The sequence below is a fragment of the Triticum aestivum genome, chromosome 7D (assembly GCF_018294505.1).
Source record: "Triticum aestivum cultivar Chinese Spring chromosome 7D, IWGSC CS RefSeq v2.1, whole genome shotgun sequence".
NCBI classification, from domain to species: domain Eukaryota; kingdom Viridiplantae; phylum Streptophyta; class Magnoliopsida; order Poales; family Poaceae; genus Triticum; species Triticum aestivum.
The window spans coordinates 36,727,165-36,799,253 of NC_057814.1; the positions used below are offsets into that span (position 1 = coordinate 36,727,165).

Consider the following 72,089-nt stretch of genomic DNA (forward strand, 5'->3'; position numbering starts at 1 on the left):
CTAGGGTTGGCCCCCGAGTCGCCTCGGAGGAGACGACGCGCGGGGGGGGGGGGGGGGGGGAGGGGAGGAGGACTTCGTGCAAATAAGAGGATCAGTTTTGGAGTTAGTTAAGTGTCATTGTGTTTGGTAAGATAGAGACAGCCAGACAGCAGCAATACATACACACAAACTTACTAGTAAATGTCAAAGTATGTTGGCCGTTTCTTCTGATTTTATCCATTACACATTCAAATGGATAGGGTTGAATGGAAAATTTAAAGGGCAAGATATTTGAATGTGAACTCGCATGTACAACACCATGACCTATACGTAGAAAAATTGTAGCACGGCCCGTGTGCAGTGCACTCAGGCATGCCTGACTGGGTCTTTGGATTGATGTCTAACTTTGCCATATCTAATTAATCTGATCACAGAACATGCATGATGCAGGCAGACATTCTCTAAAAAAAAAGCTGCATGTGAATATATACATGCACTTGCGTTTTCGATTTATTTGGACACAGAGGGAAGGACAAAAGGGTTAAATTTTCGGGGGTGTTTTACAGTCCATGTGTATTTTTCCACCAAGAGAAATTTCATTCTCTATTCACGGAAAACAAAGTAACGGACTCCACAAGTATACACGCATCCACAGCTGGTACCTTACGACTGACTCCCTCTCCTTGTCAACTTCCTTTTTTTTTGTGAGTATCTCCTTATCAACTTCCTGGCGAGCTGTGTCTAGTTTCTCCCTCTCATCGTCATGTCTGCAATTCGTGTTCAAGCATTCTACATCTACACCCATGCTTACATATATAGTTACGCCAAACTTCTTAGAATCTTGGTACGTAGTTTGAAATGGGGCGGATAATGTAGTTAGTAGTATCTGCAGGTTTCCTCCTGTTGTTGGTGAGATTCCGATTGAGTCGTTGCCTCCACCCATGCATTGACAAAAATCTCTATCTTTATCTCTACTCTATATCTCATCTCTACAAGTAATTAAAAAGAATGTGAGGTCAACTCTGTAAGTACACGCATCAAGTCTCCTCGTCCTCGTCCTCGTCCAAGTAAGATCCCCCCCCCCCCACCCCCCGCCGCCGCTCCCGCGAGCGACGCGGGGGAAACCCTAGCCGCCGGCTCTCCGCGCCCTCCCTCCCTCCTCCTCCCCTCGCCGCCGCCGGCAAGGGCCAGCGGGCAAAGCCCGGCTGGCTTCGGCGGCGGCGGGGCCTCGTTTCCCCTCCCCTCGCCTTCCCCCGGCTGGCGCGGGACGGCCCGGGCGCGTGGAGGCGCTGCACTGGTGCGGGGTGCAGCGGTGCGGCGGCGGGGGCTCTGAGCGGCGGCGCACGTGGTTGGCGGCGTCGCGTGCGGGGCCTCCTCTTGCGGCGCGGCGGCCGCGGTCTCTGGTGGTGCCGCACCCGTCGGGTCCGGCCAGATCTGGCGCCGGCGGCCCGGCGGGTGGCCTGGACCACGGGCGACCTCCCCTGCCGTGGCCGGCGGCTGGCGGGGCAGGTGGCGTGGCGGCGGGGCCTCCAGTTTGGGCGGCGCAGGTGCGGGGGCGGCGGCCTCCTCCGGCGAGGTCACCCCTCCCTGGCGACGGGGGGAGGTGGTGCTGATGGTTCCGGCCGCTGGACTTGGCCGTGCGGGCGGCGAGTCGGCGGTGAGCATGGATCTCGTTTTGAAGACGGCGACCTCCGCGTTCTCTGGCCGCCCACGCCGACTCGGTTGCCGGCGACCTCGTGTGGCTGGTTTAGTGGTTGGTTGGAGTGGGCTATGGATGGGGGAAACCCTTGGCGAGCTGCGGCAGCCACCATGCCGGCGGCGCTCCGTCGCCGTTCTACTTCTTGGGGTCGGCATCGAGTCCTAGCCCATGCTCCTCCTCTCCTTGTCCCGGGTGAAAACCCGAATCCCCTTGGATTGGGCGGCGACGGCGTCTTGGCGTCGCTTTCTTCTTGAAGACGCCGCCTTTGGGATGGGTGAGCGGTGGTCGCGGCTTTGGCATGGTCGGTTGCCGGTTCTTCAGTGGGTCATGCTCGACATTGTTCGGTGTTCTTCGTGGCGTGGCCCGAGGTGGTGGCGTTGATCGGAGTAACTTTGCCGGCGTGGTAGCGTGTTGCCATCCTCTCCTAGTCCATCCGGGATCAAGCGTGCTCCCGGATGGCCGGCAACGGTATGGGAGTTGACGGCTGTGCGCTTCCTCCGGCGGCGGGCCGCTCCATTAGTGTGAGCGTGTCGTGGGCATATCCTAGAGTTGCCGGGGTCCTCGATGTCCTAGCTTCTAGGGTTCACTACAGGAAACAGCTTCTTTGCCGTCTGCCACGGCGGACGGCAAAGGCTCGAAAGGCAGACGGCAAAGACCTTTGCCGTCAGCCGCGGACGGCAAAAGGCTCCGGCAAAGAAGGCTACGGTAAACAGCTGCTTTGCCGTCTGCTTCCTGGCGGCGGACGGCAAAGGCTCTTTGCCATCTGCGGCGGACGGCAAAGAGGGCGGACGGCAATAATTGCGCTGTCAGTCCGTTAAGTGGCTAACGGCAGACCTTTGCCGTCCGCCGCAGACGGCAAAATTTCTCTGGTCTTTGCCGTCCGCCTTATGATGTCATCTACACGTCACTAGATGGCAGGTTCTTTGCCGTCTGCCACTGATGGCAAAGTGCAGGTTCTTTGCCGTCTGCCACGGACGGCAAAGTCTTTGCCGTCTGCCACTGTAGGCAAACTGACCAAATGGGTCAGCTCCCAGGAAGCACAGTTGGCTGCCACGTGGCTTCTTTGCCGTCCGCGGCAGACGGCAAAGAGCTCTTTGCCGTCGGTGGCAGGCGGCAAAGAGCCTGCATATTGTCTGTTTTTTCTGTTTTTTGTTAAGTCCCACAATTTGCACAGAAAATATATATGACATATAGATATATTTCACAGGCATTCATCACATAAACAAGTTCATACATCATTTCATACATAAACAAGTTCCATCCATCATTTCATACATAAAGAAGTTCCATCCATACATAAAGTAGCACTCCATAGCTAAGGTGACTAGAATGAGAAGACAAGAATGAGAAGACAAGAAGAAGAAGAGTAGAACAAGCACTCCATCCAGCACATAATGAAATCTGCAAAATGGCAAAATAAGAAAGTTAGAAATGGATCGTTTTTTAGGTAACTAAGGTGAAATGGATCGTTTTTGAGGTAACTAAGGTGAAATGGATCTTTTTTAGCTCACTTAGGTCAAATGGATCGTTTTTGAGCTAACTTAGTTGAAATGGATCGGTTTTGAGCTCACTTTGTTGAAATGGATCATTTTTGAGCTAATTTAGTTGAAATGGATCATTTTCAGCTAACTTAGGTGAAATGGATCATTTAAGAGCTAATTTAGGTGAAATGGATCGTTTTTTAGCTCACTTAGGTCAAATGGATCGTTTATGAGCTAAATTAGTTGAAATGGATCATTTATGAGATAACCTAGGTAAGATGGGTCATTTTGGAGTTAACGTAGGTGAAATGGGCCATTTTAAAGCTAACGTAGGTAAAATGGATCATTTAGGAGCTAATCTAGGTAAAATGGGTCATTTTTGAGCTAACTTGGATGAACTGCATCATTTATAAGCTAACCTAGGTAAAATGGGTCATTTTGGAGGAAAATAAGCTAACTCTAGGTCATTATGGTAAGCATATTGGAGGAAATAAAGCTAAGTCTAGGTCTTTATGCATTTGTTAAGCAAAACACTAAAGAAACTTACCGTGATCAGGGAGATGTAGGAGCGGGGTGGCTAGTGCCGCTACCTGGAGAAGGATCGTGCGATGCGTTTCTGGAGTTAAGCTGCAACAAAGATCATTTCCAATGTCTCGTTAGCATTACGACACTCAAATGTTAAGACTACCAACTAATGTCCATTCAAACTAAACTCACCGTGCTCCCAGGAGCAATCACTGGCATCGGCGGAGCGGGCTGACCGGACTTCTCGCACACAGACTGCACATTTGGTTTTCAGAACAGAGTCATACTAGTTAGTAATGAGACTCAAATGTTAAGACTAGCAAGTAATCTGCAGAAGAAACTTACCACAAGGAGCTCGTACATGGCCCTTGCCTGCATGTCATTCCGTGCCCTCTCCTCCTCCATCATCTTTCTCGTCCTCTCCTCCATCTCCCGCTGCCTCTCCGCCGCCTCCGCCAGAAGTTTCTCCGTTCTATCTCTCTCAGTCTGTATAGCAGCCTGCAACACCACTCACATGACCATTTGTAATCATTGATGGAAGCGCACACAATGTAATGGAGAAAGATAACTGAGTACGTATCACTAACCTTGATGGCGAGTTGCACTGGCCGTTCACGAGGCCTTATCTCAGGAGCGGAGCTCGACTGGCGCGCCTTGATCTCCGGGAGAGTGCTAGGACAACGGATAAGTCCATCTCCAATGGCTATGGAGCCATGGGACCTCCCGCCACCAGATATCATCACCAGCTCTGGATCAATGGGACCCTGGCTCGGGTTAAAGTCCTCCCCTTTCCTCACCTTCCCCTCATCTCTATATCTCACGAGCTTGTTGTGGGAGGAGATGTTGGTGAAGTTGTTTGCATCATCGAGGTCAGAGTGAGAGAAAGCCTTGACTTTCTTGAAAGAGCCAGTGTGGGCCATGGCATACAGGTCGTACACCTCTGGCACCTTATCCGCCTTATTGTGGCGTGCCTGAAAGAGAGAAACAATGAAAATTAGTAATTAAAGGGCTCAAGCTAGCATGATGAATGAATTGCATGAATCATGAAGCAAACCACATACCCAGTTGCGCCCGAACTGATATAAGTTGGAGCTGCCTTGATGGTGTGGCACACCTTCCATTTGGGCACGTTTGTCCTTGGCCTGGTTGTGGAGGGCTAGCCATTCTTGTGAGCACCACTCATCGACCAACACCTCCCAACAATCCATCCGATCCGCACACCATCTCGGAGGCGCCTAAGTTAGCAAATAGAAACTTGAGCGCTACGGCTAAGAATTACTAAATGAAGGAACTTAAGTAGAAGGCCTTAAGAATTACCTTCATGTACTGCTCCTTACTCAGGAACTTATCGCGGCACGCCGGCTTGGTCTTCTTGATACCACGCAAGGCGTAGTAGTCTCGAACAGCCTGCACCCGAGCCTCGTGCCGTAAGTTCTGGAGTAGGCGCTTGCAGACGTTCTCGATAACATTTGCGCTGTCCTCCTCGTATCCCTCCTCACACCTGTAGAATGTCTGCAATCAAATGAGACAATATTGATTAGTACAATTAATAACTAGCTAGTTGAAGATTTTGAAATGTGTAAAGGAGAAATTACCCAGAACGTCCTGATCACCATGTCTGCCCTCGTGTCGCACAAGACACCGTCGATAATGACATCCGGCGGGGCCGGGGCAGCCACGTAGTGCTCCCAGCTCAACCCAAGCTCTGGAAGCCGACCCTCACCAGGCAACGTGACAAACCCCGGGAAGTTTTGCCGGCAAAGAACTCCAAGGATGGAGTTGGGCCGGCGGACACTATGATGGTGGTCCCAACCCCTGCAGCATGACAAGGCCAACGCATTAGTTATTTGAAGAAACGTGAATGCAGAAGGTACAAAAATATTAAATGCACTTACGTACCTCTCCCCATCAGGGAAGATCAACCACCTCTGCTCGCGGGTCGCCGGCACGGACTGGAGCCATGTAGCACCACGCTGGTACACGGTGCCACCCTCCTCCTCAAGATCAGTCGGCTCCCCGCCATCATCAGCATGGCCACTCGGCTCCTCGGGCTGATCCGGCCAGGTACCCCATCCGGACGTGTGCTCCTCCGGGGTCTCGTGGGCCGAACTCTCGTGAGCCGAAGGCCAGTCGACCCGAGGCTCGTGGGCCCAAGACCCGTGGACCGGAGGCTCGTGGACCGGAGTCCGTGTAGCCTCCTCCTCGGACGAGTCCACCCTAGCAGTCACGTGCTCGGGTGAAACAGCTGGGGGTGGCGGCGAGGAAGGTGCCCTAGCAGTCACCCTACCTCCTCTCCCGCGACCACGTGCCCCACCTCCTCTCTTCCTACCTCGTCCCCTGCTGGGCACCGCGGTCGACGAAGAAGGGCCCGGCGGTGTGGACATACCAAAACCGAAACCTCGCAGCGATGAAACAACTGCACATTTAAAACGCACGGCGAGGTCGTCGAACACCAAACCTCGCAGCGATGAAACAACTGCACATTTAAAACTACCCGATCAACACAATTATATATGATGTTTTTCATAACAAAATCAAAAGATATATGACCTAACTAATAATTCACAAATATATGACCCCGTCGGCTTCTGGAAGGCCAAAGAACACCTTTTCGGGGTCGGGGTCTCGGGGTCGGGGTGCCGGGTCGGGGTCGGGGTGCCGTGTCGGTGTCGGGGTCGGGGTGTCGGGTCAGGCTCGGGGTCGGGGTGTCGGGGTCGGGGTCGGGGTCGGGGTCTCGGGGTCGGGGTGTCGTGTCGGGGGTCGGGGTGTCGTGTCGGTCTCGGGGTGCCGTGTCGGGGTCGGGGTGTCAAGTCGGTCTCGGGGTGCCGTGTCGGGGTCGGGGTCTCGGGTCGGGGTGTCGGGTCGGGGTGCCGGGTCGGGTCGGGGTGTCGTGTCAGTGTCGGGGTCGGGGTGTCGGGTCAGGCTCGGGGTCGGGGTGTCGGGGTCGGGGTCGGGGTCGGGGTCGGGGTCGGGGTCTCGGGGTCGGGGTGTCGGGGGTGTCGTGTCGGGGGTCGGGGTGTCGTGTCGGTCTCGGGGTGCCGTGTCGGGGTCGGGGTGTCGTGTCGGTCTCGGGGTGCCGTGTCGGGGTTGGGGTCTCGGGGTCGGGGTGTCGGGTCGGGGTGCCGGGTCGGGGTCGGGGTGCCGTGTCGGTGTCGGGTCGGGGTGTCGGGTCAGGCTCGGGGTCGGGGTGTCGGGGTCGGGGTCGGGGTCGGGGTCTCGGGGTCGGGGTGTCGGGGGTGTCGTGTCGGGGGTCGGGGTGTCGTGTCGGTGTTGGGGGTCGGGGTGCCGGGTCGGGGTCGGGGTGCCGTGTCGGTGTCGAGGTCGGGGTGTCGGGTCAGGCTCGGGGTCGGGGTGTCGGGTCGGGGTCGGGGTCGGGTTCTCGGGGTCGGGGTGTCGGGGGTGTCGTGTCGGGGGTCGGGGTGTCGTGTAGGTGTCGGGGTGCCGTGTCGGTGTCGGGGTGCTGTTTCGGGGTCGGGACTTCGGGGTGTCTCCTCCTCCTCCTCCTCTTCTTCTTCTTCTTCTTCTTCTTCTTCTTCTTCTTCTTTCTCCTCCTCCTCCTCCTCCTCCTCCTCTTCTTCTTCTTCTTCTTCTTCTTCTTCTTCTTCTCCTCCTTCTCCTCCTCCTCCTCCTCCTCCTCCTCCTCTTCTTCTTCTTCTTCTTCTTCTTCTTCTTCCCCCTTCTACTTAACCTAAACCTAAACTAACCTAAACTAAAAACCTAAACTAATTTAGGTGCGGCGGGGGGTGGGGGCCCGGCCGGCGGGGGGCCGGGGCGGCGGGGGGGATGGGGGCGGGGGCCGGGGCGGGGCGGTGGAGGAGGCGGCGGGGGGCGCGGGGCGGCGGGGGGCCGTGGCGGCGGTGGGGTGCGGGGCGGCGGTGGGGCGCGGGGCGGCGGGGGCCGGGGCGGGGGGGCGACGGGGCGGTGGGGCGGCGGGGAGCCGGGGCGGCGGGGCGACGGGGCGGCGAGGGCGACGGGGCGGCGGGGGCGACGGGGCGGCGGCGGGGTGGGAGAAGAAGGGCGCGAGGACGAAGTGAGTAACGGACGGGGGGTACGTGCCGTTAGTCAAGTGCCTTCTTTGCCGTCCGCCAGCCTTTGCCGTCCGCCTTTTTGCCTCTTTGCCGTCTGCTAGCGGACGGCAAAGAGGTGGGCCGTTATGATTTTTTCAAACGAGCGGGGGGTGGGGGCCACCACACTCTTTGACGTCTGCCAGCGGACGGCAAAGATTCTTTGCCGTCCGCTGGCAGACGGCAAAGAGCTGGCGGATGGCAAAGAGCTTCTTTGCCGTCAGCCTTTTCTTTGCCGTCTGTTTATGTGTAGCTGATGGCAAAGAGCTTCTTTGCCGTCAGCTAGCAGACGGCAAAGAGCTGGCAGATGGCAAATTAGCTGATTCCAGTAGTGGTTGTCAGGACTGCTGTTGTCTGGTGGCATCTTGTATCCTCTGTTGCCTTCTTTTTTCCTCCTTTCTTTTTGTGGTATCGATGGTTGTATGCTCGGCTGTTGCTTTATAACATAAAGCGGGGGAAACCCTTTTTCGTAAAAGTACACGCATCAACAGTAGAACGATTAGCACCTATTATTTATTTATTTATTTTATTGTGGGTAACACCTATCATTAACTACCAAAGGAAAAAGATACATACATAATATTATATAATCACGTAAGTAATTTAGGAATGTTTTAATTCTGCCATTTATGCCACACACATATACAAAAATTGTCAATATGAACATTTAAGTACAGAAGCATAATCCTTATTAGATACTAAATATAAATCATGTGTTATTGTTCATCCAACACTGAAGGATGTGGCAACAAGATAGAATAATTATGCATTAAGATATACTCCATATTCAGAGTGTATTATATTATTTTGAGAAGGGAATCAGAGTGTATTTTAGTTTTTTTATTTCTGTGGGAAGAGTGTACTTTAGTTTGAACCAACATGCATAGTATACAAGGAAGTTACTCTTTGGAATGAGATGATAACAGATCCATCTTGTACTTACAAATTTTTGGTTGCCAAATTTGCCCTTAACCAGTCAACGGTTAGGTTTAAATTACCCTCTTATATACCTCCTCTGAGAGCATCTCTAGCCGCGCCCCCAACAGGCCCCCCAGGCCATTTTTTGCCGCCAACGCACAAAAAACGGCTCAGTCGCGTCCCAGGAGCCCGTTTTTCGCCGGTTTGGGCCAAAACTGGCGCCGGCGGACCCAGGCCGAACCCGGCGCGCTTGGGAGCGCCGGGGAAAGCGATTTTGGCGCGAACGGGAATGGGTCCGCCGAGTCAGCGACACGCCGCTTCGTCGTCCTGATCGCCTCGGTTCCCACGGGAATCAATGCCAAGGCTGCCGCGCCGGTCAGCCTTCATTCATGCCTCACAGGCGGCGCAGTGAAGGCGGCCGACGTGCGTCCTGCCCGCTCCCGCCACGCGTCGCCCGGCATGCCGGTTCTTGTCGCCCCGCTTCGGCTATAAAAGCTGATCTCCCTGCCGGTGAACGCCACGGCCGCGTATCACCCACAGAAGCCACTTCTCCCCCCTTCCTCGCCGACGAGCAATGGCTGAGCGGTACCCCGGCAACTCCACGGCGACGAACGGCTTCGACCGACGCCATCTCCACGAGGACGAGGCGCGCCTCCTCTACGAGGCCGACTATCCGGCGCCCCCAGACAAGCGGGTGCCGGGCACGTGGAAATTGAGCGCCGGCGGCGTCTCGGTACCACCGGTGGCCACCGGGGCTGAACGGCGGGCCGAGATCGCCCGCATCCGCTCGTCGCTGATGGAGGCGCAGCAGAACGAGCCGAGGTACTCCGCCGACAGCCACACGATGTGGACCATGTACTTCAAGCGCCGCCACGAGGACCAGATCGCCTATCCCCCGCAGCCGCTACAGTGCCGACGGGTTGTGCGAGTGGTGGGGTGTGCCCGCACCCTCGAGGCCGTCCTCGACCACATCGAGACCGGCAACACGCCACGCCTCAAGTACCCGCCATGCCCGTCATACTCTCGCCGCCGTGGCAGCTCCTGGACGCCGCGGCGAATGGAGGCGGGGACCTCCTCGTCGTCGGGCTCCGGCTCCCTCTACTCCGACTCGCCGGTGCTCCACCCCGTCAAGCCGGAGCCGGAGGAGACGCCGCTTCGGAGCCGCACCCGCAGCGGCGCCCTCGTCATCAATGACGGCGGCCGCCCCTCCCCACGTTCCCTCCGCCTAGTCCGGCCAAAGACCGAGCCGGGGCTGCTCCCCGTGAAGCCGGAGCACGCGGATATGGCCGCCGACGACGAGACCGCCCTCAAGTGGGTGAAGGAGGACTACGTCCGCGAGCAGATGGCGCACCAGCGCCGGGCTGCAAACGCGGGGAGGGCGGCGGCGTCGTCGTCGACAGCGACGAGGAGGACAAGCTCGGGCCGTCCAACCCCCCGCACGTCGGCGACCCTGGTCAGGGATGCAGTAGGGACGGGGGCGACGACGACGACGGCAACTACACCCGCTTCTACAGGCTCCTCGGCATGTAGAAGGCGGGCAGCGGCCGCGGCGTAGCAGGGCTAGGCGTAGTTTGTTTGTTTCTCTGTTTTTGTATAAATTTGAATGAAAGCTCGCCGAGTTTGGGCCATATTCGTATCAGATTGCCGAGTTTGAGCGATTTTGGGGGCGACCTGGAAATGCTCTGAGCTACTAAGAAATAGTAGCGCTTTAAATTGTTCTCGAATTAGTCCTGTTTAAGGCATATGAATCCGAAGCTTTCTGTCGCCGCAACCCATCGGCGCGTGGACCGGTTAATTAGTGCCCTGCCGCACCGTGCAAATGTTCCATTGTTCCACGCATCAGTGGAACGGTTAATCAGTGACATGTTTTGTCAGAAGAATCGTGTTTAGCCTTGTCGACAATTATCCTATCACCGTCGCGCGTCGTCGTCACTCGCCATAATCATATCTTGAAGATCGTTTCGCCGAATTTCTCAAAGCGGGGAGCGCTTTCGCTCGTGGAAACGTTAAGGCGACGAGCAAGGAATAACACTTAACACTTTCTCACAAGCAAAGAGCGGCGAGCACGAGCGCTGTCGAGTTTGTTCTTTCACCAAAGATATATGCAGGAAATCAGGAGTATCCAATTTCCCAAAGGTCGCAAAGTTGGCAGAGAGCAGAGCATAACCTCCCATTTTTAGGTTGGGCCTACCTTTATTCTCAGCTCTGTCCATATGTTTTCACAGTCGTGCGTACTGCTAGTTAAGACAAAGAATCTGTTCCACACAGAAGAGAAAAATTCAGCCAAGAATCTGTGAAAGCAGCTGATGCGGTGAACCGAGCGTTTTTCCACTTGTGTTACGGTGTCATATCATCTCCGTTGTGTTGTGCCAATATTGGCCGGACAGACTCGGCAGGTGAGACCTGCCTGGTCGAGGACTTGTTCGCGTGAGCCGCATCATCCGCTGCACGCACGCAAGTGGCATTCTGTTACTAATGCTTTCGTTGGACGGAGGTAAGCAAATATTCCAACAGATGAAATGAAGAGCAAGACAACTGAACCGATGCGATTTTCGATAAAGCGGAGCGCCAGGAATGTAGGGAGCTCAACAAAGAGAAACTCAAGCTGCAATCTGTGATCTAGAGGCGTGAAGCTTCACAGTGCCAAAGGAATTACGGGAGCACCAAGTTTCCTCTCGCTCTCTCTTTTTTGTCTGCATGCATGTCAGTGCCATCCTCGTGTTTCACAAGGCCAGTTTGGAGTTTCAGAAGATTTTTTAAGAGAAGGAGAAGAAAGTGGACTAGAGGCAAGACCAGGGCAGCTTCCTGCTGCTGCAAAAATTGACCTGAAACCGTTCGTGCATAGGAAACACAGCGGCGACGTCTCGATCACTTGCTCAGGCAGGACCGGGTCAGCCTCCAATTTTGTAATGCGACATGGATGCTGATACCAGCAGTTGCAACAGTTTTCTGCACAGCAACTGCGGAGTAATCATGCACCACAGACCGACACAGTGGTTCATTAACAATAGGTTAACTTTTTTTTAATCGTTCATATGTGCCTGTCAGTCTGGAATCTTGACACTACTACTCCCTCTGATTCAAACTAATTATCGCAACATTATTATAAAAGTTGTACTAAGTTTATACCAAAACTGCAAGAATTAAAAAGGATCTTCAGCGCGGCTGCTTGGCGGCCCTCTGACTGACTATGCACACTCTGGCTTGTCGCAAAAATTAGAGATGGATATCGATGCCTCCAACAGCTCGACCAGGTCAGGTCGAAATGGCCTAATCTTATCGGGTTGTTGAGAGATTCGGAGAAAATGCACCGATCGATCATCCGGTCCAATTTGAACGCAGTGTGCATTGTTTGAATTGAACTTGGGAAATCAGAACGCATGCACGCACGCACGCTGGCGAACGGAAGATAAAGCATATCGCTCGATCGGTTGTTGGGACGCCTCTGAACTGAATGTTTTCATTCATTAATTTCGGCCGCAGAATCGTCTGCAACGCCGCTTATTTTCCTCTTCATAGTCGTTGGCGAGAGTGAGACGCTCGTATGCGGCACCGGGGATGGGCATGTGCGTTGTTTTGGACTAGCCACTGCATGCGGCGGCCGCAGCTACTAGTAGCTGGCAGTTACACTGCACGTGTGTAGTGTAGTTGTTGAACTGTTTTGGTCCTCGCTACAGTTAAGTATTTCGAGAATGATTAGCTACAGATCGAAGACCAGCGGTTGAGAGTGTGACTCCGTATCACTAGTATATTGCGGGCTGCCAAGCCAACAAAAGTTGAATAATGCGCAAGGATTAAGAAATGTCCACAAGAAGCTGAAACTTGTCTGCTGCTGGCCTGAGTGTTACGCTTTATCAAGTTTTCTTAACATGTTGGTGGGATGCTTTCTTGGAAAATGCACGGACAGAAACATGTTTGATGCTTTCTTGGAATGAGGATACAAGTTGTGGGTCGTCCCGTTCCAACATACTAGTACAAGTGGTACTAGAACTGCAACTTGCTTGATCACAACCAACTTGTTGCTATACATTTACAGTCTGGAATGATGTTGTTAAGTTTTTGGAGTTGGTATGTGTTTGGTAAGATAGAGACAGCAGCAATACATGCATAGGTGGCGCCTACTTGTACTACTAGTAGTTATTATGCGCTCGTACAATTAAATGTAGGGTTATGCCGCTCATTTCTTCTGAAGATTTTATCCATTACACCATCAAATGGATAGGATTGAATGGAAAAAGAAAATTAAAGGCAAGAGATTTGAATGTGAACTCGCATGTAGAACACCATGACCAAACTCGCATGACCTACGCGTAGAAAAGTTCTAGCACGACGCGTGTGCAGTGCACTGAAGCATGATCGATTGACTGGCACGTGTGCCTAGATCAGTGGTGCTAATTGGGTCTTTAGATTGATGTTTACTTTGCCACATGTAATTAATCTTATCACGCAACATGCATGATGCATGCACACATTCTCTAAAAGAACTGCATGTGAATATATACATGCACTTCCATTTTCAATTATTTGGCTAATGAGGTAAGGACAAAAGGATTAAATTTGCCATTTTTTTCCCATTCCATGTGTTTTTTTTTCACCAAGAGAAACACCTCTTTCCATTCACGGAAAACAAAGTAATTAACGGATTCCACACAAGTGTACACACATCCACAGCTGGTACCATATACGACTGACTCCCTCTTGTTGTCAACTTGCTGGCAAACTGTGTCCAGTTTCTCCTTCTCATCGTGATGTCTGCAATTCGTGTTGAAGCCTTCTACACCTACACCCATGCTTACGCCAACCTTTATTTAATTTTGGCGTACATTTTTTCACCTGTAGTTGGTGAGATTTTCATTGAGTCGTTGACCTCCACCCATGCGTTGATAAAATAAATTAAATAAGAATGTAACGTTGACTGGGATCAACTAGAAAAATTCTAAAGCATGGCTCAATTAATCTTCTATATCTAAATAGGGGCACCCCACTAGCTGATTTTCCTGGATCCTCGTGAAGCCACGCCATCCGAATTGATGCAGCCGTTGATGCAGTATAGCTTAGCAGAGTACGGCCGTCTGATCAGAAGTTCATGAAATTACGGGAGTTGCCACCGCTAAGTGGAAAGTACCGCTTCATCCTTTCGCGTCGTCCCGCTCGCTGGCTCCGTGTAGCGCTCCGATGTTTTGGCTGGGCTCGCGTTTAAGGCAACAGCTGGGCTATCATGTCCAATAAATATACGTGCCACTGGCTTTGTCATTGCTGCTAGCCCATGTAGGCCTGGGCAACTTATTTGGTGCGTGGGATGAGCCCATGTAAATGTACTTGCAGATTTCCAGTTGGTCAATCGATCAGACTTCATCTTCCTCGCTCAAAGTTGTGCTCGCCGCCGCTCTCTCTTCCGCTCCCCGCTGCCACGACTGCACTCTATTTACTCACGATATGAAACGACAGCCATATGAAACAACATGATTAATCTCCCCTCACTATTTCGCCATCGGTGCTAGATTTAACTGAGGGGTTCTACTCCACGACAATTCCTCATCTTCTCCACATCATTTGCTCTTCCACCTACCGAATCACATCTCTCTCTTGACCTTCCATCAAATCTTACTCCTCTACCTCCCCATTGCAGGAGTAACCGAAGTGACCGCTCACCATTCAGTGCCAGTGGCTTGACGGTTCTGCCTTGCTACATACTACGGGTCCGTGGCAGGTCTTGCATCCCCAAGTTCAAGAAGGCGCCTAGGAAGAGAAAATCAGAAGGATTCCAGGTGATTGATTCTTGCTGCTGCCCATGTCTGATCAATCTCACATTACTTCTCCTGGAGTAAGGGCGGAGATTGACTGGTGTTTTTTTTGCGGCCCAAACAAAAACATAAAAATGCTGCGTTTTGGAAACAGATCTACCTTGCCTGATCCTTGGGGGAAATCCTGGTTGTGATAAAGATGCCAGTGAGCATTTGTCTAAGGCGAAGTGATATAACAATCTAAAGAGGACACGTGATGAGGCACCAATTGATAGGTACCAGGAATTTACGATATATACAGTTTAATTTTGATGCTTCTTGCATCTTTTGTATATAGTTACATCATTTGATTACCTTGCTGAACCGTTCTGCTTACAAGATTGGGCAAAATTGATGTCCCTGAAAGTACTTCACAGGGTTTCGTTGTTCGATGGGACAATACTATTGATCATCAGCACCTATTTCAGTCCCCCACCCTACAGCGGCAGGTGTATGCAACTTAAGAGATGTTAGTTAGGTTCATGAGGTCCCCTGAAATCTTCAATGATGTGGTATGGTATCTATCTATTTCTCAACAACCATTTGATCACTCATTTGAATTTTTTTCTGCAGTTAGTGATAACAAGTCAATTAGTTCATGTAGCAGTTCATAATCAATTTTGGAATAGGAGCTTAATTAGTTTATGATCAGTATGTTCATAATCTGTCTGTAGAATTATAAAGGCTTAAAGTCTGACACACAAGAGCATTGAATTGCAGTCCTCTATCCTCTACCTCGACATTCCTGTCAAGGAGGTAAATACTATCCCAAATTCATGATTTATACAGTTCATCATTCATTGCTGGGAGAAGTTTTTTGGTCTATGCTAATACAGTATTATTGATTTACATATCCCCTGTCCATCTTGCTTAATTCTAAACTTTTGTCACCTAACACTTTTTCATGCCTGATGCATACATCCAAGAAGTGTTCGATTTTAAAAGTTGTTTTCCCAGCACTAAATCTCTACTAACTCACTAGCAAGTGTTCTACCAGGGTGTTATATTCGTCTTACATTCTACATGGCCAAGTTGTCATGGTCCTCAAAGTTAATTATTGTCTACATTTATTTATTGTTGGAACATTGTAAAGCGACTTTGCCGAACGTTTACATTACTAGAATTGTTTCACTGATTTGACACACTTCCTGTAATTTGCATGACTGAATGAATATAGAACTAATATTTAAGTATATCAGTCACTTCTACATTTACAACTGTGGTTGTGACCTCACGAACATACTACTTCAGTGATAAATTTGTTTTGCTTTTATCTCTTATCCGCACTATAAGAATGCACCTCATGAACTTTTACAATTTTGCATACTAATATCCCGCAGCAACGCGCGGGGTATCATCTAGTAATATGTAATTATGCCTGACAGGATACAAACAAGCCGATATACACGTATACAGACGCAGAGGAAAGGAATTTGGATTTTTGGCTCCCATGCTCACATGAACCCACGTGAACACAGGAAAATCAACAAAAAAAGACGAATTCAACATATCCATTTTTTTGGCAACAAACATGGTCAAGTGGTTCTATGCAAGTGAATTTTTAGTGAAGAAATGACATTTATAGTGCTATGAGAAAAATGATTCTCTAAAGAAGCCATTTATAAAACTATTTTAGAAAATTGATTTATTTTGTTCAGACGACCACGGATGTCAATTCCAACTAGCAGCTAGAGCACTCAACCTTGTTTGTTGCAGAAAAAAATCACTTTTTATTTTTATTTTTGAGGATTTCATTGCTCACCTCATGTGCATACCTGCTTGGGAGTAGACACACACTTTTGTTGACGGAAAGAGAATGAGACTGTTCTTACTCGCTAGCACCATGCGGCGGTGGACTATCCAGTTAGGGTTTGAGCCTCAGATCGAATATACTCCCTCCGATCCATATCAATTGTCACTGATTTAGGATAAAGTCATGCTAAATCAGCGAAAATCAATATGGATTGGAGTGAGTATTAACTATGGTCTCTAGTTTTTGTTCGCGGAAGCTTCCCAAACTAGTTTTTCTAGTTCGCTGGTCAGTTTTCTGGATGGTTCTTATTCTTTTTTTCCCTTTTCTTTCTATCTGTATTTCTTTCCTTCCTTTTAGCTTTTACTTTTTTCAAATTAAATTCTTTCTAAAGTTATAATTTTTTTCAAATCTATTAACCTTTTCAAACTCGAGAAAATTTGCACAAACTAGTGTACTTTTTTCAAATTTACGATCTTTTTCTGAATTCCAAATCCATGAACGTTTTCCAAATTCATGAACTTTTTTTTCACATTCATGACCTTTTTGATTTATGAACATTTTTTTGGAACCATGAACATTTCTCGAACTCAAGACCTTTTTTTTCAAATGTCGTGATTTTTTGCCAAGAAGAATGAACTTTTTTAAAATTTGAGATATGTTTTTTCAAAAGCCATGAACGTTTTTCAACTTCGTAAAGCTTTTTTAATTTTTTTTGCAAACCTTTTGTACATTTTTCAAAATTGTGACATTTTACAAATTCATGAACTTTTATGAATATGCGATTTTTTTGTACAAATTATTGAACTTTTTTTGAATTCTTGTACATTTTTATGGGATTTTTTGTTTTATTTCCCCTATATTTCACAAAAAATTTCTGTGAAAAGTCAGTTGTCAAATGTGTATAGTCAACTATCAAGGGTCAGAAGTCAGAGTTTTTTGTTTTTGGAGAGGTGAAAGGTCAAACTGCCAGTGGTTAACAACATATCCTAATCCATGAGCTCACCTCTCGCCCGCTGGGCCGCTTGCGCGTGAGAGACAATCTTTGGGCCGGCCCATGAATCCTATCGTGTGAGCGCTAGATGGGAGAGGCAAACGTGGATTAGGCGATTGCAAAGATCACTCTCACCTTTTTCGTAGATCCGCTTATTTAAAATGTTTTATCTCTTAAACCGTGCGTCCAAATCTCGAACCGTTTTCACCGTCGAATTCTCGCGAAAGCACAACCGTGCCTCTCGCGAAGCAAAATCGTACCTCTCGCGGAAGAAAAAAAACAAAAAATGCATTTTTTTTTCTATTTCCAAGAGGCACGGTCGTGACTCTCGCGAAAGCACACCCTGCCTCTCGCGGAAGAAAAAAAAACAGAAAAAAAACACGTCTTTTTTCGTTTCTGAGAGGCACTGCCGTGACTCTCGCGAAAGCACAACCGTGCCTAGCACGGAAGCAAAATCGTGCTTCTCGCCGAAGAAAAACACAGAAAATGCATTTTTCCCGTTTCCAAGAGGCACGGCCGTGACTCTCGCGAAAGCACAACCGTGCCTCTCGCGGAAGCAAAATCCTGACTCTCGCGGAAGAAAAAAAACAAAAAACATGTTTTCTTTTCGTTTCCGAGAGGCACGGCCGTGACTCTCGCGAAAGCACAACCGTGCCTCGCGCGGAAGAAAAAAAACTAGAAAACACGTTTTTTCCGTTTCCGAGAGTCACGGCCGTGACTCTCGACGAAAGCAAAACCGTGCCTCTCGCGAAAGCAAAACCGTGACTCTCGCGAAAGAAAAAAAATACGAAAACGCGAATTTCGCGCAATATTTTTGGAATGTTTTTATCCAAAACTTAAGGAAGACCGGGTGAAAAACCGGAACGTAAAAAAAACTGTTTAAAAAGCGCGACACGTGGCGGGCGGCTGAGAGCGCACCAAGTGCCGCTGATCGTTGTGAGGCTCCCAAAGGAGTGCTCGTTAACTAGTTGCTCCCCGGATTAGGAGATCCCAATTTGTGCATCTTCCTGCGCAGGGATCAACGCGTGAAAGGGGAGAGGAAAACCACGAGAGATATCGGTAAATACTATAACTCACTTATCACGAGTCGTACGAATTGCTCGCCTACGGCTATTTTTTAGTAGCCCGCTATGCAAAAGATCCTTGTTATTTTTTTGTTTCGGTTTTTCTATCTTTTTCTTGAATAGTTTATTGGTCATCCTTAGGTTTATACATTTCTATTTCATTTTTAGTTTTTCTTTTTCTTTTTCCTTTTTTTCAAATACATGTCAAGTTTGTTCATACAAAATGAACATTTTTATATATAAGTTGAACACTTTTCAAATACTTGATGAATATTTCTTAAATACATATTCAGTATTTTTTAAGTACACGTTGAGCGTTTTTCAGATGCACAATAAACATCTTTAAAATACAGGTGATTTTGTTAAACACGCGATGAACAGTGTTTCAAAACATCATGAACGCTTCTTGAGAACACCATGAATATTCTTCTAAATGTCATAAATAAATTTTTAAGTGTTGTCAACATTTTAAACATCTTGAATATTGTTTAAATGAGTGACACTGTTCTAAATAGCATGATTTGTTTGAATGGTACAAATATGTCTTAAAAACATATTGAACATTTTTATTCAAACACCATGGATTTTTTTATGTGTGAACATTGTTCTATATTGTACTCTGTATGAACAGTTATTGAATCATATGAACTATTTTCAAAGACCGTGGATATTTTTTTAATGAGTGAACATTGTTCTAAATTGTACTCTGTGTGAACAGTTATTGAATCATACGAACTATTTTCAAACATTAGCGTTTTTCTTATGTATCATCAATTTTTGTATGAACATGTGTTTAAATGTGTGAATAATGTTCCAAATACTGTGAATATATTTTGTGCCCTAATTTTTTAAAAGCAATTGTGCAAAACAGAAAAAAAAACTAAAGCGAAATAACTTTCCATCCTTTTGTAGGCCTAACAAAACTGTATTCTTTTCCCGCAAAAAAAATGTATTGTTTCCCCTTACAAATACTGTGTGTTTTTCAAAAACAGAAATGAAACTGTACTTGGGTACCTAGGGCCACAACTAGCAACCATATTTCTCGAAAGGAAAGGAACATGTTTTTGAGCAAAGGGTGAACATCTTTTACATGACATAGACATTTTTTGGATGGTACGAACATTTTCAAAAAGTAGCATAAACAATTCTTTTACACTGCACGGATACTTTTAAGGCGATGAACGCTATTAGAAATTTAGGAAAAAAAGTATTTTCGTATACATATTTTAACATGGAATATAAATAATAGTAACCAAAGGAAAAATAAAAAAAACTCATGTCTAGCGCTCAATTGAAAGGGAAAAAAAACACTTGGGAGAAATCAGAGTGCAGCTCGTGGCTACAAGCAAGACGGGTGCCTGGGAGACCGAGATGGGCCGCCCAGGAGCGCGGGAGGCCACAGGCTCCTTTTTTTGCTTTATTTTTAGCTTTTGTTTATACTTTAAATAATCTATATCTATATAGTATATAACAAAAAACTCTATAAAGCACTTTAAAATGTTAATATGTATAGATAAAATATTTATCTATTATGAAATATGTATAAATTTTTATCATGTATTTCAAAAGCATTAATAAAGCATTTAATTTTTTTGAACAAGTATTTAAAAATGTTGATCAAGCATTTGAAATTAACTAAATATGTATAGCAAAATGTTGACCATATATTAACAAAATAATGATTTTTTAATCATATATATAAAAATGTTAATCAAGCATTTGAAAATTTATTTAAGAGGTATTTGGAAAATGTTGATCAAGCATATGAAACATGTAATATTTGTATCGAAAAATTGTTTACCATGTATTTTTTTTATAATTTATGTAAAAATGTTAATCAAGCATTTAAAAAATGGCTGAACAACAATTTTCAAAATGTTAATCAACATTTGGAAAATGCTAAACATGTATAGGAAAAATGATGACCATGTGTTAAAAAAATGTTTATTTTCCATTTAGAAAATATTAAAAAATCATGTGAAATGTGCATATAAAAAATGTCTATCGTGTATTAGAACAAAATTAATCTTGTATTTGAACATTTTAATCAAGCATTTGAATTTTTTTAAAGTTTGTATTGGAAAAATATTGACCATGTTTTCCGAAAATGTTAATCGTGTATTAGAAAAATATAATGAAGCATTTGAAAAATGTTTAAAATGTGTATATAATTTTTTAACCATGTATTAAAATGTGAAATTGGTATTGGAAAAATGTTAAGTGTGTATTAGAAAAATGTTGTTGACTTATACAAATAAATTAGAACGAAAAGCAAAGGAAACAAAGAAAACAAAAAGCGCAAAACAAAAAACAAACAAGATAAACCAAATAAAAATAAAACTGAAGAAGCAAATGCAGAAAAATTGAAGAATAAAAAAAAAGAGAAATACAGAGAAGAAAAAAGAAAAGAGACAAACGAAAACAAAAATAGCATTGAAAGCAGAAGCAACAAAAGAATAAAAATAAAAAATGGAGAAATAAAAAAGAAAGCAAAATAAAAGAAAAAAGCCCGAAGCAAACCGAAATAACAGAAGAAAATGGAGAAGTAAAAAAACCGAAAAATACCAGAAAACCTGTGTAAAAGTAGCTCTTTCCCTTCTAATAGGTTGTGCCCAAGTAATTTAGCACAACCTCGATGTTGTCTCGAGATACACTGGCTATCAGTGCGACGATGCTTCTAGGACGGGCCAGGTTCGATTCCCGCGCGCTGCCATTTTTACACACGCTAGTGGGCTGGCCCGACTACTCCAGACCATTCAGCGAGAGATCGCTACGTCTCACGTAAGGCGAGACATAGCTCTCGCGAAGCAAGACATAGGCGTTCCGGAGGAAAACGGGAAGCTCCCGAAGGTGTTGGGCCTCATTTGTTTGGCTCATAGGACGGGCCCTTTAGTCCATGACTTTGTTTCAATTTTTCAGGAAAAAATGTATATTGGTTTTGTAAAAAAGGTAAAATGTATTTTGATTAGCATTTTTCCTAAAATGGTTTGTAAATATATTGCAGAAATGAGGGAACTAAGCATGTGTGCAAATGGTCGTCATGTACTTTAAAAGGTTAGTGTACATAAAAAGTATATTCGTGTATGAAATTTTGCACAAATAAAAATTATTTTTAATTATACGCATTATGTGAATTAAAATGTTCATCATACATTTAGAAACTATATTTTATTCTAAATAATTGATTTGTAAAAAATGAAACAAAAATAAGTTTAAAAAAGAAATCATTTTCGTATATGGAAAGTAAAACCTAAGTAGAAATAGAAGGTAAAATAAAACGAGGCTTGTGGTCTCGTGGATTCATCATAAGTGAAGAAGGTACAGTGTGGCTATTCTAGCGTGTGGTTTCCCAAAAAAAAATGATGAAGGTGTTGTGGCTTTCCAACTTCACATGAATCCGCTTCACATAGTGTGGCAGAGTGCTTTGTGCAAAAATCACGATGAATTTCACACCCTTCGCCGGAGTTTCACGAGTAAATCAAGGGAATTGCAAGTAGATCATAGTCAACTTCGGATCGAAATGCCTCTTATATTGACTTACACTATTACGAGCCTGAATCAAGCGTGTGTGCGCGCAAACAATCACTCTAATCAAGCATACACATACCCCGCAAAAAAAAAAATCAAGCACACACATGATAGTTTGCTCTTTAAAGTGATAGTTTAGGAATAAAGATTCACAACCTGAGTAGAACTTGGGATACAATCATACAAGAAGAGGGAGTGGGTGAGATGTGGAAGAAAGCAGAAGGTGAGATTGAAAGTACAAGATGTGGGGTGTTCATCCCAGCCGTTGCCTTCGATAATTCCTCAGCCGGTCTAGGCATGGCAACGCGGTGGCTCTGGAGTTTTAGGGTGTCAACTCACGTCATTTGGGTGACATAATTATTGGCTCCTTTGGTTGCAGTCTCGGGCTGGTTTATGTTGGTGATGTATCAGCCACTTTGTTTTATTAACCCATTTTCCTTTTAAAAAATTTAAAATATCTCACTTTTTTAGCGCGTTGATTAATCCTTGTTGACTTTATTTTTGAGGATAGTTTTTTTGAGGGGATTTTTTTTAGGATAGTTGATGGATACTTCTCCTGGACCTCACATTCCCACGCAGCATCGGTTGACTTGTCGCCTCCTCATTAAAAAAAAGCACCACTTGACTAGTCGTCTCCCTCATACATTAAAAAAAAAGAAACTTGACTTTGGTTCTGCCTCCGCTGCAGAGGTGACAGTATCATCCTGGTCCCCAACAGGACCCTGATCTTCATCCCCGCTGCAGCAGATCGGCCGGGGGCCCTCCTCCCGGCGACGATGCTTCCTCCGTCTCCGTCTCCAAACCTATGTACTACGGGACTGAATCCCCGCCCCGGCCGCAGATCCGCGTTCACGCGGGGAAGAGAGGCACACTTGGGTTGGGTGCTCCCGGTCAAAGAAAGAGACAACTCCGGCGAATCTTTCTTCCCCTCTCGCGCTCACACTCGACCACATCCAGTCCACACCTCGTCGCCGTCGCCGTCGCCGTCGGCACTTATCAGGCCGCGAGTCTGCAACCACTCGATTCAGAGAATGAAAAGAAGAATCTGCCCCCCTTCTTCATTGTGCCTATCTCTTCTTCCCCGCAAGCGCTGTATCCTCCTTGCTTCCCGGTCACCGGCGGCGACGGAGTCCCTTGCAGACGGCGTTGATACAGACCAGTCTCTTTCTCCCCCTCTACGATCCTCTCCGGCGACCTCTGCCTCACCGACTCCTTCCTCTGCACTAGGCTGTGAGAACCGCGCGTCAGTGTTATCGGTGTCCCCGTAAGATCCGCCCGGGCCAGCAATGGCGGCAGCGGCAGCCGTCGTCGGGGGCATGGTCGCCTCGGGCGTCATCAAGGTGGTGATAAAACAGATCGGATCCGCCATCGGCGGCAAGATCAAGCTGCACAAGAACCTGAAGAAAGATCTGCAGAAGATGAAGATGACGCTGGAGTCGGTGGAGGCCGCGCTCAGCGACGCCGAGAGGCGCTCCATCAACGACAGCTCGGCGCTGCTGTGGGTGAACCGGCTCAAGGCCGCCATGTATGACATCTCCGACATGCTCGACGATTTCGAATCTGACACACAGTCCCGGGTATGTTCATTTGGTTGCCATCAATCTGGATCTGAATGTTGTTGCTCTTTTTCCCCTGGGATATGAGAGACTGATGGACCTGAATATGTCTAGATGATGAATTTGAACTGATGGATCAGGTAAATTATGTACTGAATAAATTCATCATCCTAAAAATCTGAATCCATATAGTGAAGTAAATTATCTAGATGAATTTGAATTTATTTAGATATCCTGTTCTGCTACACGGATAAGACCATACTTGTTACTATGTGAATTTAAATTATCTACATGCGCTTTTCTTGATTTAAAGTGCAACAGCATCTCATAAGATTACCACCACGTGTATGTACTTTTCATGTCTTCAATGGTACTGACAGATCAAGTCATTCCTCTTGCAGGTCGGAGCTATGAGGAAGAAGATCAGTATGCCGGACAAGATGAAAAAGATGCAAAAGCGTCTACAGAAGATAACAGAAGACCATCAGAACTATCGTCTTCTGCCAGAAACTCGCAGCAATGAGCCACAACTTCCTGATATCCGGGAAAATGCAGGGACTATGGTGGAAGCAGAAATCATCGGGAGGGCCGAGGAAAAACTGGAAATCTTGGCTCGATTATCTGGGAGCACCACTGAACATACCACCTTTGTTCCCATATGGGGCTTGGGAGGAATTGGAAAGTCCACCTTGGCAAGATTGGTTTACAATCATCCTGAGTTTGAAAAACACTCTCGGGTATGGGTCTATGTTTCCCAGATATTTGACTTGAAAAAAATTGGCAACACTATAATATCACAACTATCAAGACAACAGAGCCAGCAGATACTTGATCTGCACAGTATTAACATTCGCCTTCAAGAGCTACTTGCTGAGAAGAAGAATGCTTTGATCATTCTGGATGACCTGTGGGAGAAGCGTCCTTCTCAACTAGAAGAATTAAAGTCTATGCTGAAGCAGAGTAAGGGGTGCAAGGTGATGGTTGTAGTTACCACACGTGATGAAGGGATTGCAAATGAAATCTCCACTGTGCAGCCTTACAAATTACCTCAATTGTCAGATGAGATGTGCTGGGAAATAATGAGCCAAAAGAGTAAATTCGAAACAAGGGACGACAAAGAACGGTTGGAGCCGATTGGAAGGGATATTGCAAAAAAGTGCAAAGGCGTAGCTTTAGCTGCTCAATCACTTGGACACATTTTGAGGTCCAAGTCGTATGGAGAATGGAATTCGGTCAGAACCAATCATATCTGGAATCTATCTACTTCTACAGATGCATCATCTAGTCATGAAGTGCTTGGATCCTTGTTGTTAAGCTACAACTTGATGCCTCCATATTTAAAGTCGTGCTTTGCTTATTGTGCAATCTTTCCAAAGGGCCACATAATGATTAAAGATGAGTTAATTCATCAATGGATTGCTCTTGGATTCATGGAGCCATCTAGTATATTCTCTTATTGGCAACTCGGTGAGAGTTACATTATGCAGCTTCTGGAGATGTCATTTCTTCAACATTCAAAGGTGAGCAGATTAATTCATACCTTCACATTTAATTGTGATATTATTTTATTTTATTAATGTATTGCACAATTCGGATATGATGTGGATTTCTTCATTGGGAAATAAGTTAGCACACAGATGTTGAGTCAAAAGATGGAAGTTAGATGTTCATGTGCACTAACTGTGGAATAAGCAGTGGTAATGATGGGGAATGGGCACGGAATTCACGACCGTCCGTCACCTTCGTGTGACGCGGTGTGAGCAGAGTCAAGGAAGACAAGACTCAGACTGTCACCGTGTGGATGGTCGCTGTTGGGGATGTTTCCCACGGATGAGACCCGGCGTCGTGAGACCCAGCCCCGAGCTTGGTAGTACTGAAACGTGCTTTGGTCACACTACTTCCGAGCCTCAGAGAGGAATCGAAACAAGACCAAGGACTCAAACGAGACCCGGCCCATGGCTGCCGGCTCATGCATGAGTACTGTGGGCCGACTCACAGGGAGGCCCAAGATGTTTTCCTGACTTGGATGTCGTGGTATTCTCACGGCAGATGCCATGGGATGGCTAATTGAGAGTGGCTGGGGCCAGAGGAGGTCGGTGGGTTTCGGAAGCGAGGTTGGGGACAAGCGGTGCGAGACACACGATGTACCCAGGTTCGGGACCCTCCGAGGGAGGTAACACCCCTCGTCCTACTGGATCGACTATGAAGGATCACGAGGGCTACAATGGTGCTCCTGGAATTATTCTTGGTGGAGGAGGAACGAGCTACCTATCTTCCTTGCCTCAGGCGAGTGTGTGTGTGAGGGTGTAGAATGAGCCGACCCCTACTGGGCGGTTCCTGGAAGGTCTTATAGCCCGACCTCCCAGGTTAGAAGCAATAAACTAAAGGGGGATGGGGCCCCATTGTCATCGTCTCCAGCCGGCAATGGAGCCCGCCGGGTGCTCGACATTGGCACTTCGTCCGCCGCGTCATGGAGTGGTTGGTACTGTGTAGCTACGGTGTCGGGCCACGCTGACGTCGGTCGCCCCGGTTAGCGGACCTACGCACACTGTAGCCACGCCCTCTCCGGTCAGTGGCACTGTAGCCACGCTCTCCCCTACGTGGGAGAGGTCCTGTCGGACGGTTCGACGGGACGACACTGACTCCGCCGGCCTGCGGCCAGCCGACCCAATCGCGGCGCCGTGGCCAGCTGGCTTGCGACGGGGAAGCCGGCTGGAGGGCCAGGCGGACTAAGGGACGTTGGCCGCCCCGATGTTTTGAAAAGTGGACTTGTGCGTTTGAGCCTACCTGGGGTCATCCCTCCAACGGTAGTTCCCGAAGCTGTTGAGGCCTGGCGGCTCGAAGCGGCGGGCCTCGGCAGCTTATTCCCCCCTGGAGATGGTGGATTCAGCCGAGCGCGGATGCGGCCGGCTCTGCATCCCCAGCAGGAGACCGGCCCGGCGCCGCAAACTTCGATTGCGGGCGACCAGGCTGCCTCGGCGTCCGACCGGAGGGGAAAACGAACGGTCTGGCCGGCTCGCGCCCGCCGACACAAAAAGGTGCGCCCGCCGCAGGCCGAGGGCACGCCACGTGTTGCCCTACGGCGGGCAGAGCCCTGCCAGGCCACGCGCGCAACGGGACGTTGCCGTGAACCGGGCCTGCCAAGCCGCAGCCTCGGCCCACGAGCGGGATCTGTTGTGGCCGCGCTCGACGATTGGGCTCCCCGAGGCTTTTAAAGTACCCGTGTATCACGTAGGGGAGTGGGGTCGTGGGTGCAAACGATCCCACTCCCCTACAATCCCCTCAGGTGGTTTAAATGGAGGGGAGGGGGAGCAGCCGACGTTTGTGTTAGAATGCTCTCTAAACTAACATTTTGTTCATATAGTCCAATTTGTACAAGACACATGTAATAATTTGGAGTTCAAGTTCTTATTTTACTTCTCACTCGTGTGTAGTTTTATAATATGAACGGCATTAGATGATAATTGCATTAGATTAGACTAAAATTTTGTTGATGATTAAGTCATTACGAAGTAAGCAATAGGTTAGATGGAAAAAGCAGTAGACTGAACTCTGAATTGCAAACCCAGATTAACATCCGGTTAGTTATCCTCTAATTATTCGTTCCAGCCAATTGTGCATAGCCTATCCTTGCATCAGTAGTAAAAATTTAAGTGCAAGTCTTACACCCTTGTATATTATCGTGCAGGCTATTGTTGAATGGTACGACATAGACAATATTGTCACACTGTTCACAATGCATGACCTCGTGTATGACCTCGCAAGGTCAGTCATGGCTGACGAATTTAATTTGGCGGGCCCCAACTGCCGCTATGCATGGAACATAGATTCCGCGAAGCCACTAAAGTCATCGACGACTTCACCTGAAAAGATAAGGACGCTAAATATTGTGGGCGATGAAACCTCATGGCCGTCATGGTACAAGTTCCATCGTGATGCAATTGCACCAGCAAAGTACGTTCGCGTCTTGCATTCATCAGTCAGTTCAAATAGATTGGTTGCTTCTATTGGTCAACTGAAGCAGTTGAGGTATCTTAGTGCTCCAAATATCCGTGGTCGAGTGGATCTCGGGTGTATCGGTATGCTTCAAAAATTGAATTATCTCAACCTTCATAATTGTCAGGAATTGTCAGCATTGCCAGAGTCAATTAGTGAAATGGAAGGTCTGATGTATCTTAACTTATCAGATTGTGAAAATCTGAAAGAACTCCCAAATTCGTTTGCGAATCTCAAAGAGTTGGTATATCTGAACTTATCAAACAGTGATAATGTTATAGGATTACCCGAAGCTTTGGCTAACCTTACCAAACTCCAACAATTAGAATTAACAGCATGTGAAAATCTCAGAGGGCGTCCAGAAGTCATCACCAATCTCACCGAACTCCGCAATCTGAGGCTATCAAGGTGCATGCATCATATATTTGACAGCTCATCAACAGTTCAAACCGAGAGTTTCATTGACAGTATCTGTAGGCTTCCCAATATGGAGCACCTGGACCTGTCTTTTAATGGCCATCCTCTTATTAGTATACCAGAAAGTGCTAGCTGCCTCCGGAAGCTGGTACTTCACGGGTGCCGCCAAGTTGCCAGGCTTCCAGAATGTGTGGCTAAAATGGACCGTCAAAGCCTTTTTGGCTTGTTGCCACTATTTTCTGTAACTACCGATGATGGTAAATGTTACAGCAACCTTGGCTTTCTTGAGCATGTAAATCCTCACAAGCTGAACATCAAGAAACTTGAAAATGTGAAGTCCCCAGAAGAGGCACGGAGTGTAAGACTGATTGAAAAACATAGGATTGAAGAAATGTCATTAATGTGGAACCCACAAGCTGAGAGATCTGTGGATGACATGGAGTTGCTGAGGGAGCTAGTGCCACCAACCACTTTGCAAAAGTTTGAGATATATGGTTATATTAGTGCCAGCTTTCCAGACTGGGTAATGAGTATTGGCAATTATCTCCCTAATCTTGACCGAATGGTGATGTATGGTTTGCCCAACTGCAAAAGCCTTCCACCTCTCGCCCAACTACCACCAAACCTCCGGGTGCTTACTCTGGAAGAAATGGAAAGCCTGGAAGAATGGAACACAACATACTGTAGCGGTGAGGATGGTGTGAATGAGCTCATGTTCTGTAAGCTTGAGCAAGTGAACATACATTTTTGCCCCAAGTTGAGGATAACACCACACCTTCCTAGAGCTGCATCTTGGAGTATACGCGGAAGTGATAATGTGCTCATATCATGGGCAGGGAGTGTGTCACACAATGATGCTTCCTCATCTTTTTCAGGAGTATCTACTACTCTGATAGTTGGAAGAAGCAAGGTGCCTCTGCACCAGTGGAGATTGCTTCACCATATACCTGCCCTCATTGCTTTGCACAGCTATAATTGCTGGGATTTGACAAGCTCGCCAGAGATCACCTTTGCCCATTCAAAACTGTCGGAATGGGTAGGAGAGTTGGCATCTGTTCAGCAACTGACGATAAACCAATGCATGACGCTAGAGGAATTGCCCGGTAACATGAGGCAACTCAAACAGCTGCAATCATTAAAACTAAATATCTGTTGTAGCTTGAGACAGCTGCCGCTGTGGTTAGGAGAACTTACCTCTCTCAAGAAACTTATAATTTGTAGCTGTTTTGCTATCACGATCTGCCAGACAGCATACAACAGCTCACAAACCTCCAAGAATTAAACGTTAGCTACTGCGGTAACTTAGAGCAGTGGTGTGAAGCAGAGGAGAACAAGCCGAAGCTTGCTCACATAGAACAAAAGGTATGTGCCCTGCCATACATATTTGTTATGTATGTATTCCTATTAACTTTGCACTTCGAAAGAACGTATTCCATCATCAGCAGTACCACATCTTTTTTTTCTGCTCCTCACTTCATTGATGATATTGTTCTAAATAGAAACATCTTGATATTCCATGCCCTTTGCCTCGCGATTCTTCCTTTTTGCCCAATTGATAATATTGACTTCCTACATTTTATATTGGCAGAGGACCTATTTCCCCCTGAGGACAGCTGCCATTCCTGCCAGCCGCCGATGGTCCCCACTACGGTGGCCCTTGCTGCGAACGAAAATAAGAAAGTGATGCTGGAGAAAAGAAAGCGGAGGCGCGAATCAGGAGTTCAGGACTTAGGCTGCTCGATCGAGTCGGTTGAGCCCACGTCCATCTGAATGAAAACTTCGTAGTAATTACTACCATGTGGTTCCAATCTACTCCTGGCATGCACTAAATGTACACTCCCTGAATTATTGCATGTTACCTTCGTCAGCAGATATTCGTCAATATTGTGCTACTTTGTTATCTGCTTCCCTTGACAAAGAAAATGTGGTCCACTCACTCGGAAAGAGTGCTTCTCCTTTGGTTTTCCTGACTATGCATGTTGGTAATAGTCTGAACCCTTACACTGACAATCCCATCTTCAGTGCAATGTATTCTTTCTGGTCTTATTGGATTATAGAGCAATAATGAAACCTAGTTAAGCCTACATGGCGTGACAGGATTTTAAGCATAGGTATATAAAGCAGGCCTGAAACAAGGGCAGTCCTCAGCTTAGTGTCTGCAGATACCCTGCTTTCAGTCCGCATAACTCTGGGTCGTTATCTTCGTCCACGTTACCGCAACCAAATCAGCATGAAGTTCAGTGGGACGTCTAAAGTGGGGTACATCTAAAACGTCGCACTGAACCTCGTGGAAGCCTCCATTGGGTGGACCGAGACCGGTGCATCTTATTCGGTTGCATATATTGGGGTAGATTGATAAGAAGGGTGTTTTTTGCTCTGCTGCTCTTTGGAGTATTATTTGGACTTTACAGAACCATCTTTGCTTTCAGGGGCGTCCGTCTCCTTGGTGAAATCTGAACTGCGTCCTGGGGAGGATGGACTGTACTGTACCTGCATCAAAGGAGGATCTTCACCTTTCTCGGTCTGTGGTGTTGCTGTTGATGAGATGCCTGCTGCTCCTAGGCCATCCAAGAGAACTGCTGAGGATCACCCGGGGTTTTGTTCAACCGGTGGGCAGATGCGTCGGACGAGCAACGGCGGCAGTAACTGGTTCCTTTTCTCGCAAAAAAGAAGAAGAAGAAAAAAACACTGGCTAGTTCCTGCGCCAAGACTGATTCATTTTATAATTGTGTGTTCTTCATTGATGTTTGCTCGCTTTGTCATATCACGGCATGCGTCCTGTAATAAAGTACCCTCAGCTGGTCAGCTACTGTGGGTCGACCCGAGCGCTTGGCAGATGGCATGTAACGAAGCACAACGGCCGCCTGGTTTGATCTGTTCTGCCGAACCTGCGACGTCGACTTGGCCAGCCGACCGGACTCAGGCCGGCCGAGGAGGCCAAGGTGACGCCGTGACGGTGAGCGAGAGTACAAGCAGAACTTACGTTGAACATAACTTGAGTCTGTTGAGCACGGTCCGCTAACCTTGTTTGTACGGGCGAATTGAGATGGACAAACAAGGTTAGCGGACGTGGCTAGTAGAGAGAAAAGGAAGTCTCTCACCTTTGGCCACCAAGGATTCATTGCTTTGCACTCGCTCCATCTCGACGCTCGACCAATGGCCGCTCTTTCTCTCTTCCAAAGAGAGACCAGACATATTCCAGCCACATCAAACCCACCGCGATCAGCTTCAGGTCACCTGCGTCCACGCAGTAGCCTTCTTTTGACATTACCTACGGCAAAAGCGATCGGTTTCCACACACTCGACGCCGGTATCGGGGGAAATGGTTAGCCAAAGCAAGGGAGCTAGCTACGCTCCGCAGTGCACCGTTGATCGATCGATCGATCGCTTTGAATTAAAGTGGCCACCGGGCTCATGTACTACTACTGTGCGCTGATGCTTTGCCTTCTTTTCGAGCCATCTATGCTTTGGTAGTGCTATCTCCCTAGATAGATAACCTATTGAAGCGAAAGATGTCGCTGTTGGCTCCCTCCAATTGGGTTCAATCAAACTTCTTTCACTCGAGTCACTGTCAAGGTGCAATGTCGTCCTGCGTGCGTGGAGAGATAATTTGCGTGCCGACTTTGGGTTGCTGCATGCATGTGTTTCATTCAGGTCGGCGCAATGGATGCGCTAAGCTTGAGCCAGACAAGTAGCTGAATTCAGCAGCATGCAGTGTAGCTAGCTAGAGTTTCTTTATCTGGACAGCGTATGAAACTATGAACTCAAAAACAGAACACGCGTTCATTGAGATCTGTCTGAATATGTTAGGCGCTTATCGTTGACCAGCTAGTTTGATTGTCTGCGGGAAGATAGCAGAGCAGAATGAAAGTGCAAACTTCTCAGGGAAAGAACATATGCCAAAGACGGATGCTGTTCCTGTTGCTGCATCACGGATTAGAATTGATCCACGTGAACGGGTCATGTGCACAAGCTCTACTAGACCAGTTTTCGAATGACATGAGTCACTTACACTTTTTACCCCGCGGGATTCACTTTTCTTATGGCTTTTATTAGGGATTTCTGCAAGATGCTCCTTTTAAGCGAGTTTGTTCGAGTTTTTTTTTTCCTCTTTTAAAGTTTTGCCTCATTCCATCGGATGGGTCCCATTGTCAGTCTCACACGGCGCGCCGAGTAAGCCCTAGATCACATGAACAATCCTCCTGGGCACTGGAGATGTGGCAAACTACGCAGAGCAACCTAGTTAAGCCAAAACGGTTTCCGCGACTTGTACCACAACTCTTCATCAAAGCCGTCTCATCGTGCAAAATGCGGTAGCCTTTTGCATTGTGTTTTGTGTTTTGTGTGTGTGTGTATGTGGGGGCTAATACGGCTAACATCCCTATTTTTTGGGGCATACACATTGCACAACAAAGTGGCGGGGGGTGAACAATTTCTCTTGTCGATATATCCGGGTGGTGTTTGGTTCTCTAGTCCTAGGACTTTTTCTAGTCCCTAGGACTTTTTGAAAAAGACTCTCAAGGAGATGTTTCTAAGGACTTTTAGCAAAAAGTCCCAAAAAAGTCTCACTCTGTTTGGTTTGCTAGGGACTTTTTCTAGTCCCAACACAAAAAAGTCCCTGAAAACAAAGTGTCATTCAAATGTAGTACCTTTTTTTTTCAGAAAAGGGGACCAAAATATTGCTTTGTCTCGTGTTGGAACTCCGACTCCGACACCACTTTGACCAATTTCAACGCCGAGCTGTCCATCTCCAGACTGTAAATAAGCCTCGTGATTCGTGCACACGAGACCCCACACGAAATCTCAACCGGATCTTCGGTCTTGTACGGCCCTGATGGAAGCGACCAGCCTGCCAACGGCACCTTCTCAGAGAGACACAAAAACAGCTCCCATATAAAGCGCGCGATTCCCATTCTCCTACGGTGCTGTCAGTTCACTCCCGGGCTCCCGGCCTTGTCAGACAGCTCCACCACATTCGTACTCCCGCTCCCCGCTCCGATGGCGCTCCGGCACCTGCTCGCCGTTGCCGTCGCCGCGCTTGCATTGGACGTGGCGGCGGCCAGCGGAGGTTCCGCGGCGCTCGGGGTGAACTACGGCCAGGTGGCCGACAACCTGCCGTCGCCGCAGGCGGCGGCCGTGCTCCTCCGCGCGCTGAACGCCAGCAAGGTCAAGCTGTACGACGCGGACGCGCGCGTGCTGAGCGCGTTCGCCGGCTCCGGCGTGGACTTCACCGTGGGGCTGCCCGACAACATGGTCCCGCGCCTGGCGTCCGACCCGTCCGCGGCCGCGGCCTGGGTCCGCGCCAACATCCTCCCGCACCTCCCGGCGACGTCCATCACCGCGGTCACCGTCGGCAACGAGGTGCTGACAGGCTCCGACGCCACCATGCTGCGCTCCCTCCTCCCAGCCATGCAGTCGCTCCACGCGGCGCTGGCCGCGTGCAACCTCACCTCCCGCGTCGCGGTCACCACCGCGCACTCCCTCGCCGTGCTCTCCTCCTCCTTCCCGCCCTCCTCCGCGTCCTTCCGGCGCGACCTCCTCCCCTACATCACGCCGCTCCTCGCCTTCCTCGCCAAGACCGGCTCGCCGTTCCTCGTGAACGCGTACCCCTACTTCGCGTACAAGGCCGACCCGGGCACGGTGGACCTGGACTACGTGCTGTTCGAGCCGAGCGCGGCCGCCGTGGTGGACTCCGCCACGGGGCTGCGGTACGGCAACATGCTGCACGCGCAGGTGGACGCCGTGCGCACGGCCATCTGCGCCGCCGACTACGGGCGTGCGGTGGAGATCCGGGTGTCGGAGACCGGGTGGCCGTCGCAGGGGGACGGCGACGAGGCCGGCGCCACGCCGCAGAACGCGGCCAGGTACAACGGGAACCTGATGCGGCTGGTGGCGCAGGGGAAGGGCACGCCGGCGGCGCCCGGGGAGCCGCTGCAGGTGTACGTGTTCGCGCTGTTCAACGAGGACCAGAAGCCCGGACCGGCGTCGGAGCGGCACTACGGCCTGTTCAAGCCGGACGGCACGCCCGCCTACGACGTCGGCGTCAAGGCGCCCACGATCAAAGGCTTGAAGGGGAGCGGCAATGGGGACGGCGGCGGCAGCGGCAATGGCACGGATAGTGGCGTCGGCATGGTGGTGGGGGAAGGGCCCGCCGGGACGGACGGGTTCGCCGTCGGCCCGGGCGGACTCTACACCATTTCTGATGCGACGCGCAAGGTACGTGATTACACGTCGTAATGCATTAACTTGTGTTAACTGACTTTAAAAAAAACATTTGTACTCCCTTCGTTCCTAATTATTTGTCTTTCTAGAGATTTCAACAAGTGACTACATACGGAGCAAAATGAGTGAATCTACACTCTAAAATATGTTTATATACATCCGTATGTGTTAGACCATTTAAAATCTCCAAAAAGACAAATATTTAGGAACGGAGGGAGTATTAACTAAATTCGATATATAAAAGCAAGTATAATTTTGATAATGTTAGCTTTTCTGGCTAGTGTAGCTCACTCTTTGAGGATACAATGGACTCTCCTGAATAATAATTACTGACAAAGAAGCTACTCCAATCAGTGCTAGATACATCCGTTTGAACGACAAATAATATGGATCGAATGGAGTACTATAGCCTGATACTTTTGATTAGTATGTGAAGTTAGCAATATACAAATTTGAATATTTGATTTCAGAAATTAAGATGCCATGAAAAATTTGTTTACACATACGAAAGCAAACGGGATAGATAGAACTAGTCATCCAGTGTGCAACCAATCATGCTGGGCACCAAGTAAAGTTGCATTGCATGCCGTGTGCTAGCTAGGCCAGCATACCAGAGCAGTGGAATTTATGCTAGCCCTCCTTTACAAGCAATGCTTTTGTTTTCCACTTTGGAATCATGTAGACATATCTCACTTTACTCCATGTTGATGCTCCTGCTTTCGTTATACATAGGTGAGGAGGTGGCGGTGGACGGAAAGCTTGGTGGCTATGGCCGCCGTTCTGGCCATGGTGTCGTGGTCATGACTCTGTCGAGACGAAGACGTATGTATGTAGAGAGAGACACGTGTTGCAGATTGCGCACAGGCTATATATTGATTCATTGAATTTTTCTTCTTCTTGTTTATTTGTCCGGCCAGCCAGTATGTATGATTGGTCTTCCCGTGTTGTAGCTGTGTAGAAGAGAGAAAGACACTGATATATATACCACACGTTGGTTGATGCCATTGCTCCACTGATCGGATTCATGTCCGGTCTATTTTAGCATATATGATAGATTTGCCCCATGAGATTCAGATTGAATTTGCGACACTTTATCAGAAATTACACTAAAATATCTCATTTGAGAAAAATTCTTCAAGTTTGTATGCCTTTAAAGTTCTAGTTTGACCAGTTCCTATCAGTTCGGTCCCACGAGTCAGCCTCCACATCGGAGGTGCATTCCTCCTTGGCTCCGTCGACCAGCAAATGTTGTCGCAGGCAACCCTAACAAAGCCACATTGGCTACCCTAACTAGGGCTGCCTCGGCAATCAAAGGCTTTGAGTTGGAATTTTGCTTCTTTCTATTCTGATTGCAGGACATTGGTCGAAGCTGCGGAAGCGAGGAACCATCTTTTCAAATCAAGCCGGTGCTTGCTGATTTCTCCAACGCCACTTCAAGTCTTAGCTCCTTCAAGTGAAACACATCCCTAGATCCCAGAATCCCCTTACTCATGCACTTGCTAAGAAAGCTTTCTCAAACATATCTTCTCCTACTTTTTTTTGCGGGTGAAAAGGGATTATTATTGATCACTTAGGAGCCCGTTCTTCTTACAATGGTCAGGGATATCACCTGGACCTAAACCCAGCCACACGACGGTGCATTCAGTTCTACCAAAGGAAGTAAGGTAATGGCTTATGCCATTCTGTTCTCTACGTACATGCACTAGCTTAACTAATCTCCCTTCTCCCATGAGCCTCTTAGTCTGGTCCGCAAGCATGGAGTAACAGGACCGATCTCTCTCTTCTCCTATGATCATATTGAGAGCAACAAGGCAGTCTGTTTCCACTATGATAGTTGCTGCGTCCATTGTAGAGCAAGGTTCATGCCCTTCTACACGCAAGCAGTTCGGCCTCTAGGGGTTCCGCACATGACCTCAGTTCTTTGCATGAGGAGAATATGACCTCGCCAGCACTATCGCGCAGAATCATACCCGCTCCAGCCGTACTGGTAGATGCACAGAACGAGCCGTCGACGTTGAGTTTTGTCCAGCCTGCAGGTGGAAGTGTCCATCGAGGTTGCGGCCCAGCTGCAACAGGAGCATGTGATGTGGGTTTGGTCAGCACCACTGCATCGATCACTTGCTTGCCCTTCAGTGGATGTGCACTTGGGTTATTTTGTATGCCCACAAGTGAGTCGACATAGCTGAGGAGGAACCTTTTGGATGCTTCGACCGGGGGCGGCTTCTTGTGGTGTGTCATCTCGTTTCGTACGTGCCAGCAGCGCCATAGAGTCATCATGAGTTCCATCCTCTCCGTGTTAGGAAGGTCGCAAAGAGTTTGGGCGAGCCACTCCGAGCCCGTCCTCTGGAATGACGACGCAGTTGGAATCCTCCATCTCTCAGCCATAGCTTGCCATAACGCCACCGCCCTCGGGCACCTGCAAAAGGCATGAAACGTGTCCTCCGGCTCCATAGCGCAGAGAGGGCATTGATCAGATACCTTTGTTAAATTGTGATCCAAATTCTAGTACCGTGTTGGACTAGACGTAGTACAACCGGTGTGGGCCTTTGCGTTGGTGTCGACGCGTACGAGTACAACTCGTTTACTTGTCCTACAAGGACTCCTATGTGTTGCCCCTCATATATACTTCATGTAGTCGCACCTCAGATGGTCTGTCGTCTTGTGCTCATAATACTCCTCCTCATAGTGATTACGCCGTTGTGCGTCCGTGGTTTTCTCCCGCAAGGGTTTCCACGTTAAATCTCCGTGTCTCTTTGTCTCGTTTATTTCTCGTTATAATCTAACAAGTGGTATACAGAGCCAAGTTTCAGATACGAGTTTGAGATACGAGTTTGAGACAGGAGTTTGAGACAGGAGATTAGGGTTCCGACGTGTGCGCAGCCGCACGCGTCTCAGGCGATCCGTCAATTCGAAGCCGGATCAATTTTCAGCGTGCCGCCTCAGGAAGGCGAGACCGACAGAATCTCTGTTCGTACGCACGCGTATAAATCGCTCTAAGTTGCAGCCGTCTTGTCCGATCCGCTAGTTGTTGCTGCTGCGTACAAGCTCAAGTCCCCAAGCACGCACATCGATCCGAGTTCCGCTGCTGCCGCGCGCAACCTGAGGCTGCTTCCGATCGTGACGTGAAGACCGGATCAACACAGAGCAGTCAAAGTACTAGGACTACTCCACGTGACCTGCTAGTACTAGTTGAATACTACTACTCACGAGGCCAAGCTGATTCAGAAGTCCAGATCTTCTTTTTTCTACAGTTTTTCAATTGCTACGGCCACCAGCGACTACCAGGTGCTATCTCTCTAGTTCTTCTATCGGCTTGTACTACTTTGTGTACACAGTTTTATCGACTCATGGCATCCATGAAGTACGATCTTCCGTTGCTGGACCGTGACACAAGGTTTACCCTATGGCAAGTCAAGATGCGGGCGTTGTTGGCACAGTCTGACTATGATGAAGCACTGGATAGTTTTGAGAAGAACAGAATTCAGGACTGGACTGATGAGGAGAAAAGAATTGATTGTAAGGCTTTGTCACAAATTCAACTCCATTTGCATAATAATATTTTGCAGGAAGTTTTGAGCGAGAAAACTGCTGCCGCTCTATGGTTAAAGCTGGAAGGGATTTGCATGACTAAAGATCTCACCAGCAAGATGCATCTGAAGCAAAAATTATTCCTGCACAGATTACCCGAGGGAGGTAATGTTTTGAATCATATTTCAGAATTTAAAGAGATCATATCTGATCTAGCTGCAATGGAGGTTAAGTATGAAGAGGAAGATACTGCTTTAATGTTACTTTGTTCACTGCCAAGTTCTTATACCAATTTTAGAGACACCATATTATACAGTCGTGATACTCTCACACTTAATGAAGTTTATGAAGTTTTGAACTCTAAGGAGAAGATGAAATTAATGGTGCCTCATGATGGTTCGAGTTCATCCCAAGCCGAGGGATTATCTGTTCGTGGCAGGACAAAGGAGAAGAACTCACATAATGGAAACAGAGGCAAAAGTAAGAACGGCTACAGGGGCCGGTCGCAATCCAGAGACAAGAAGTATTGCAGGTATTGCAAGAGAGACGTGCATGACATCTTAGAGTGTTTCAAGTTGCAGAACAAGGAAAAGAGAAAAGGTAACAAACAAAGTGAAAATTCTGCTAACGTTGCTCGTGACGATAGTTCCGATGATGCTCTTGTCGTTATTGCTGGATGTGCTGAGACCAATGATGAGTGGGTACTTGACACTGCATGCACTTTTCATATGTGTCCACATAGAGATTGGTTTAATACTTTTGATTCCACTACTTCTGCTGGTTCCGTTTTGGGTTTTGATAATTCACCATGCAAGATTGAAGGCATAGGTTCTATTCGCATTAAAATGTTTGATGGCACAATCAGAACTTTGACACATGTTCGGTATATTCCGAAGATGAAGAGAAATCTTATTTCTATGAGTGCCCTTGATGCAAAGGGGTACAAATATTCAGGTGGAGATAGTGTTTTGAAGGTCACCAAAGGTTCCCTTGTTGTGATGAAAGGTGACTTAAGTTCGACCAATGGTCTTTATTACCTTCGAGGTTCTACCGTTTCAGGTAACACTACTCCAGTTATTTCAAAGAATTCTGATTGTGATGCTGCTAACCTTTGGCATATGCGTCTTGGACATATGAGTGAACGTGGTTTAGCAGAGTTAAATAAGAGAGGTCTTCTTGATGGATATGAACCTGGTAAACTGAGATTTTGTGAGCATTGTATCTTCGGCAAGCACAAGAGGGTGAAGTTCAACACTTCGACTCATACAACCGAAGGTATTCTTGATTATGTTCATTCTGATTTATGGGGACCATCACGCAGAAAGTCACTAGGTGGTGCAAGTTACATGCTGACTATTATTGATGATTATTCGAGAAAAGTTTGGCCTTATTTCTTGAAGCATAAATATGAAGCATTCTCAGCATTTAAGGAGTGGAAGATTATGATTAAAAGACAAACTGAAAAGAAGGTAAAAATACTTCGCACTGATAATGGTATGGAATTCTGTTCTAAGCAATTTAAGAATTATTGCAAGTCTGAAGGCATTGTCAGACATTACACCGTTCCTTATAGTCCTCAACAAAACGGTGTTGCTGAGCGTATGAACAGGACCATTATTTCCAGAGCCCGTTGCATGTTGTCCAATGCAGGTTTGCATAGGCGTTTTTGGGCTGAGGCCGCTTCCACTGCTTGTTATCTCATTAACCGTTCACCATCTATTGCTCTTAATAAGAAAACTCCAATTGAGGTATGGTCTGGTTCACCTGCTTATTATTCACAGTTGAGAGTTTTTGGTTGCACTGCTTATGCTCATGTTGATAATGGAAAGTTGGAGCCTAGGGCTGTTAAGTGTATCTTTCTTGGTTATAAGTCTGGTGTTAAAGGTTTTAAATTGTGGAATCCTGAAACCCAGAAGGTTGTTATTAGCAGAAATGTTATCTTTAATGAATCTGCTATGTTACATGATGTTTCATCTACTAATGTTCCCGTTGAGAGTGAACAACAGTCTATTGTTCAGGAGCCTACTGTTCAGGTGGAGCATGTTATTGATTCAGGTGATACATCTGGTAATGAAATTGTTGATGCACATGATGAACCCGTCGTTAATGATGATAATATCACTCCCACTCCAAATCAGCCTATTGTTCCACCCAGTTGGAATCTTGCACGTGACAGAGTTAGGCGGGGTACTACTAAACCTGACAGGTTAATTGAAGAGTGCAATATTGTTTCTTTTGCTTTATCTGTTGCAGAAGAAATTGAAGGTAATGCTGAGCCTTTTTCATATTCCGAGGATATAATTTCTAGTGATAGTAATAAGTGGATGACCGCTATGCATGATGACATGGAATCACTTGAAAAGAATGGCACTTGGGATTTAGTAAAATTACCTAGAGAGAAGAAACCTATTCGTTGCAAGTGGGTTTTCAAGAGGAAAGAAGGTGTTTCTCCTAATGATGAGACAAGATATAAAGCAAGGTTAGTTGCTAAAGGTTACAGTCAGATTCCAGGTATTGACTATAACAAAGTCTTTTCTCCTGTTGTGAAGCATAGCTCTATTCGCACTTTACTCAGTATTGTTGCCATGCATGATCTTGAGTGTGAAGCCCGGAAAATTAAGCTACAGTAACCCTCTACTAATGATGCCACATCACCACTAATATTGTTACTAAAATCACTCTGGTTCAAATCCCGTTCGAATTCAAAATTCGAAATCAAGTCAAACGTTAAAGGTTTTCAAATATTAAAACTAAAATGTTTGGTTGGTGCCAAATAATGCATAGGTAATTATTGTCGAGAAACCACACTTTTATAAAATATTTAAGTAAACTAAAATGAATAAAACAGTAGCTAAACCAATTAAATAAATGCCTTTTGAATTTTATAAAATATTAAACTATTTTGTTCAGGGGTAAAACTTTTTAAGACAGTAGTTGGAATTGTAACTCCATTTTAGGTGTGGGTTTTATTTTTGTAAAACTATAAAGTATTAAAGAAATAAAAGCAAACAGAAAAGACAAAAGGGAAAATAAAACAAAAATAAAAAGAAAACCCCCAGGCTAGTTGGGCCTCGGCCCAGCCAGTGGCCTGCCAGGCCGGCCCACTCCCTCCCCTGGCCTATAACCCCCTGGGGGCACCGAACCCTAGCCCGATCCCCATTCCCCCCTCGCACTCCTCTCGCTCCCTCCTCTGCCCGATCTGGATCGGGGCAAACCCCGATCCCATCGGCCCGACGCCGCCGTCGATCCCCGCGGCCACTACGCCGGGGCCCCCTCGCCGGGACGCCCTCCCGCCTCTGCGCGAATGCCCCCGACGCCCTGCGCCCGCCCGTCGCCGTCCACCGCCGCCTGGAGCTCCGCGAGCCCCACCGGAGCCACCCCGTCGCCCCCTTGCCGTCACCATCGCCTGGAGGACCACCTCGCCGGCCTGCTTGCTCCTCCCCGCCGGCCTGCCTCCACTCCATCCGCGTCGTCCCCGACGCCCTCCTCGCCCCCCCCGCTGCCCCGTACCCCTACAACTCCCCCCGTGAGCTCCCCCCTCTCCTCCTCCGCTCTCCCTCTCGCACCCACCCATGCGACCACATCGCCGCGCCCCTGCTCCTGGCTGTGCCGAAGCGCACGCGCGAACCACGCCCGTGGCGACCCCCATCGCGCCCTTGGGGCGCGCTGATGTCGCCTCCCCACTCCGTCGCTCCGGCCATCCTCGCCTTCTCGCACCACCACCGCGGCCATCTACGCGCGTGCGCGTCCGGCGCCCGCACTCACGGCGCCCCGCCCGCGCGGCCTTGCGCCTTGCTGCCGCTTGTGCGGTGGCCGCCGGCGCCTACCGCGCTCCCCCGCACCTGCCGAAGGCCGCCACTGCTCGTCTCGCCGGCATGTGTGCCCCGCAGCTCCCCGCACCCGGCGCTGCTCCTGACGTCGCCGGCCACCGAGGCCCCCAGGCGCGCTCGCCCTTGCCTCTCCTGGCGTCGGGTGCGAGCACCCGCACAAGTTCGCCCGTCGCCCGCTTTCCCCTCGCCCGTTCGGGCGGCGCCCGTTGGCCGACCCGCTATGGCCCCTAGGGCCAATGACAGATGGGCCCCATGCCCAGAACGTTTTTATATAAAATAGTTAAATAAAATAATAATTAAAGAATTAAAAATGATAATAAATAAATAAATAAACAATAAAGATAATTAATTAACTTAATTAATTAACTTAATTAATCCTATTAATATTAACTAATTAAGATTAATTAACCTAATAACTAATTAACTACTGTTAATTAGCTAACAGCCCCTAACAGGTGGGACCCACCAATCAGGTTGACCAGGTCAACGGTCAATGTTGACTGCTGACATCATGCTGATGCATTAATTAAATTTCGAATTAAATTAATTATTAAATTCTAAAAATGATTTAAATCTTTAAAATTTAATATAAAATAAACCGTAGCTCGGATGGAAAAACTTTGTACATGAAAGTTGCTCAGAACGACGAGACGAATCCGAATACGTAGTCTGTTTGTCAGCCACACGTCCCTAGCATAGAGAACATGGAACTTTTCCCCTCCGGTCCGTCTGTCCGAAAACGTCAAACACCGGGAATACTTTCCCGGATGTTTTCCCCCTTCGCCGGTATCACCTACTACCGCGTTAGGGCATACCTAGCACCGTGTATTGCCTCGTTATGTTTAGTGATGCTTTGTTTGCTCCGTATTTACTGTTTCTTCCCCCTCTTCTTCTCCGGTAGACCCCGAGACCGGTGCTGATGCCACCGAGTACGACTACATCACCGACGACCCTTCTTCCTGTACAACAGAGCTTCCAGGCAAGCCCCCCCTTGATCACGAGATATCGCCTATTCTTCTCTATACTGCTTGCATTAGAGTAGTGTAGCATGTTACCGCTTTCCGTTAATCCTATCCTGATGCATAGCCTGTCATTGTTGCTACAGTTGTTACCCTTACCTGCTATCCTACTGCTTAGTATAGGATGCTAGTGTTCCATCAGTGGCCCTACACTCTTGTCCGTCTGCCATGCTATACCACTGGGCCGTGATCACTTCGGGAGGTGATCACGGGTATATACTATATACATTATATACATGACACATGTGGTGACTAAAGTCGGGACGGCTCGTTGAGTACCCGCAAGTGATTCTGATGAGGGGGCTGAAAGGACAGGTGGCTCCATCCCGGTAGAGGTGGGCCTGGGTTCCTGACGGCCCCCGACTGTTACTTTGTGGCGGAGCGACAGGGCAGGTTGAGACCACCTAGGAGAGAGGTGGGCCTGGCCCTGGTCGGCGTTCGCGGATACTTAACACGCTTAACGAGATCTTGGTATTTGATCTGAGTCTGGCCATTTGGTCTATACGCACTAACCAACTACGCGGGAACAGTTATGGGCACTCGACGTCGTGGTATTAGCCGAAGCTCTTTTTGACGTCAGCGACTGAGTGGCGCGCGCCGCATTGGACCGTAAGCTCGCGCTTGTATTAAGGGGGCTAGGTCTGCTTCCGCCCGCGTACGCAACGTGCAGGTGTGCAATGGGCGATGGGCCCAGACCCCTGCGTGCATAGGGTTTAGACCGGCGTGCTGACCTCTCTGTTGAGCCTAGGTGGGGCTGCGACGTGTTGATCTTACGAGGCCGGGCATGACCCAGGAAAGTGTCTCCGGCCAAATGGGATCGAGCGTGTTGGGTTATGTGGTGCACCCCTGCAGGGAAGTTTATCTATTTGAATAGCCGTGTCCCTGGGTAAAAGGACGACCCGGAGTTGTACCTTGACCTTATGACAACTAGAACCGGATACTTAATAAAACACACCCTTCCAAGTGCCAGATATAACCCGGTGATCACTCTCTAACAGGCGACGAGGAGGGGATCGCCGGGTAGGATTATGCTATGCGATGCTACTTGGTGAACTTACCATCTGCTCTCTTCTACATGCTGCAAGATGGAGGTGGCCAGAAGCGTAGTCTTCGACAGGATTAGCTATCCCCCTCTTATTCTGGCATTCTGCAGTTCAGTCCACCGATATGGCCCTTTACACATATACCCATGCATATGTAGTGTAGCTCCTTGCTTGCGAGTACTTTGGATGAGTACTCACGGTTGCTTTTCTCCCTCTTTTCCCCTTTCTATATCTGGTTGTCGCAACCAGATGCTGGAGTCCAGGAGCTAGAGATCCCGAGGATGATTCTACATGGAGTTCGGCTTCGAGGAGTAGTTAGGAGGTCCCAGGCAGGAGGCCTTGCCTTTTCGATCGTTGCTACTTTTGTGCTAGCCTTCTTAAGGCAAACTTGTTTAACTTATGTCTGTACTCAGATATTGTTGCTTCCGCTGACTCGTCTATGATCGAGCACTTGTATTCGAGCCCTCGAGGCCCCTGGCTTGTATTATGATGCTTGTATGACTTATTTATGTTGTAGAGTTGTGTTGTGATATCTTCCCGTGAGTCCCTGATCTTGATCGTACACATTTGCGTGCATGATTAGTGTACGGTCGAATCGGGGGCGTCACAAGTTGGTATCAGAGCCGACTGCCTGTAGGAATCCCCCTTTCCAACTCCTTGGCCGAAGTCGAGTCTAGTCATTGAAAAACTTTTACTAACATGGCTGTGTGGCTTACGGGCCCACGTCGCCATTGGGTGGTATTAGGATCTTTTACTCCTTGTCTATACTCTGGGACTCTGATCTCTCTTCTATTCGGGTTAAGTGAATTTTGCTAAATCTAACATTAGGATCTCGTTATCACTTTCACCCGGAGAGCCCCTTATTACTGATGATCGTCTGCTGCACGTGAAGACCCTGAAGATACTCTCCGCTGATAACCCGAGAACTTGTGTTCATCGCTTTTGCAATTCCCTTTCATCGATAAACTCCTATGGATAACCACGTATACTCGCCATTCATACAATGTTTCCCAGTTGATCTTGTTATTACAAGATACCCCGAAATTCTCTCTGTTGTTCCAAGAATCCTTTGAGCTTACTGCCTTGCTGTTCTTTGTCACCTGAATACCCCTACGGATAATTCTCGCACTTACCGAGTATCCGCTCATCCCCAGTTGATTCAAGTATTTCACAAAAGTGTTCAAAATACCATTCGATCTTCCGAAAATCCTCAGGAGCCTTTTGCTCTTGAAATTCTTGCTTACTTGCATTATGATTAATCTTAAGTCTCGTAATCTTATTGGCATCTCTTGTCATTATCATTTTGAGTCCGTTGATTCAATTTGTTGCGAATGCTCGCAATCCTCAGTCAGAGCCTAGAATTCCTCCTTCCGGCTCAGACATCATTTGAAACGTGAACTGGTTATCGACCAATCAAATTGCCGTCGATTGTACCCCTAAGTCTATTCAACTTATCCATTCTTAATTAGACCATTGGCTTCTGATCCCTTGATTTGGAAATGATAATTCCTTTGCATTTGAGCTTTGAATTACTCAGTTGTTTTTATAGTCCGATGCCCTTTCGTTCCTTCTTCCTCTGATAGAGTACCGATACTAGCATCTGCTCCGTTGTAGACCACAAGACCCCTTGTTGGGTTATTATCCGACGGTGTCCTTCATATTCAATAACCTTGTGATCATTTCCATGGATATATAATGCCTTTGGTAATTTGTATCCTCTGCTTGATAACCATACCCTACTTTTGAGCTGGTGATTTTACTCTTGAAGTTTGAGGTATATGTTTCTAAGATGCCCCGATAGATTGAACCTATACCTTCCCTAAAAACCGTATGAACCCGAAGGTTTTCACAAGCCATACCCTTCTGGTATTTTACCAGATAATTTTCTACCATACAACTTCATTGAATGCGAGAAGTGAATGAAAGGTTATGCATTGTAGAAGTGGGAGTCGACCTTGAACTTTGTGTTCATGCCCATGGACACGATGTAGATCTTATCATTAAAAGCTTCTCTTAAATTAATTATTCCCTTGGTATAAGTTCATCTTATATCTGTGATCTGGCCTTTTGCAATCGTGGTTCCGACCATGTTCTCCTTTAAATACCATTTCTCGTACAAGTTGAGCACTTGTCTTCTGTAGAGCAATACCCCAGTCCAACCTCTACTTTGGTTTGTCGTCGAGTATTACCCCCTGGTATCTCGATATTATCATGGAACAGCATAACTTCTTATGAGTTCTTCATCAAGTACTACATTCTCACTGATTACAGTTTTTCACGGGCTTCGAGTTATTAGACACTCAAGGACATCGATAACTGAATCGAGTTCGCATCGCGGTTAAACAACTCTTAGTAACCTTCTTTACTTGCGAGTTTGTACTCGATCACGTCATTCCTAGCCTGATTGGCTATATCATTATCGTGCTAAATTTTAACTGTGTTACCGGGTCCTTCTTCCCGGAGCACAATTTTCGACGATGAGCTAATCTTACGTCGATCTTCCTCGTCATACCATTTGTCCTTGAACAGCAAGCTTGATTTCGAGTTTGTGTCGTACTCGTGGTTCCAATAACCTTTCGCTTCATCATTCCTTTGACTTGATGTCATCACCGATTGATTACATCTTCATGAAATCTCTCGACAATTGTGTCATGATCATCATCAACATTCTGAGCTCTTACAGGATATCAATCGAATTCGTGATGAGAAATACCATCCTTATCCCTCGATAATTTTTATTATCATCGACAACACCCTTGACTCCCTTTCATCGCGAACTTGTCCACATTATGAATACAACTTGCTCTCCAGCTAGTGTTGTGTTCTGCCTTGAAGTATTACTTTCTTTTCTGTCGAGAATGTTGTGGGGATTGCTCCACCTCTTAGAAATTCTCGGTATGATGATACTTCTCACCATCACCATTCTTTCTTGGTTCTCGTGTTGATTCCAACCGGGGTATCAACAAGTGAACGACGCTGTTTGGATTCAGTACTTCTTGTAACCCTATTGCTTTGAAGTTAATGATCAATAGTTCATTTTAGCCTATCAGTTATTAAATCACCATTCTAACAATTGATCAGGCTACCTATGCCCATATTTGGGGCGCACCTTTCAACCAATGTTTAATTGTGTATGTTTTCCTCGAACATACATCATTATATCATTCGATCCGACAAATGTTATCTCCTTGTTCACGTAGTTGTGGAAATCCATCTTTTGGAAATCACGATGAATTGTCCTTAGCCCTTCAGCCACCTCCTTGTCCTCTCCTTGGGTTAATGATGAACTCTTGTTAACAGAAATCATTTCATAGTTCATTTCCTGAGAATCTTACAGTATCATCCCGTCAATTTGTCTGGCACCTTTCTTCTCAAGCATCCTAAGTCTGAGGTTTCCTAACACCAATCAGATCTGAATCTCGGTCAGCTATGATGGTTGGAGCATATTTTCAAGAGTTATAACATTGGTCTTTATATGACCCGGTAAGGTGATGTCATGCCTAGCACACTTGACCGGAGGACCTATTGTTATAGTTCTTCCTTTCAGCAAGGTTATCCATTCTTCCATGAGGAAATTGTAAGACTTATTCTACAAGTTATTCCTGATGCATCCATTGAGTATCCAAAGTCCGACCCTTGCTTGAAGACCATGTCAATGCTATCCCGAAGCATGTCTGTGGTACTCCGATTTTCGACAAGAACATTTGAAGCCCAATGCTAAATGTTTTCTTGCTCAATTATCCAAACACCGTTGTATGGGTAATGTCATGAACTTCCTCTCCCCTAACCTAAATGGTTTTCTACGTTATACCCTGTCATGGATATCATGCTCTGCTTGTCCTTGGGAAGGATATACCCCTGAATTATGTGTTTAAACACATTTTTCTTTCCATTGTTCTGAATAAATCTGATAGACACTTTCCCTTTCCATTCGTTTGTTTAAACCGTTTCTATGATCTATATGGTATAAGCAGTAATAATTCCCTGCTTGTGCAAACACCTCGGTGTACAACTCTGTCAGTAAGACCCTGTTACTATTGTTGATGACATTCCGGTAACCACCGATGGACGAGAACCTTGCCTATTGGTCTGCCTCGTTTCAACGAGCAGGAAAATGGTTCTCTTCGTCCCTCGCCCTTGGTACCGACGATGTTGCTGACATATAACTGACAGGCTACCCTCTGACATGCCTTGCTATCATGATCGCGCAAGATGTCACCGCCCTTCCTACTTTAACCACATGGTGGGTCCATAACCCACAGTTCCACAGGCAAAACCTGACTCTCCTGTGCACCCCCTGTTCCCAAATTTATTCATCGTGCGTGGCCTCGTATGTAATTCACGGACCACCGTCCTATTGATCTATACTGGCATCAGACATAATACTTATTCCGATTGCTTTGAACCCCTTTCACACTCTGTTTCAGGCATCGGGCGATTGCCTGCCCGCTCGAAACTTCCCACGATACCTCCTTTATTTACTATTGATATTTTCTTAAGTTTCAATTCGAGAGTTACTTTCCACCTTCCCTTGATGTTATCGACCAGATAGTCAACCTTGCAGAGGTCCGTTCTCCCGGGATACCCACCCTTTATTCTTTCGTAAGTACGATGGAGTTCCCAAAGCAGAGAAATGAAGACATCAATGTAATGAATTGACCTCTTCGAGAAGAGTAACCAAGACCAAGAAGACTCGTTAGAATTCGTAACCAGATCTTCCCCCTTACTCCGCCTCCTAAATCTCGGGACGAGATTTTTGTAGTGGAGGAGAATTGTGACACCCGGATAATTAAGCTACAGTAACCCTCTACTAATGATGCCACGTCACCACTATTATTGTTACTAAAATCACTCTGGTTCAAATCCCGTTCGAATTCAAAATTCGAAATCAAGTCAAACGTTAAAGGTTTTCAAATATTAAAACTAAAATGTTCGGTTGGTGCCAAATAATGCATAGATAATTATTGTCGAGAAACCACACTTTTATAAAATGTTTAAGTAAACTAAAATGAATAAAACAGTAGCTAAACCAATTAAATAAATGCCTTTTGAATTTTATAAAATATTAAACTATTTTGTTCAGGGGTAAAACTTTTTAAAACAGTAGTTGGAATTGTAACTCCATTTTAGGTGTGGGTTTTATTTTTGTAAAACTATAAAGTATTAAAGAAATAAAAGCAAACAGAAAAGACAAAAGGGAAAATAAAACAAAAATAAAAAGAAAACCCCCCAGGCTAGTTGGGCCTCGGCCCAGCCAGTGGCCTGCCAGGCCGGCCCACTCCCTCCCCTGGCCTATAACCCCCTGGGGGCACCGAACCCTAGCTCGATCCCCATTCCCCCCTCGCACTCCTCTCTCTCCCTCCTCTGCCCGATCTGGATCGGGGCAAACCCCGATCCCATCGGCCCGACGCCGCCGTTTATCCCTGCGGCCACTACGCCGGGGCCCCCTCGCCGGGACGCCCTCCCGCCTCTGCGCGAATGCCCCCGACACCCTGCGCCCGCCCGTCGCCGTCCACCGCCGCCTGGAGCTCCGCGAGCCCCACCGGAGCCACCCCGTCGCCCCCTTGCCGTCACCATCGCCTGGAGGACCACCTCGCCGGCCTGCTTCCTCCTCCCCGCCGGCCTGCCTCCACTCCATCCGCGTCGTCCCCGACGACCTCCTCGCCCCCCGCTGCCCTGTACCCCTACAACTCCTCCCGTGAGCTCCCCCTCTCCTCCTCCGCTCTCTCTCTCGCACCCGCCCGTGCGACCACGTCGCCGCACCCCTGCTCCTGGCCGTGCCGAAGCGCGCGCGCGAACCGCGCCCGTGGCGACCCCCATCGCGCCCTTGGGGCGCGCTGATGTCGCCTCCCCACTCCGTCGCTTCGGCCATCCTCGCCTTCTCGCACCACCACCGCGGCCATCTACGCGCGTGCGCGTCCGGCGCCCGCACTCACGGCGCCCCGCCCGCGCGGCCTTGCGCCTTGCTGCCGCTTGTGCGGTGGCCGCTGGTGCCTACCGCCCTCCCCCGCACCTGCCGAAGGCCGCCACTGCTCGTCTCGCCGGCATTTGTGCCCCGTAGCTCCCCGCACCCGGCGCTGCTCCTGACGTCGCCGGCCACCGAGGCCCCCAGGCGCGCTCGCCCTCGCCTCTCCTGGCGTCGGGTGCGAGCACCCGCACCAGTTCGCCCGTCGCCCGCTTTCCCCTCGCCCGTTCGGGCGGCGCCCGTTGGCCGACCCGCTATGGCCCCTAGGGCCAATGACAGATGGGCCCCACGCCCAGAACGTTTTTATATAAAATAGTTAAATAAAATAATAATTAAAGATATAAAAATAATAATAATAAATAAATAAATAATAAAGATAATTAATTAACTAAATTAATCCTGTTAATATTAACTAATTAAGATTAATTAACCTAATAACTAATTAACCTAATTAACTACTGTTAATTAGCTAACAACCCCTGACAGGTGGGACCCACCTGTCAGGTTGACCAGGTCAACGGTCAATGTTGACTGCTGATGTCATGCTGACGTCATGCTGATGCATTAATTAAATTTTGAATTAAATTAATTTATTAAATTCTAAAAATGATTTAAATCTTTAAAATTTAATATAAAATAAACCGTAGCTCGGATGGAAAAACTTTGTAATGAAAGTTGCTCATAACGACGAGACGAATCCGAATACGTAGTCTGTTTGTCAGCCACACGTCCCTAGCATAGCGAACATGGAACTTTTTCCCTCCGGTCCGTTTGTCCGAAAACGTCAAACACCGGGAATACTTTCCCGGATGTTTTCCCCCCTTCACCGGTATCACCTACTACCGCGTTAGGGCATACCTAGCACCGTGTATTGCCTCGTTATGTTTAGTGATGCTTTGTTTGCTCCGTATTTACTGTTTCTTCCCCCTCTTCTTCTCCGGTAGACCCCGAGACCGGTGCTGATGCCACCAAGTACGACTACATCATCGACGACCTTTCTTCCTGTACAACAGAGCTTCCAGGCAAGCCCCCCCTTGATCATGAGATATCACCTATTCTTCTCTATACTGCTTGCATTAGAGTAGTGTAGCATGTTACTGCTTTCCGTTAATCCTATCCTGATGCATAGCCTGTCATTGTTGCTACAGTTGTTACCCTTACCTGCTATCCTACTTCTTAGTATAGGATGCTAGTGTTCCATCAGTGGCCCTACACTCTTGTCCGTCTGCCATGCTATACTACTGGGCCGTGATCACTTCGGGAGGTGATCACGGGTATATACTATATACTTTATATACATGACACATGTGGTGACTAAAGTCGGGTCGGCTCGTTGAGTACCCGCAAGTGATTCTGATGAGGGGGCTGAAAGGACAGGTGGCTCCATCCCGGTAGAGGTGGGCCTGGGTTCCTGACGGCCCCCGACTGTTACTTTATGGCGGAGCGACAGGGCAGGTTGAGACCACCTAGGAGAGAGGTGGGCCTGGCCCTGGTCGGCGTTCGCGGATACTTAACACGCTTAACGAGATCTTGGTATTTGATCTGAGTCTGGCCATTTGGTCTATACGCACTAACCAACTACGCAGGAACAGTTATGGGCACTCGACGTCGTGGTATCAGCCGAAGCTCTTTTGACGTCAGCGACTGAGTGGCGCGCGCCGCATTGGACCGTAAGCTCGCGCTTGTATTAAGGGGCTAGGTCTGCTTCCGGCCGCGTACGCAACGTGCAGGTGTGCAATGGGCGATAGGCCCAGACCCCTGCGCGCATAGGGTTTAGACCGGCGTGCTGACCTCTCTGTTGAGCCTAGGTGGGGCTGCGACGTGTTGATCTTATGAGGCCGGGCATGACCCAGGAAAGTGTGTCCGGCCAAATGGGATCGAGCGTGTTGGGTTATGTGGTGCACCCCTGCAGGGAAGTTTATCTATTCGAATAGCCGTGTCCCTCGGTAAAAGAACGACCCGGAGTTGTACCTTGACCTTATGACAACTAGAATCGGATACTTAATAAAACACACCCTTCCAAGTGCCAGATATAACCTGGTGATCACTCTCAAACAGGGCGACGAGGAGGGGATCGCCGGGTAGGATTATGCTATGCGATGCTACTTGGTGAACTTACCATTTGCTCTCTTCTACATGCTGCAAGATGAAGGTGGCCAGAAGCGTAGTCTTCGACAGGATTAGCTATCCCCCTCTTATTCTGGCATTCTGCAGTTCAGTCCTCCGATATGGCCCTTTACACATATACCCATGCATATGTAGTGTAGCTCCTTGCTTGTGAGTACTTTGGATGAGTACTCACGGTTTCTTTTCCCCCTCTTTTCCCCTTTCTATATCTGGTTGTCACAACCAGATGCTGGAGTCCAGGAGCTAGAGATCCCGAGGATGATTCTACATGGAGTTCGGCTTCGAGGAGTAGTTAGGAGGTCCCAGGCAGGAGGCCTTGCCTTTTCGATCGTTGCTACTTTTGTGCTAGCCTTCTTAAGGCAAACTTGTTTAACTTATGTCTGTACTCAGATATTGTTGCTTCTGCTGACTCGTCTATGATCGAGCACTTGTATTCGAGCCCTCGAGGCCCCTGGCTTGTATTATGATGCTTGTATGACTTATTTATGTTGTAGAGTTGTGTTGTGATATCTTCCCGTGAGTCCCTGATCTTGATCGTACACATTTGCGTGCATGATTAGTGTACGGTCGAATTGGGGGCGTCACAAGTTGGTATCAGAGCCAACTGCCTGTAGGAATCCCCCTTTCCAACTCCTTGGCCGAAGTCGAGTCTAGTCATTGAAAAACTTTTACTAACATGGCTGTGTGGCTTACGGGCCCACGTCGCCATATGGGTGGTATTAGGATCTTTTACTCCTCGTCTATACTCTGGGACTCTGATCTCTCTTCTATTCGGGTTAAGTGAATTTTGCTAAATCTAACATTAGGATCTCGTTATCACTTTCACCCGGAGAGCCCCTTATTACTGATGATCGTCTGCTGCACGTGAAGACCCTGAAGATACTCTCCGCTGATAACCCGAGAACTTGTGTTCATCGCTTTTGCAATTCCCTTTCATCGATAAACTCCTATGGATAACCACGTATACTCGCCATTCATACAATTTTTCCCAGTTGATCTTGTTATTACAAGATACCCCGAAATTCTCTATGTTGTTCCAAGAATCCTATGAGCTTACTGCCTTGCTGTTCTTTGTCACCTGAATACCCCTACGGATAATTCTCGCACTTACCGAGTATCCGCTCATCCCCAGTTGATTCAAGTATTTCACAAAAGTGTTCAAAATACCATTCGATCTTCCGAAAATCCTCAGGAGCCTTTTGCTCTTGAAATTCTTGCTTACTTGCATTATGATTAATCTTAAGTCTTGTAATCTTATTGGCATCTCTTGTCATTATCATTTTGAGTCTGTTGATTCAATTTGTTGCGAATGCTCACAATCCTCAATCAGAGCCTAGAATTCCTCCTTCCGGCTCAGACGTCATTTGAAACGTGAACTGGTTATCGACCAATCAAATTGCCGTCGATTGTACCCCTAAGTCTATTCAACTTATCCATTCTTAATCAGACCATTGGCTTCTGATCCCTTGATTTGGAAATGATAATTCTGTTGCATTTGAGCTTTGAATTACTCAGTTGTTTTTATAGTCCAATGCCCTTTCGTTCCTTCTTTATATGGAACAACCTAAAGGTTTTGTTATTCCTGGAAAAGAAAAGTTTGTCTGTAAGTTAAAGAAATCTCTTTATGGATGGTACAAGAGATTTGACACCTTGATGCTCTCTCATGGTTTCAAAAGGTCTAATTATGATAGTTGTGTTTATTTGAAAACTGTCAATGGTTCAACTATTTATTTGCTCCTTTATGTTGATGATATGCTAATTGCTGCAAAGAGTATGTCAGATATTGATGAACTAAAGAAGCAATTGAGTAATGAATTTGAGATGAAGGATTTGGGTGCGGCAAAGAAAATACTTGGCATGGAAATATCCAGAGATAGACCGTCTGGAAAAGTGTATCTTAGTCAGAAGGGATATATTGATAAAGTTCTTCGTCGTTTTAATATGCATAATGCCAAGCCGGTGAGTACACCGTTAGCTGCACACTTCAAATTATCATCAGCTTTATGTCCTAAGTCAGATGCAGATATTGAGTACATGTCTAGAGTTCCCTATTCGAGTGCAGTTGGTTCACTTATGTATGCCATGGTTTGTTCTCGGCCGGATTTGTCATATGCATTGAGTGTTGTCAGTAGATACATGGCTAATCCTGGAAAAGAGCATTGTAGAGCAGTTCAGTGGATTTTCAGATACCTGCGAGGTACTTCTAATGCTTATTTACAGTTTGGGAAAACTGGAGATGGACTTGTTGGTTTTGTTGATTCTGATTTTGCTGGTGATTTGGATAAGAGAAGATCACTCACAGGTTATGTTTTCACCATTGCTGGTTGTGCTGTGAGTTGGAGAGCAACTTTGCAGTCTATTGTGGCTTCTTTCACTACTGATGCCGAGTATATGGCTATTTCTGAGGCATGCAAAGAAGCTATCTGGTTGAGAGGTTTATACACTGAGCTTTGTGGAGATTCATCTTGCCCTACCATATTTTCTGACAGTCAAAGTGCCATATATCTTACAAAGAATCCAATGTATCATGAGAGAACAAAGCACATTGATGTCAGATTTCATTATATTCGAGATGTTGTTGCTGAAGTCGATTTGAAGGTATGCAAGATAAGTACTCATGATAATCCTGCTGATATGATGACGAAGCCAGTTCCGACCAATAAGTTTGAGCTTTGCTCAGGCTTAGTTGGTATTTCTCACTAGTCCTATGGACTTTGACGCACAAGGTGTTTATGCTGATTTGGATGGAGTTATTCACTTTCTTCGACTACTGCAGGGAATTTGGCTCAAGGTGGAGATTGTTAAATTGTGATCCAAATTCTAGTACCGTGTTGGACTAGACGTAGTACAACCGGTGTGGGCCTTTGCGTTGGCGTCGACGCGTACGAGTACAACTCGTTTACTTGTCCTACAAGGACTCCTATGTGTTGCCCCTCATATATACTTCATGTAGTCGCACCTCAGATGGTCTGTCGTCTTGTGCTCATAATACTCCTCCTCATAGTGATTGCGCCTTTGTGCGTCCGTGGTTTTCTCCCGCAAGGGTTTCCACGTTAAATCTCCGTGTCTCTTTGTCTCGTTTATTTCTCGTTATAATCTAACAACCTCCAGTCCTCGACGTTTTTTATTTACCCAAGTGGGCAAACAATTAGTGATCAACCGCCAAGTAAAGGTTCGAACCTTGGGAGGAGCAAGGCACCTTCAAATAAAAGCCCAGACGGCTCGTCGCCCGTCCGGTGCCCTGCTCGCCGCGACTGAACAAGATCGAAGATGATCCTCCAAAGCAAGTCGATAAGCGCTCCGCACCGAAAAGCATCCATTGTGTTCTGGACCCGATGCAAGGATGTCAACTCCCATCCTCGGTGATGTTCTGATCTTGGCTATCTCCTCCGCATCCACAGGAAAAAATGTCTCCCGAACGGTCTATGTAGCAAGGTCTCTAGATGTAAATTCAAAATGGCCTTTGAAGCCATATCTTTTCCCAGGGGGAAAATTATGTCTGTGTACTACTTAGGATGTTAATGAATAAAGTTAGCCCTCTTTTGCCCCAAAAAAACACTAGGGGTGCAGCTCTTTGTCGTCCCGTTTCATCACGGAGTGTGGGAGCAGTAGGTCACCCTGAGCGGGTGATCGTCGAAGGAAGAGCAGGCATGGCTTGGTTGTGTGAGTTGTATGAGGGTCATTCATCTTTGGCCTATATATATTCTTTCCTTGACAGGTTTGCACTTCCATTCTATTCTACTCTTTCCACGGACCATGCATCAAACTAGCTCATCAATGGAAAGTGCATGCCTAAGATACTTAAGACATTTCCCAATTACAGGCTTACAGCAGGCGAAAAAGGACGAGGTGCGCGCAGCTCTGTCATTGAGTTCATATCATACACTTTTGAGAGAAACAGATTGCAGCACGTGCTGCGGCATTCAGCTACATGTGTGAATCAACCTCCTACTTGCTCGTTCGAGTGAATAGCATAAAACTACCACTTTTCATGCTAGGGTTCCAAAAAACCACCACTTTTTTTTTGTGACTGATACCTGCCACTTTTCTCGTCGGCTGTCTCAAAAAACCCAAATCGCCCGTTGCTAGCGTTTTAAACCGTTTTTTGACGGACCGGGCCCGCTTGTCAGGCCACGTCATCACCGCGCGTGACGGAGAGGCCGTTAACGGCCGTTACTCGGACCGACCGGTGCGGTCGGACCGCACCCGCTCATGCGCTCATTAAGTCGTCTCCCTCCCTCTCACTCTGCTCCCCTGCCCGCACTCATCTCTGCTCTCACTCTCACTCTCCTCTCCTCTCTACTCTTCGACGCCGGCGGCATCTTGCGCTGTGGAATCTCCACCGCCGCCATGCCTTCCTGGAATGACGGTGATACGAGCTCAGAGGATGAGTGCGACATCACAAGCATGGACATGGCTCTTTGGGTAAGTTTTTGGATCTGCTGAGCTAGGGTTAGGGTTCATCTAGGAGCTAGATTAGGTTAGGGTTCATCTTGGTGAGCTAGGGTAAGCTTTGGTTACTATTATTTAGTAGGCAGGGTTATGGTTGCTGTTTGAGCTGTGTTTATGTAAGCTTCAAAACTAGGGTTAGGGTTAGGGTTCTTGCTGAATTGGGGAATTAATTTTTGATCTATGTCTGGTTCTGTGAGCTAAGGTGATTTTGTTGATGTGTTCATGCAGGAGACCCCTGACACCACCGTGGAGCCTCTTTTCTGTGGCCAGCTGGAGCTTTCTGAACCCACCTGCATGATGCACCACATGAGGCCAATTAAGTGTGTGGCATTTGATGGAACCTTAACTGGAAGGCGTTTCTATGGTTGTCCAGTGCAGCAGGTATATTACCTTAATTGGAATCATTTTCTTCTGAACCCACACATGTATTTACAAGGATGACAAGTTGTTGTTCTGAACCCACACAGTATTTTGTTGACAAGTTGCTCTTCTGAACCTACACTGTATTTTTATGGATGAACTGCAATATGCCTTGTATTAAGGGATATGGTTACTATCAAAAATGCCTTTATATAGGAAGCATATATCTGTGAATCAACTTGTACAAGCAGGTTAGGCTTCAGTTATAGTTTGAGTTATATGAAACAACATATTCAGTTTACTTAATATTAACCTTCAGTTTCTTAGTCTGATATGATTTGTTCTTATGAAATTGAGTGCAGTTAGTGATGTATATTTCAATTTCTAAATGCAGAGTGAAGGTGTTAACTGTGGTGTTACTGAGTGGGTTGACCAGCCCTGGCCTCCAATTCTTCAGAATTGCTTGGCCAGGTTGTGGGACATGTTCCATGAACAGAATTGTGGCAGGGTAGTTGATAAGCAAAAGTATGAGAAGCATTTGGCCAAGCTTAAGACTGAAAATGACAAGCTATGCATTGAGTACACAAAGCTTGTCCAAGATGTAGCCAAGATGTTTGATTGGCAGGATGGTAGGGTAGACCACATGGATTACCAGAAGGCAGTTGAGGAGGAAGAATTTGAGAAGAAGAAGAAAGAGGTAGAAGAGAGTGCTAGGTTGGAGGTTCAGATGGAGAAGCTCAAACTTGCCAAGGAGCAGAGGTGCATTTTACAGAGTCAAGCTGACATTATCAAGAACACCAGGAAGGCAATGAAGGAGGTTGAACAGGAGAGAGATTTGCTTAAGATAGAGAAGGCCAAGCTTGAGCATGTGGTGAATGAGCTGCTGAATGATGGGCATGCAAGCAAGGATAAACTTGAGAAAATCAAGGCCATCCTTGATTCATGAAGTGTGTTCTGCAGTTGGTGAAGTACATCCAAGGCCTTTATAAGTATGTGACCTAACAATCTGATGTGAAGATATGGGGTGTACATTTTGGGGAATGTGAAGCTAATCTAGGCTATGTCTATGCCAATGTTAAGAAATGTAGTTATGCTGCTAGAACCTTTAATGCTAAGTTATGAACTATGTTGTAATGAATGTTCTGCCTGTATTTGAACCTCTTATGCTATGTTATGGAGTCAGTGATAAGCACTGCTGGACTATGCTATGTGTTTTTTTATCTTTATAAGGTAGTTATGTTTATTAGTGCTTTGTACCTGGGCTTTGTGGCCCAGTTATATTTACAAACCCAGGCCTACTAACTCTAGATGCCTCTCCACTGCTCATAAATAGCCTCCTCCACCCACCCTCCTCCCTCCAGAACCCAGCCGCCACACCCCACCTCTAGAAACCCTAGATGGATCCAGAGCTTGGGGAGGTGACAGCTGAGAAAGAGGAGGCAGCGCAGGCAGTGGATGTGAGGAGGCAAAGGGCTCGCCCTGCAGTGCAGGCAGTGGAATGGGAGCTGGAGTTCAAGAGGAGGCTGGCAAAGAAGATCTTGGAGAAGTGCAACTCAGATGAGTTCACAGTTCTTGTCCCTGGCGGCAAGCGCAAGAGCTCAGGGAAGATCTGAAGGAAATATGCCCTAGAGGTAATAATAAAGTTATTATTTATTTCCTTATTTCATGATAAATGTTTATTATTCATGCTAGAATTGTATTAACCGGAAACTTGATACATGTGTGAATACATAGACAAACATAGTATCACTAGTATGCCTCTACTTGACTAGCTCGTTGAATCAAAGATGGTTAAGTTTCCTAGCCATGGACATGAGTTGTCATTTGATTAACGGGATCACATCATTAGGAGAATGATGTGATTGACTTGACCCATTCCGTTAGCTTAGCACTTGATCGTTTAGTATTCTGCTATTGCTTTCTTCATGACTTATACATGTTCCTATGACTATGAGATTATGCAACTCCCGTTTACCGGAGGAACACTTTGTGTGCTACCAAACGTCACAACGTAACTGGGTGATTATAAAGGTGCTCTACAGGTGTCTCCGAAGGTACTTGTTGGGTTGGCATATTTCGAGATTAGGATTTGTCACTCCGATTGTCGGAGAGGTATCTCTGGGCCCACTCGGTAATGCACATCACTATAAGCCTTGCAAGCATTGCAACTAATGAGCTAGTTGCGGGATGATGTATTACGGAACGAGTAAAGGGACTTGCCGGTAATGAGATTGAACTAGGTATTGAGATACCGACGATCGAATCTCGGGCAAGTAACATACTGATGACAAAGGGAACAACGTATGTTGTTATGCGGTCTGACCGATAAAGCTCTTCGTAGAATATGTGGGAGCCAATATGAGCATCCAGGTTCCGCTATTGGTTATTGACTGGAGACGTGTCTCGGTCATGTCTACATTGTTCTCGAACCCGTAGGGTCCGCACGCTTAAAGTTCGATGACGGTTATATTATGAGTTTTTGTGTTTTGATGTACCGAAGGTAGTTCGGAGTCCCGGATGAGATCTGGGACATGACGAGGAGTTTCGAAATGGCCGAGACGTAAAGATCGATATATTGGACGACTATATTCGTACTTCGGAAAGGTTCCGAGTGATTCGGGTATTTATCGGAGTACCGGAGAGTTACGGGAATTCACCGGGGAGAAGTATTGGGCCTTATTGGGCCATACGGGAATAGAGGAGAGAGGCCAAAAGGAAGGAGGCGCGCACCCCCCTCTGGTCCGAATTGGACAAGGGGTGCAGCCCCCTTTTTCTTCTCCCTCTCCCCCTCTTTCCTTCTCTCCTACTCCAACAAGGAAAGGAGGAGTCCTACTCCTGGTGGGAGTAGGACTCCCCCCTTGGCGCGCCCTCCTCCTTGGCCGGCCGCCTCCCCCTTGCTCCTTTATATACGGGGGCAGGGGGCACCCCATAGACACAACAATTGATCCTTTGGATCTCTTAGCCGTGTGCGGTGCCCCCCTCCACCATAGTCCACCTCGATAATACTGTAGCGGTGCTTAGGCGAAGCCCTGCGTTGGTAGAACATCATCATCGTCACCACGCCGTCGTGCTGACGAAACTCTCCCTCAACACTCGGCTGGATCGGAGTTCGAGGGACGTCATCGGGCTGAACGTGTGCTGAACTCGGAGTTGCCGTGCGTTCGGTACTTGATCGGTCGGATCGTGAAGACGTACGACTACATCAACCGCGTTGTGCTAACGCTTCCGCTTTCGGTCTACGAGGGTACATGGAGAACACTCTCCCCTCTCGTTGCTATGCATCACCATGATCTTGCGTGTGCGTAGATTTTTTTTTTGAAATTACTACGTTCCCCAACAAGATCATCAGGTGGGCTAGGAGACAGGCAGTACTCGCTCCTCACCCTTCTACCAGAGCAAAGTGGCGCCGTTTCTTCGATCGTTGCGATTGAGAGTTGTTGCTAGTAGTTATTTTAATTATGAATAAGAGTATGACCTATGTATCCCTTCCACTTTCTATACAACTCTTTGTATGAAAGAATTTTTGGATGGTGTAATCTACGAATGTTTGAATCTTTGCATCAGTGTTTTGGGATTCTTTGAAAGAATGTTTGTATCAATCTTTGCATCAGTTGCAAAGCTCATAAGTTTCAAACACTCAGGTAGTGCAACCCAGAAGTTTCAAACAATCTTTGCATCAGGAAGTGCAACCCAGAAGTCACAAACACTCAGGTTTCATAATGCAAACACTCAGGTTTCATAATGCAAGCAAATACATAGGTTTCAGGAAGCAAACACTTAGGTTTCAGCAAGCAAATACATAGGTTTCAGCAAGCAAATACTTAGGTTTCAGCACTCATACAGTGCAAACAAGACAACTTTTCCAAATGTTGGAATCTTCAATAGTTACCACTAGCAGTGAAATATGCCTTCCACTTTCTAGTTGGCTTCCTAACCCTCTTGGACCCAATCTCCATCTCAGAGTGAGCAGCTTGCCTTGGAGCATTGAAACCTGTGTGTCCCCCTCCTCTGCTAGCTGTTGATGCTCTGGTGTTCTTTGCTGGAGAGGCAATGGATGACCTTGTGTTCTTGGCTGGTGAAGATGTGCTAGGAGCCCTTGTCTTCTTGGTTGCTTTGGTCTTCTTGGCAGGTGCTGATGTGGCAGGTGCTGGAGTAGCAGAAGCAACAACCTTGTTCCTCTTTGATGGTCCTGGAGTAGCAGTAGCAGCAGCCTTGTTCCTCTTTGCTGGTCCTGGAGTAGCTATGACTGTTGCTGGCCTGTTCCTCCCTATGGCTGGTGCTGATGGTGGTGGTGGGGGTGCAACCACTTCTGTAGTATCTCTGGTAGATGAAGAGTAGACTGACCTATTCTCCTGCACATTTAACAAAGCAAATTAGAATCAAACCACCTAGCCTATGTAACAGTAGTTTCTTTATGAATAAGCATACTTGGTGATTATTCTTCCTCATCTGCAGTTTGGGTTTCAGTGGATCACCACATGTGGTATATCTGTGACCTTGCTTGTTGCAATTGCTACAGGTCACTGTCCCAATTCTTGATGTATCCTTCTTGGCAGGCACCTCAAAATGTCCTTTCCTCCTAGCTGTCTGCTTTTTACCCTTCTTTTCTTTGAATACTGGAGGAGATATGTCATCCCCCATGGTGTGTGGCCAACAATCAGGGCCAGGAACAGGGTATATAATATGCTTGTAGGTTTCACAGTAGAGGGGCTTCTTGAAGAACTCATGTACAAAATCTTCAGGGTGTAGTTTCACCTTCTGCATTGCTGCTACAGCATGACTACATGGAACAACTGTCATATCCCACCTCCTGCAGTCACAAGTGTAGTTGTTCACGTTTACACAGTAGGTCTTTTCTGAACTACTTGTAACTTGCCAAATGCCTGGTCCAGCCATATATGCATCACAATATTTTGCCCATTTCTTGGCCTCCTCCAATATCTCAGAGTATGTGGGTGTGATATCCCACCTACATGTCTGTGTCTTCTCCCGAATCTTCTGAAATTTGATCATGAGTTTTGTCCTTATTCCTTCAAGCATTCTCCTTATGGGCTTGTTCCTAACATCCAGAATCATCCTGTTGAAAACTTCACTAAGATTGTTTACAACAAGGTCTATCTTGCATATAGTATCCATTCTATGCCTGGCCCAAGTATGGACTGGTATGTTGGACAACCACTTCCATGCCTCCTCACTCTCTTTCTTCAATGCTTCCATGCCCAGATCATGCCCATGCTTAGTGAAAGAATATGCAGCCTGGTCTAGATGTTTTTTCAATTCATCCCCTCTAAACCCAGCTGACTGGAAGTTGGCATATATGTGTCTTAAACAAAATCTTTGAGGGGAATCAGGAAATACATCCTCTATTGCATTGAGCAGACCCTGTTCATTGATTTTGTATTAAGAACTAGTGCAAGGAAAAGCATTACATGGTGCAAGGAAAGGCAGTTAAATCATGAAGGCAATGAAGTACCTTTTTCCTGTCTGACATAATTGTGCAGGACCCAAACTTGTTGCCACTACCAATAACTGTCCTTAACTGTGTAAGAAACCAAGTCCAACTATTTTTCTCCTCCTTGTCAACAACACCAAATGCAATAGGGAAGATGTTGTTGTTGCCATCCCTCCCTGTTGCTGCCAGGATTTGCTGCCCAGTGCTTAGTTTGATGAAGCATCCATCAAGACCTGCATTTTAAGCCATTAGTAAGCAGCAACTGTTATGCAATCCCTATTTAAGCACTATACAAACTAGATTTACCTATGAAAGGCCTGCAACCATTTAGGAACCCCTCCTTACAAGCAAACATACAGTAAAACATGTAATGAAACCTTGGGGTAGGTGCTGGGTGGAGTTCAAATTCCTTTGTTGTCACAACACACCTACTACCACGATGTGTGTCCAAAACACACTGCAGATAGTCTCTTAACCTGTAGTATTGTGTCTTGTGATCCCCTTGCACAACATCAACTGCCATCGTCCTTGCCCTGTAGGCCAAACTTTTTGGAACACGTACTCCAAATTTCTTTTTTGTATAACTCAGTATAGTCTCAACACCTGCACCAGGATTGGATCTTATAGTATCCTCAACAGCCTTTGCAACCCACTTCATGGTAACCTTTGTGTTCTCTCCACTTGCTCCACAGGTGTGATCAAGATTCATCTTCTTGATGCTAAAGGTTGACTCATGGGCAATCTTAGAAGCAGTAATATAAAACTCACAACCATGCTTTCTATCTGAGCACCAGGCTATGATCTTACTTGGACCATTCCTATGGCACTCGAAGTTCCTCAGTGTCCTAACATGGTAGTTTCTCAATGCTTCTCTGAACTCTACCACATTCACAAAGCACAAATGAATCCTAAACTGTTCATGTGCATCAGGCCTAGAGGGATCATACCATATTCTCTCCTTCTTCTTCTTCAATTTTCTCTTCTTGCCACAAGGCAACCTAGGTGCATCATCTTCTTCATTAGAAATGCCTTCATCACCTGGAAAGTAGTACTCATCAGCTTCTGGCACGAAATCTTCAAACTTTATGTGATCTGGCTCACTGTGTGATCTGCTTGTTGGGCCTTGTTTCCTCACAGGTATCAATTTCTATGCCACACTTTTCACATGATCTGAAGCTTCTTCTTCATCATCTTCTTCAGAACTAATTTGCTCCTGCCAAAACTCTGATGGTTCAGAAGCAGCCCCAAAATAATGCTCAGCCATCTCTTCCTCTTCCCTGTAGTGCTGACTTGTTCCTTCACCACCTTCATCTTCTCCCCTAGCCCAAGACTTGTATGAAATATTCTTCCCTCTGTAACCACCCCTGAAAAACTCAAAATCTGAAGAGGATTTATCCAACTCATCTGTATCTTCATCTTCTGCTTGAATATTTTCAATTTCCACTGCCTCTTTTTCCTTGTTGAAATTACAGCTCTGCTGTGTGTTAAGATATGCTTGAACAGGCACAACTGGAGGCTGTGAAGACTTTGAGACAGGAAAAAGAACACCTTCTTGGGAAACACTATAAACACTGGGATCATCAACTTGACTCATTGGAATCTGCTCTTCAAGCAAGGTGTGGTCCATGTTTGCATCTGCTGGATTTGGGTCACTAGCCTCTCTCACTGTTATGTTCAATACTTTCTTCTCAGCAAACAAATCAAGCATCTCCTCCACCTTCTCATCACTGTCCAAAACCTCAACCCCCTCCAGCCCCTTACCCTCATCCTTAACATATGACAGATAGGCATCCAACCCATAGCCCTCAAGTTCAATCAGTGCTAACAATAACAGGTAATTCATTTCTGATAAGGAAAACTTCCTTTCCATGTTATCTCTACCCTGAAAATGCAGCCTCAATTCCCATACTTCATCATCCAAACTATGCAAAAAAAGAAAGAACACATTCAGATTTCTTCAGATTTTGAAGTTAAAAAGTATGCAGCAGTTTCACTTGCACAACATATCATCCAAACCTAAACCCTAATTCATATATTGCTTACAATGTATACATAATAATATACCAAATAAACTTATTCATTAACAATCTAAGAAACAAATCCTAACCCTAGTTCATAAATATACTAAGAAAAATAATTTAAACAATTCATAACTTACTCCACGCCACCAAGTGAGGAGGCCCACTGGTGCCCGCCTTCTGGATCCGCGTGGATGCATTTGGCCACTGCCCTGGCCGCACGGAACACCGACGAGATCTGGACCTCCTGCGTAGGTGGCCCAGGCGAGCGCTGGGTCGGGAAACTTGCGCTGCCTAGCCACTTGTTGACCTCGGAGTGAGCACCGCCCTCGCCGCCGGCTGTCACCCCAGGCTCGTCGTCTTCCTTCTTCTTTGCCTCCGCCATCGTCGAGAGAGACAGAGAGCACGGGGGAAAGGAGGAGCGAGAGAGAGCTGCTACCGACAGAGAGAGAAAGGCAGCGCACGAGCGGGTGCGGTCCGACCGCACCGGTCGGTCCGAGTTGAAGGAAATATGCCCTAGAGGAAATAATAAAGTATTATATATTTCCTTATATCATGATAAATGTTTATTATTCATGCTAGAATTGTATTAACGGGAAACATAATACATGTGTGAATATATAGACAAACAGAGTGTCACTAGTATGCCTCTACTTGACTAGCTCGTTAATCAAAGATGGTTATGTTTCCTAGCCATAGACATAAGTTGTCATTTGATTAACGAGATCACCTCATTAGGAGAATGACGTGATTGACTTGACCCATTCCGTTAGCTTAGCACTCGATCGTTTAGTATGTTGCTATTGCTTTCTTCATGACTTATACATGTTCCTATGACCATGAGATTATGCAACTCCCGTTTACCGGAGGAACACTTTGTGTGCTACCAAACGTCACAACGTAAATGGGTGATTATAAAGGTGCTCTACAGGTGTCTCCAAAGGTACTTGTTGGGTTGGCATATTTCGAGATTAGGATTTGTCACTCCAATTGTCGGAGAGGTATCTCTGGGTCCACTCGGTAATGCACATCACTATAAGCCTTGCAAGCATTGTGACTAATGAGTTAGTTGCGGGATGATGTGTTACGGAACGAGTAAAGAGACTTGCTGGTAACGAGATTGAACTAGGTATCGAGATACCGACGATCAAATCTCGGGCAAGTAACATACCGATGACAAAGGGAACAACGTATGTTGTTATGCGGTCTGACCGATAAAGATCTTCGTAGAATATGTGGGAGCCAATATGGGCATCCAGGTCCCGCTATTGGTTATTGACCGGAGACGTGTCTCGGTCATGTCTACATAGTTCTCGAACCCGTAGGGTCCGCACGCTTAACGTTACGATGACAGTTTTATTGAGTTTTGATGTACCGAAGGAGTTCGGAGTCCCGGATGAGATCGGGGATATGACGAGGAGTCTCGAAATGGTCGAGACGTGAAGATCGATATATTGGACGATTATATTCGGACTTCGGAAAGGTTCCGAGTGATTCGGGTATTTTTCGGAGTACCGGAGAGTTACGGGAATTCGTATTGGGCCTTAATGGGCCATATGGGAAAGGAGAGAAAGGCCTCAAAAGGTGGCCGCACCCCTCCCCATGGTCTGGTCCAAATTGGACTAGGGAAGGGGGGCGCACCCTTCCTTCTTTCTCCTTCCCCCTTCCCTTCTCCTACTCCCACAAGGAAAGGAGGAGTCCCACTCCCGGTGGGAGTAGGACTCCCCCCTATGGCGCGCCTCTCCCCTTGGCCGGCTGCCTCCCCCTTGCTCCTTTATATACGGGGCAGGGGGGCACCCCAGGGACGCACAAGAGATATACGATATTTTAGCCGTGTGCGGTGCCCCCCTCCACCATATTACACCTCGATAATATCGTTGCGGAGCTTAGGCGAAGCCCTACGTCGGTGGAACATCATCATCGTCACCACGCCGTCGTGCTGACGAAACTCTCCCTCAACACTCGGCTGGATCGGAGTTCGAGGGACGTCATCGAGCTGAACGTGTGTAGAACTCGGAGGTGCCGTACGTTCGGTACTTGATCGGTCGGATCGTGAAGACGTACGACTACATCAACCGCGTTGTGATAACGCTTCCGCCGTCAGTCTACGAGGGTACGTGGACAACACTCTCCCCTCTCGTTGCTATGCATCACCATGATCTTGTGTGTGCGTAGGAAAACTTTTGAAATTACTACGTTCCCCAACAGTGGCATCCGAGCCTGGTTTTATGCGTTGATGCTATGCACGAGTAGAACACAAGTGAGTTGTGGGCGATATAAGTCATACTGCTTACCAGCATGTCATACTTTGGTTCAGCGGTATTGTGAGATGAAGCGGCCCGGACCGACATTACGCGTACGCTTACGCGAGACTGGTTTCACCGTTGGGAGCACTCGTTGCTTAAAGGTGACTGGCGGGTGTCTGTCTCTCTCACTTTAGTTGAACCGAGTGTGGCTACGCCCGGTCCTTGCGAAGGTTAAAACAGCACCAACTTCACAAACTATCGTTGTGGTTTTGATGCGTAGGTAAGAACGGTTCTTGCTAAGCCCGTAGCAGCCACGTAAAATATGCAACAACAAAGTAGAGGACGTCTAACTTGTTTTTGCAGGGCATGTTGTGATGTGATATGGTCAAGACATGATGTGATATAATGTGTTGTATGAGATGATCATGTTTTGTAACCGAGTTATCGGCAACTGGCAGGAGCCATATGGTTGTCGCTTTATTGTATGCAATGTAATCGCCATGTAATTGTTTTACTTTATCACTAAGCGGTAGCGATAGTCGTAAAAGCAATAAGTTGGCGAGACGACAACAATACTACGATGGAGATCAAGGTGTCGCGCCGGTGACGATGGTGATCATGACGGTGCTTCGGAGATGAAGATCACAAGCACGGTGCTTCGGAGATGGAGATCACAAGCACAAGATGATGATGGCCATATCATATCACTTATATTGATTGCATGTGATGTTAATCTTTTATGCATCTTATCTTGCTTTGATTGACGGTAGCATTATAAGATGATCTCTCACTAAAATTTCAAGATAAAAGTGTTCTCCCTGAGTATGCACCGTTGCGAAAGTTCTTCGTGCTGAGACACCACGTGATGATCGGGTGTGATAGGCTCTACGTTCAAATACAACGGGTGCAAAACAGTTGCACACGCGGAATACTCAGGTTAAACTTGACGAGCCTAGCATATGCAGATATGGCCTCGGAACACGGAGACCGAAAGGTCGAGCGTGAATCATATAGTAGATATGATCAACATAGTGATGTTCACCATTGAAACTACTCCATCTCACGTGATGATCGGACATGGTTTAGTTGATATGGATCACGTGATCACTTAGAGGATTAGAGGGATGTCTATCTAAGTGGGAGTTCTTAAGTAATATGATTAATTGAACTTAAATTTATCATGAACTTAGTCCTGATAGTATTTTGTAAATTATGTTGTAGATCAATAGCTCGCGTTGTTGCTTCCCCGTGTTTATTTTTGATATGTTCCTAGAGAAAAATTATGTTGAAAGATGTTAGTAGCAAAGATGCGGATTGGATCCGTGATCTGAGGATTATCCTCATTGCTGCACAGAAGAATTATGTCCTTGATGCACCGCTAGGTGACATACCTATTGCAGGAGCAGATGCAGACGTTATGAACGTTTGGCTAGCTCAATATGATGACTACTTGATAGTTTAGTACACCATGCTTAACGGCTTAGAATCGGGACTTCAAAGACGTTTTGAACGTCATGGACCATATAAGATGTTCCAGGAGTTGAAGTTAATATTTCAAGCAAATACCCGAGTTGAGAGATATGAAGTCTCCAACAAGTTCTATAGCTAAAAGATGGAGGAGAATCGCTCAACTAGTGAGCATGTGCTCAGATTGTCTGGGTACTACAATCGCTTGAATCAAGTGGGAGTTAATCTTCCAGATAAAATAGTGATTGACAGAATTCTCTAGTCACCATCACCAAGTTAGTAGAACTTCGTGATGAACTATAATATGCAAGGGATGACGAAAGTAATTCCCGAGCTCTTCGTGATGCTGAGATCGACGAAGGTAGAAATCAAGAAAAACATCAAGTGTTGATGGTTGACGAGACCACTAGTTTCAAGAAAAGGGCAAAAGGAAGGAGGGGAACTTCAAAAAGAATGGCAAGCAAGTTGCTACTCAAGTGAAGAAGCCCAAGTCTGTACCTAAGCCTGAGACTAAGTGCTTCTACTGCAAAGGAACTGGTCACTGGAAGCGGAACTGCCCCGAGTATTTGGTGGATAAGAAGGATGGCAAAGTGAACAAAGGTATATTGGATATACATGTTATTGATGTCTACTTACTAGTGTTTATAGCAACCCCTCGGTATTTGATACTGGTTTAGTTGCTAAGAGTAGTAACTCGAAACGGGAGTTGCAGAATAAACAGAGACTAGTAAAAAGGCGAGGTGACGATGTGTGTTGGAAGTAGTTCCAAGATTGATATGATCATCATCGCACACTCCCTGTACTTTCGGGATTAGTGTTGAAACTAAATAAGTGTTATTTGGTGTTTGCGTTGAGCATGAATATGATTTGATCATGTTTATTGCAATACGGTTATTCATTTAAGTTAGAGAACAATTGTTGTTCTGTTTACATGAATAAAAACCTTCTATGGTCATACACACCAACGAAAATGGTTTGTTGGATCTCGATCGTTGTGATACATATATTCATAATATTGAAGCCAAAAGATGCAAAGTTAATAATGATAGTGCAACTTATTTGTGGCACTGCCGTTTAGGTCATATTGGTGTAAAGCGCATGAAGAAACTCCATACTGATGGGATTTTGGAATCAATTGATTATGAATCACTTGATGCTTGCGAACCATGCCTCATGGGCAAGATGACTAAAACGCCGTTCTCCGGAACTATGGAGAGAGCAACAGATTTGTTGGAAATCATACATACAGATGTATGTGGTCCGATGAATGTTGAGGCTCGTGGCGGATATCGTTATTTTCTCACCTTCACAGATGATTTGAGCAGATATGGGTATATCTACTTAATGAAACATAAGTCTGAAACATTTGAAAAGTTCAAAGAATTTCAGAGTGAAGTTGAAAATCATCATAACAAGAAAATAAAGTTTCTACGATCAGATCGTGGAGGAGAATATTTGAGTTATGAGTTTGGTCTACATTTGAAACAATGCGGAATAGTTTCGCAACTCACGCCACCCGGAACACCACAGCGTAATGGTGTGTCCGAACATCGTAATCGCACTTTACTAGATATGGTGCGATCTATGATGTCTCTTACTGATTTACCGCTATCATTTTGGGGTTATGCTTTAGAGACGGCTGCATTCATGTTAAATAGGGCACCATCAAAATCCGTTGAGACGACGCCTTATGAACTGTGGTTTGGCAAGAAACCAAAGTTGTCGTTTCTTAAAGTTTGGGGCTGCGATGCTTATGTGGAGAAACTTCAACTTGATAAGCTCGAACCCAAATCGGAGAAATGTGTCTTCATAGGATACCCAAAAGGAGACTGTTGGGTATACCTTCTATCACAGATCCGAAGGCAAAACTTTTGTTGCTAAATTCGGAAATTTTCTAGAGAAGGAGTTTCTCTCGAAAGAAGTGAGTGGGAGGAAAGTTGAACTTGATGAGGTAACTATACCTGCTCCCTTATTGGAAAGTAGTTCATCACAGAATCTAGTTTCTGAGACACCTACACCAATTAGTGAGGAAGTTAATGATGATAATCATGAAACTTCAGATCAAGTTATTACTGAACCTCGTAGATCAACCAGAGTAAGATCCGCACCAGAGTGGTACGGTAATCCTGTTCTGGAAGTTATGTTACTAGACCATGATGAACCTACGAACTATGAAGAAGCGATGGTGAGCCCAGATTCCGCAAAATGGCTTGAGGCCATGAAATCTGAGATGGGATCCATGTATGAGAACAAAGTATGGACTTTGGTTGACTTGCCCAATGATCGGCAAGCCATTGAAAATAAATGGATCTTCAAGAAGAAGACTGACGCTGATGGTAATGTTACTATCTACAAAGCTAGAATTGTCGCAAAAGGTTTTCGACAAGTTCAAGGTGTTGACTACGATGAGAGAGTTTCTCACTCGTATCTATGCTTAAAGTCTGTCTGAATCATGTTAGCAATTGCCGCATTTTATGAAATCTGGCAAATGGATAAACAAAACTGCATTCCTTAATAGATTTATTAAAGGAGAGTTGTATATGATACAACCAGAAGGTTTTGTCAATCCTAAAGGTGCTAACAAAATATGCAAGCTCTAGCGATCCATCTATGGACCGGTGCAAGCATCTCGGAGTTGGAATATACACTTTGATAAGTTGATCAAAGGATATAGTGTTATACAGACTTGCGGTGAAGCCTGTATTTACAAGAAAGTGAGTGGGAGCACTACAGCATTTCTGATAAGTATATGTGAATGACATATTGTTGATCGGAAATAATGTAGAATTATTCTGCAAAGCATAAAGGAGTGTTTGAAAGGAGTTTTTTCAAAGAAAGACCTCGGTGAAGCTGCTTACATATTGAGCATCAAGATCTATAGAGATAGATGAAGACGCTTGATGAGTTTTTCAATGAGTACATACCTTAACAAGATTTTGAAGTAGTTCAAAATAGAACAGTCAAAGAAAGAGTTCTTGCCTGTGTTACAAGGTGTGAAATTGAGTAAGACTCAAAGCCCGACCACGGCAGAAGATAGAAAGAGAATGAAAGTCATTCCCTATGCCTTGGCCATAGGTTCTATAAAGTATGCCATGCTGTATAGCAGATCTATTGTATACCCTACACTGATTTTTGCAAGGGAGTACAATAGTGATCTAGGAGTAGATCACTGGACAGCGGTCAAAATTATCCTTAGTGGAATAAGGATATGTTTCTCGATTATGGAAGTGACAAAAGGTTCGTCGTAAAGGGTTACGTCGATACAAGTTTTGACACTAAATCTAGATGACTCTAAGTCTCGGTCTACATACATATTGAAAGTGGGAACAATTAGCTAAGAGTAGCTCCGTGCAGAGCATTGTAGACATAGATATTTGCAAAATACTTACGGATCTGAATGTGACAGACCCGTTGACTAAAATTATCTCACAATCAAAACATGATCACACCTTAGTACTCTTTGGGTGTTAATCACATAGCGATGTGAACTAGATTATTGACTCTAGTAAACCCTTTGAGTGTTGGTCACATAGAGATGTGAACTATGGGTGTTAATCACATGGTGATGTGAATTATTGATGTTAAATCACATGGTGATGTGAACTAGATTATTGACTCTAGTGCAAGTGGGAGACTAAAGGAAATATGCCCTAGAGGCAATAATAAAGTATTATATATTTCCTTATATCATGATAAATGTTTATTATTCATGCTAGAATTGTATTAACCGGAAACATAATACATGTGTGAATATATAGACAAACAGAGTGTCACTAGTATGCCTCTACTTGACTAGCTCGTTAATCAAAGATGGTTATGTTTCCTAGCCATAGACATAAGTTGTCATTTGATTAACGAGATCACCTCATTAGGAGAATGACGTGATTGACTTGACCCATTCCGTTAGCTTAGCACTCGATCGTTTAGTATGTTGCTATTGCTTTCTTCATGACTTATACATGTTCCTATGACTATGAGATTATGCAACTCCCGTTTACCGGAGGAACACTTTGTGTGCTACCAAACGTCACAATGTAAATGGGTGATTATAAAGGTGCTCTACAGGTGTCTCCAAAGGTACTTGTTGGGTTGGCGTATTTCGAGATTAGGATTTGTCACTCCAATTGTCGGAGAGGTATCTCTGGGCCCACTTGGTAATGCACATCACTATAAGCCTTGCAAGCATTGTGACTAATGAGTTAGTTGCGGGATGATGTGTTGCAGAACGAGTAAAGAGACTTGCCGGTAACGAGATTGAACTAGGTATCGAGATACCGACGATCAAATCTCGGGCAAGTAACATACCGATGACAAAGGGAACAACGTTTGTTGTTATGCGGTCTGACCGATAAAGATCTTCGTAGAATATGTGGGAGCCAATATGGGCATCCAGGTCCCGCTATTGGTTATTGACCGGAGACGTGTCTCGGTCATGTCTACATAGTTCTCGAACCCGTAGTGTCGTGGAATTGTCACGACAGATGTCCTCGAGCTAGGACTTAGTCGTGGAGCCATCGCTACTAGGAAGCTTGAAGGGGTTAAGCGGGACAAGGAACACGAGGGTTTATACTGGTTCGGCCCCTTACGGTGAAGGTAAAAGCCTACG

At 46.5% G+C, this 72,089-nt stretch overlaps 2 protein-coding genes across 4 annotated transcripts; both read left to right on the forward strand.

Moving 5' to 3' along the window:
* The first annotated feature begins 22,464 nt into the window (after positions 1–22,464).
* On the forward strand, positions 22,465–30,639 carry LOC123164886 (putative disease resistance protein RGA4). Of its 3 annotated transcripts, none has more exons than XM_044582496.1 (5): positions 22,465–23,362; positions 23,743–24,861; positions 27,030–28,857; positions 29,001–29,116; positions 29,345–29,721. In XM_044582496.1, exons 1-5 carry the CDS (start codon positions 23,072–23,074, stop codon positions 29,522–29,524), a joined length of 3,534 nt encoding a protein of 1,177 aa, XP_044438431.1. In that variant the 5' UTR covers positions 22,465–23,071; the 3' UTR covers positions 29,525–29,721. The 3 variants fall into 3 exon arrangements, 1 of the variants encoding a protein (XP_044438431.1); XR_006482702.1 differs by adding an exon at positions 30,184–30,639 and having other exon boundaries at positions 22,467–23,362; positions 27,030–29,116; positions 29,343–29,585; XR_006482701.1 differs by having other exon boundaries at positions 22,467–23,362; positions 27,030–29,116; positions 29,343–29,721.
* Positions 30,640–32,691: 2,052 nt separating this feature from the next.
* LOC123164887 (glucan endo-1,3-beta-glucosidase 14) lies at positions 32,692–34,980 on the forward strand. Its single transcript, XM_044582497.1, has 2 exons — positions 32,692–33,970; positions 34,709–34,980. Exons 1-2 carry the CDS (start codon positions 32,753–32,755, stop codon positions 34,778–34,780), a joined length of 1,290 nt encoding a protein of 429 aa, XP_044438432.1. The 5' UTR covers positions 32,692–32,752; the 3' UTR covers positions 34,781–34,980.
* Positions 34,981–72,089: the final 37,109 nt, after the last annotated feature.

Excerpts from the sequence above, each read along its gene's own strand:
- LOC123164886 (XM_044582496.1), top strand. The coding sequence starts at position 23,072 with ATGGCGGCAGCGGCAGCCGTCGTCGGGGGCATGGTCGCCTCGGGCGTC. Across the intron at positions 23,363-23,742 it reads AATCTGACACACAGTCCCGG|GTCGGAGCTATGAGGAAGAA; the intron begins GTATGTTCATTT and ends TTCCTCTTGCAG. Across the intron at positions 29,117-29,344 it reads TTGCTCACATAGAACAAAAG|GACCTATTTCCCCCTGAGGA; the intron begins GTATGTGCCCTG and ends ATATTGGCAGAG.
- LOC123164887 (XM_044582497.1), top strand. The coding sequence starts at position 32,753 with ATGGCGCTCCGGCACCTGCTCGCCGTTGCCGTCGCCGCGCTTGCATTG. Across the intron at positions 33,971-34,708 it reads TTTCTGATGCGACGCGCAAG|GTGAGGAGGTGGCGGTGGAC; the intron begins GTACGTGATTAC and ends CGTTATACATAG.